Source organism: Rattus rattus, chromosome X (genome assembly GCF_011064425.1).
Source record: "Rattus rattus isolate New Zealand chromosome X, Rrattus_CSIRO_v1, whole genome shotgun sequence".
NCBI lineage: Eukaryota > Metazoa > Chordata > Mammalia > Rodentia > Muridae > Rattus > Rattus rattus.
Genome location: NC_046172.1, coordinates 18,263,766 through 18,335,854, shown reverse-complemented (window position 1 = coordinate 18,335,854; position 72,089 = coordinate 18,263,766). Strand labels below are relative to the sequence as shown.

Genomic DNA, 72,089 nt, shown 5'->3' with positions numbered 1-72,089 from the left:
GCAAGACAGAATCACTTCAGTCAGTTGCAGTGTTTTGTGATGGTCTCTGTCTATGACAAAAAGAAGTTTCTTTTTTGAGAGGTTAGAACTACACTTATCTGTGAACACAAAAATAAGTTTTTATAATGCAGTTAGTAACTATGCTGATTTAGAAAAGGACCATTTGTGGGTGCTTCCCCATGACTCATCACCTCACTGGACCCTGGTAGTTGGCTAGGTTTCCAGTACCAGGTACTATTTCCCTCATGCTGAGTGGTACGTAGGTCCAATTAGAGAACTGTTTGTTATTGCTAACATATGGAGTACGTCTATTGCACCCTTGGGGTTAGCATGCCATGCTGGTCATTGTGGCAGTTCATAGGTTTATGTAAACTTTTCACAAGCTAGAGTCATCTGAGAAGACCGAGCCTTAATTTAGAAAAATGCCTCCATAAGGTTAGGCAGGTCTTTAGAGCATTTTCTTAATTAATTATTGAGGGGAGGGTGCAACTCAGTGTGGGTTGTACCACCCCTGGGCTGGCGGTTCTTGAGAAAGCAAGCTAAGTAAGTCATGAGAGCAAGCCAGTAAGCCGTGATTCTCCATGGCCTCTGCATCAGCTCCTGCCTGCAAGTTTCCTCCTGGTTTGAATACCAGTCTTAGCTTCCCTCAGTGAACAATGACTCTGGATATGTAAGACAAACAAATCCATTCCTCCACAAATTATTTTGGGTCATAGTGTTTCATCACAGCAGACACTGTTACAGCTGGGACTATTGATAATTTTCCTCTCTTGGAATCTTGCATGGGATCATCAGGTTCCATGAAAGCTATTCTTCAGGGAAGAGACTTTCTTTCAGGTTAGTTCCAGCTCAGGAGTCTCAGGAGCCTCTGGGCTCTATAGCAGAAGTACATGCTGTCTTCAACAATGGGAACTTACATTCCACTTCTGGGGATCAACCAAGGGCAATAACAATAGCCTATAATGATTGGGGGAGTCTCTTGGACTGCCTTGACCAACAACTCATAACGGAGCTTCTCATGCCTGGTGTTTTTTTAAGCACTAGGGAAACTTTTCATTTAAAGTATGTAGATATGAATATATGTATACACATAGACTTCTATGGCTTAGATGTAATTTTAGGTAAATAGATAATACTATGATTCCTTATGACTTCTTCAGATACCTTTACTGTTATTTTGCCCTTCTCCGTCATTGTTCTTCTGTGTTGACTCCCCCCCCCGTCCAAGTTATCCTTAACCCCCATTCCTCCTCTCAAATTACATTTACCTTACTAAATTGGTCTCTATTGCTCCCCCCCGTCCCCCTGCCCATGGTCTATTTTTACTTGTATTCCTAATTTCATTTTTATTTTACAATCTCATACACTATACTTACTATATTTGCATCATTTTCACCCTTGTCTCTTCCACTTAAAACTCTTTCTGCATTCTCACACTTGCTTTCAAATTCATGACTTCTTTTATAATTAGGACTGTTTTACACGCACAAACACACACACACACACACACACACACACACACACACGCATACACTTTTAGTGTTGCTCTTATGCATATGAGATTCAGACTGACCACTTGGGATTTGATAGCCTGGTAGGGGACTTATCTCTAGCGAAGAAGGAGGCGCCTTCTCCTAGTATTAGTTGCCTGTAGCAGTTCATCTTGGGATGGGGTCTTGTGATACTTTCCCCATCTATGTTGACATGACAACTGGTGTTGTCATTGTTCAGGCTTGTTTAGGCAACTGCATTATCGGTGCAGTCATCTGATCCTGGGATCTGAGAAGATTTTTTGATTACTGATTCAGTCTCATCGTTTGTTTTAAGGTATTCAGGTTTTCCGTGTATTGTTTGCTCAAGTTTGGTAGTGTAACATTGTTTTAATTATGTGTGTCTTTCATGCCACGGATTTGGTATGTAATAGTGCACTGTGACCTGTTTTATTTCTACAACATTAGTTATAATGTGCCCCTTTTATTTACAAATTTTTAATTTAAAACTTAATTTTAGGGCTGGAGAGATGGCTCAGTGGTTAAAGAGCACTGACTGCTCTTCCAGAGGTCCTGAGTTCAATTCCCAGCAACCACATGGTGGCTCACAACCATCTGTAATGGGATCTGATGCCCTCTTCTGGTGTGTCTGAAGACAGCTACAGTGTACTCATATATAATAAAATAAATCTTTAAAAAAGTTTAAAAAATGTAATTTTGAGATTTTCATACGTGAGTACTGTATTTGCATCATTTCCACCCCTTGCCAGCCTCCAACTCCTCTTGTGTCCCTCATGCTTGCTTTCAAATTCATAACTTCTTCATTAATTAGTGTGTGTGTGTGTGTGTGTGTGTGTGTGTGTGTGTGTGTGTGAATACAACTTTCTAAGTCTGTTTAGTGTTGCTCATTTGATAGCTTTTCAGGCATCTGAACCTGGAGAAAGCTGATCCCCCCACCCATTTCTTAGCCATTAATGCTTGCAGCTCTTCATCTAGGCTTGGGGCTTTGTGAGATTTCTCTCCTTGTTGCTGTTTCAGCTGGCATTGTGCTTGCTTAGGTCTTGGGAATGTAACCACACTGTAGAGACGCCATGTGTGTAGCTTCTGTGTCATGTCTAGAACACATTGGCCCACAGCAGATGCCTTGGTCCTCTGGCTCTTACGGTCCACTTAACTTCTCTTAGTTGTAGGTGCTGTGTTATGGATGCATCAGTTGGTGCTGGCTGCTTCATGATCAGTTGCTCTGTGTTTGGACCAGCTGTGGATCTCTGTTGTAGTCTCTATTTGCTGCAAAACTATACTTCTGCGATGAGGAATGAGAGCTACATTTATCTGTGGGATATGGATAACTATTTAAATGCATTAGAAATTCTGGTGGTTTAAGAAAGTGACAATGGTTGGTTCTCCTCTAGAGTGCTTGACTGCACCAGTCATGGGTTTCTAGTATGAGGCATGATTTCCCTCTTGTTGAGTGGTCAAGTCGGTTACTGTCAAGATATAAGTGCCACTACTGTACAAGTGGTAATACCTTGCCATTGCCGTTCTTGGCATTATAGTTGTTTAGGAATATTGCTTCATTATTTTCCCTTGGGAGTTTGCAGGGTACCTTTAAATACTCTGAAAGCCACTCCTCAGGGACAGGGTTCTATGTCAGTTACAGTTCTATTTCTCCAAGTCCTGTGTGAAGTCTATGATATCCTCAGCAATAGGGTTTTACCTTCAAGTTTTGACAGGTAACCAAGGACAATTGCAATAACCTACATTGTTTGGGAGAATCTCTTGGGTTCCTCTGATCAACAACTAAAATGGAAGTTTCCTGTGCTTGACACTGGTGTATTTTTGGATAGTGTATAGCTGCTCTTAAGGGAGCAGTATCATCCCAAATGACATAACTTCATTTTGTGTGTATATATATATATATATATATATATATATATATATATACAATTATTACACTATAAAGAGGGAAGTTGGAAGTTGGGTGAGAAGAGAAGGGTGGATGGATCTGGAAAGGATTGGAGGAGGGAGGGTGAATATCCAATACATTGTGTGAAATTCTCAAAGACCTAATAAAATATATTTGAAAAAAATTTAAATGTCCTTAAACTCACCCTGTGTACAGGCCGTAAACTTACAGTGCTAACCACAGAAACCAGAAAGGTAGAAAGGGACTATGCAAGGTGAGCAAGGAATACTAAGCAGGGCACAAATGCTGTGAAGTGGGAAATGATAAAAGTGACAAAAGGTAACTGCAGAGAGGAAGGAGAGACCAATACAGAAGGAGGAGAGAAAAATAACACTAATGGTGTATATATACCTACCTATGTGGATACTTATTTTTAATGAAGTTATGCCACTTGATTGACATTAATCTCACAAGAGCCATAGGCTGTCTAACAAAAGTCCCAGTATTAGTCATGAGAAATACCCTTTCTTTCTTTTAAATTTCTTTTTTGTTATTTTGTTTTATGTGTACGGCTGTTTTGCCTGCAAGTGTGTATGCACGTCATGTTCATGTCTGATGTTGCAGAGACCAGGAAAGGGGGTCACATTTGCTGGAACTGAAATCACAGATGAATGTGAACTGTGGTGCAGGTTCTGGGGATCAGATATGCATCCTCCGCAAGGGTAGCTAGCCAGTACGCTTTAACTGCTGAGCCATTTCTCCCAACCCTATATTTTACCCTTTTTTTCAATATGCTTCCTCAGCTTTTTGGTCCTGTGCTGTTCTGTAACTTCTGATTTAGAGTCTAGATTCCTCTATAGGTATGTTTGTCCATGGGTATCCATTAAATTGGTGTTTTGATGAGAGGATCAGGGCCGGAATTTGACAATTTTGACAATAGTATTCTTTCATCTATTCTTGTAAATATTATAGTTTTCATACTGTATATTTAAATCAAGACATGTGTTTCTTCCCATTTTTGTCTCATTTACTATTTCAAGATCCCTTGTGATTGCATATAAATTTTAGGATGAATATTTTAAAATGTTATTTAGGACCATGGTGGTTATTCCATGAATACTCAATTTGCTTTGGGTAATACAGACTCTCCCAATCCATGAAAATATGATGCTGCTTTGCCACTTCCTTGGGTTTTTAATTGCTTCCAGCCACATTTTGTTCGTTTTCCTCAGTGTACATTACTTTGTAAGAATTCTTTATTGTAGGTGTTTATAGCCTAGAAGTAACTGTGTAGCTCTGGCTTATCCCACACTCTTGATATTTATGCCCCAGCCTCCCAGGAGTGTAATTACAGGCATGCACTGCATACTTCATACAAATGGTGATTTGTCTTCTAAGGATGTTAGCAACGGGAATACAACTGCAACTGGCTCTTGTGGGCAGATAGTTTGCCTCTTATTTTGCTGTTTTAACATGTGTTTTTGTGGAGTCTTTAGGATTTTATATACATAAAATCATGTCATCGATAAACATATAGTTTATTTTAGTTTTTAATTTGAATGCTAGTTCATTATGTCTGTTTCCTAATTAGTCCACATTTCCAGTGTTAAGTTAAATATATGTGGTGAAAGTAGCAATCCTTGCTTGTTTCTGATCCTTCCAATGAAGTTTGTCACCTTTAACTGATGGGTATTGCATTATCTGTGGTGTTCTCATATATGACTTTTACTATGCTAAGTAGCAGAAAAAGCTTCTTTTTTTTAAAAAAGATTTATTTTATTATATATGCACACTGTAGCTGTCCTCAGACACACCAGAAGAGGGCATCAGATCCCATTACAGATGGTTGTGAGCCACCATGTGGTTGCTGGAAATTGAACTCAGGACCTCTGGAAGAGCAGTCAGTGCTCTAACCACTGAGCCATCTCTCTAGTGCCAGACTCTTCATTCTATTGATATGATGTGTAATTACTAATTTCACGTATTATTTTGACTGACAAAAAGGTGTCTGTATGAGATTAACATTGGAATTGCCAAATAAATAAAGCACACACATTGTGCTATTCAGTATGGGTAGGGCTTACCCACTCCATTGAATAAAACAAATGACAGGACAAATAAGAATTTATCTTCTCGGCTTACTGTCTCCAAGCTGGAGCTTTAGCTTTTCCAGGCCTTCAAATTTGGATAGAGCCATGCCATCATCAATTTTCTTGAGTCCTTGACTTACACATTGCTGATCTTCTCTCTCCCTAATTATGTGATTTAAGTTCTTATAACAGTGTTCTCTCGGGCTGGAGAGATGGCTCAGTGGTTAAGAGCACTGACTGCTCTTCCAGAGGTCCTGAGTTCAAATCCCAGCAACCACATGGTGGCCCACAGCCATCTGTAATGGGTTCTGGCACCCTCCTCGGGTATGTCTGAAGACAGTGACTGTGTACTCTGATACATTTAAAAAAAAATAAAAACCAAAACCCAAAAAACCCAAACCTACAGAAATACCTATCATGTTGTTTAATTGTGATGAATTTTCTCTACATTTTTTGTAAATCATATAAATTTATTGCTTTTCACATATTCAGTACTTGATTTAATTTGTATTTTTTTCATTATGTGTTATTTCTTTTCATCTTTTGTGCGTACTCCGTGTGCGTGTTTGCGTGCATGCTCACGTGTATGAGTATGTGCACATGGAGCCACTGATTGCCACAAGGTATCTTTCACTGATCCCTTTGTCCTTTGAGATAGGATCTCTCACTGAATCAGAAGCTTATCAATATGGTAAGAATGGCCAGCCAATGAACTGTACAAATCTGCTCGTCTCCACCCCATTTTGGCTCCCCTACCAGGGTTGGGGTTAAAGGCACATTTTTTTTTTACATGGGGTCTCAGGTTCTCATGTTGCGTGATAAGCATGCTAACAACTGAGCCGTATCTCCAGCCACATAACTATTTTCTTTGTTATTAGCATGGACATTGCATATAATGAAGTTATAGTAACCAAATTTTGATGAATTCCTTCTCAACTTCAGTCATATTCAGATCTCAAGTACATTATCTAGTAACAAAGATTTATAGTTCTTTTTTTTTTCTTTTTTTTTTTCGGAGCTGGGGACTGAACCCAGGGCCTTGCGTTTGCTAGGCAAGCACTCTACCACTGAGCTAAATCCCCAACCCTTATAGTTCTTTATATGTGGGTTTTCAGTGCAATGGAAAATTTAAAAGGTGAAGTTAAAAACCAACATTACAACTACCAATTTATATGATTGTCTATATATTTTTATTTACCAAAATCATTCCTAATCTTCACGTAGATTTGGATTACAGTAAATACTGCAGTCTTTTACTTCAATGTTAAGGTCTCCCTTCAACATTTTTTTGGGGAGAGATCTTACGGCAATTAGCTTCCCTAGCTTTTGTTTATTTGAAAATATAGATTTCTCTGGCTGGAGAGATGGCTCAGCGGTTAAGAGCATTGGACACTCTTCCAGAGGACCCAGGTTCAATTCCCAGCACTCACATGGCAGTTCATAACTACTTGTAACTTCAGTTTTAGAAGATCTAATACCCCCACATAGATATACACGTAGCAAAACATGAGTACACATGAAATAAAAATAAATCTTTTAAAAAGAAAATAGAAAGTTCTCTCTTGTTATAAAATGGCTATTTTCAGTGATTTTAAAGTTCTTATTTTATGTTTTTTTATTTCTTTCAGTACTCAGTGTGTAGTGTTCCGTGTGTGTGTACCTGTGTGTGCGTGTGTGTGCACGTGCATGTGTATGTATGTATGTTATGTCATTCTTTGCTTCCTGGTCTCTAAGTTTTTTTTTTTTTTTTTTTTTTTAAAAAACAGACCGATATTATCATTGGGGATCTTTTTAATGTAATCAATATTTTCTTTTTTTTTGCTTTTAATTTTTTCTCTTTTACTTTGCCCACCAGCTGTTTAAATATAACATGTCTCAATGTGAGCCCATGTTTTTCCTATTTGATTCCTGAGATTCCCAGATGTTCAGACTTATGTTTCTGCACAACCAGGGGGAATCTTTTGTCATCCTTTATCTCTCTCATCACCTCTGGAACTGCCTGGATGTATACACTGGGCCTCTCCATCATATTTCATATATTCCTTCAAGTTTGCTCCCTTTATCTCAGTTACATCAAATGCCTTCTTTCTAAGGTTACTTTAATTCCTTCTAGCTGCTCAATTAAATTGCATTCTATCTGCTGAATTGTGTACTCAACACTTTATCACAGTTACTAAGTACTGTATGCTCAGGTCCTGGAATTTCTAGTCCTTTTATCATTTTTGTTCCTTTTATAATTTTTTATTTCTCTTGGTTGATATGTTTATTTTATGTTATTTTAGTGAAAACCTTAGGACTTGTGCTTCTCTTTAGCCTTTTCAATATATTTAAGCTGTTGTGGGGCTGACTAAGGCACTTGATTGTCTTTCAGTGGACTGGACTTTTGTTCCCTGCACTCATGATGGTTCTCTAACACCATCTCCAGGAGATGTTCTGGACTCCATGGGCACCTGCACTGGTGTGCGTGTGCACACACACAGCTAGAAAGAAAATAAATTCCAAAAGAGAAAACTGCAGTTTTCAGGTCTTTGACTAAGTTAGGCATTGTAGAATGAGCTTCAGATCCCTGCACTGAAGAGTCTGAGCCCCGAGAACTGTACGTTTGAAAGCAATCTATCCTGGGCTATATAATACAGCAGAAGGTCCTATATAAAAAAAGAATTTAAGAAGAATTTGACTAGATACTCCTCTGCCTATGTTTCTTCTTGGATGGTTTAATGATAACTTGATTTTCTTTCGATGATTGTGATGGGTCATTTTTACTGTTGTTTTGTATATTTTATGGGGTCTTAAATGGAAGAAAATTGGGCATTTAAGAGAACAACTATTTCTCTCAGTCTTGTTTAGATTGGTCCTGTGCCAAAATGGTCCCTCAATAGTTAGTTGGTCATGTTCTGTGTTCTTTCATCAGACTGTGGAGAAAGTCTGGCATTATTAGTCTTTACTGTATATGCATCTCTCACTAGTTTTTGTTTTATTTTGTTTTTTGTTTTTTGTGGGTTTTTTTTTGGTATGGCTTTATGAAACACAGACACAGTATGTGTCTTCAGTGGAGTCTCACCCAGTATATGATTCATACTTCAGGATAGGCCCCATGCTCAGCAGTAGATGGCCAACAAAAAATGAACTTAATATTATTTTTGCAGACTTTTTATCACCTAGTGCCTCATTTGAACATTTTTGTTTTACTGGTCTTGTGTTTGTATATTTTGGTTTCTGATTTTTTTTGTGGGGAGATAAGGAGGATCTTGGAGGAGTTTGTGAAGGAGAAAGGCATAATCAAAATATGTTGTGAAAGAAACTTTTGCAACAAAAATGCCAAACAAATATATCCCACACAATATATGTGTGTGCATGTTATTTTATGTCTTAACTCTCCCAGAGTTTTATTCTACACTCTACTTTTCATTTTACCTTTATCTATAATCTGCAGCCCCATTTGTCTCTAAAGGACTGGTTCTTTGTAGCTGTGCTAGGCAGTGTCCACTGCATCTTTCCACCCAAGATCAGATTAGGTGAAATAACGATCAGACCTTCAGGCAACCCTTTGGTAAGATAAACAACAATGACAACCAACCAGAGCTTCCAGGGACTAAGCCACTACCTAAAGACTATACATGGACTGACCCTGGGCTCCAACCTCATAGGTAGCAATGAATAGTCTAGTAGGGGCACCAGTGGAAGGGGAAGCCCTTGGTCCTGTCAAGAATGAACCCCCAGTGAACGTGATTGTTGGAGGGAGGGCGGCAATGGGGGGAGGATGGGGAGGGGAACATTCATAAAGAAGGGGAGGGGGAGGGATTAGGGGGATGTTTGCCCAGAAACCGGGAAAGGGAATAACACTCGAAATGTAAATAAGAAATACTCAAGTTAATAAAAAAAAAAAAAAAGATGGAAAGCCACAACCAAGGTCCCCTGGACTCACCACTGGAATTTGTTGAAGGGAATTCAGAACTGTTCTACCATCTGCCCGATGTGGATGCTGGGAACCAAGCCTAAGTCCTCATCAAGAGCAATAAGTACTCTTAATCACTGAAGCATCTCCTCATCAAAAGGTTTTGTCATGATTTCTGACTGCGTTTTCATTTGCATGGCTGATGGCTTAATATAATCAATACTTTTCCTCACAGTTATTGGCCATTTATACTTCTTCTAAGTGTCTGCTGAGTTTACCCATGTGTATATTGGCTGGATTATCTGCTTCTCTAGTGTCTACTTTCTGATTATCTTAAAACTTAAATTTTCTCTAATTCTTAGAAAACCTTCTTTATTAAACATTTTTGTTTATATTTTCCACCTAACTGTTGTTTCCAAGTTTTACTTTGCTGTTTTTCTAGTTTTCTTTTTAACTATCTACTCTAATCTTTATATTCTTTCTCATAGTAGTTATTTTCCCAGCAAACTAATTTCCCCCCTCAGTTTGCTTTTAGTTTTAATAAAACACGTTGTCTTGATTGTCTTTCTTTAAGGCATGCCTTTATAAGTATAAATTTTTCCTTAGCACACTTTCTGTAGCATCTTTTGGGGGTTAATATAGTATATGTTCATTTGTATCACTATTTTCTACATTTTCTATATTTTCTCCTCATTTTCTTCTTGGATCTGTTAGTTATTTAACCTAGTCTAGCTACTTGTGCCTTTCTATAGTGACCTCTAGGCTTCTACAAGGTTCCAAATCCAGAGCCTTGTCCTAGTCTTACCACTTTCTCCTGTGCTGTAGCCTACAGCTAGGCTCCCACACAGAACTCTTACAGCTACCTACACCATCCTGCTTCATACTCAGACTTTCTACACCTCTACCAGTCTAGCCTAGTGAATACCCACGTGATCTTTAATATCACATAAACTGGGTATGGAAAATTGGTGAGAAGCTTCAGCTGAAGCAGCAAAACTTGTGTTTGTCAATGTAAGGTACCAAAGTTGCATGAATTTGGAGGACCTCTGGAGTGGTAAATGGGAGGATTTGGAGGGAGAAAAGGGGAGGGGGAAGTGCTGTGATTAAAGTAGAAGCTCAAAAATGGACAAAAACACATTTACACAAACCAAAAAGACAGACCCACAGTCTTCGACTTACAAGATGATGGGAGATTTTAACCAAATGAGTGAATTAAAAACTTACATGGATGGAATTGTAGAAATCTGGGAAGAGGGTATTTTGTGAGGGTGGCCAGTATGCAGTATTTACATTTGTATAGTTGTTAAAGAACAAACTTGATAAAAAATATTGGAAGTCAAAAGTATATTTTATTTCTGCTAAGAAAAGAAGAGAAAAAGACAGCTGTTGCTAGACCTGGAACATTTTGGAAGAGCATTAGCAATTGGTTTGCAGGTAGAGTTTGGACAGCTTTGACCAAGCAAACTCAAGAAAGCCTAGAAGGCTGCAAGTGGAGCTTCAGGAGTGACAGGTGACACTCAGGGGATCAAAATGCTGACTCATAACAGCAAGCTGATGAGATCTCGGGTAATGATGAGCTCTCTGACAGAAACTGTCCTACAGGCCACTCTTTTTACACTGTGGTCACTAATCTGGAGGCATCGTGTCAATTTCTGAAATTTTGTGGGAAGCTGAATTTAAAGCCAATAGCCTAGTTTATCTGCTGGAGGAAACTGCTGAGCAAACTGGCAGCAGCCTGGACATTACAGTCTGCTTCTAGTAGAATTGACAGAGTCAGGAGCAAAAATGATTCAGGGAGGAATGGTACAAAAACTTGCAGTTTATTAAGAAAGTAACACAAAGAAAGTACTGGTCATCTAGGTGGTCTTAGTTACTTTTCTTGCTGCTGTATTAAAATACCCTGACAGTAACAACTCTGGGGAGAAAGCATTTATTTTGGCAAACACTTTGAGGGGACAATCACCCATGGCAGGAAAGCTGGTGGCAGGAGCTCATCAACACATTACATCTACAGTCAGGAAGCAGAGAATGATGAACTTTGGTGTGTAGCTGCCTTTTTTCCTTCTTGTGCAGCTCAGGACACAGGCTCGGGAATGGTGCCATGGGCGATTAAGTTGGGTTTTCTCACCTCCATTAATTTAAATCACAGTAATCCCTCACAGGCATACCCAGATGCTTGTCTCTTAGTTGGTTCCAGATACTGTCGAATTGATACTTAATACTAACATCACGGAGGGTACAGTTGCAGTCATTAGTGCCATGAAAAATTAAAAGTTAAAATACATCAGCTTGGAAATTTAGAATGCAGATTTCTATACACATAACAGGTCGTGTGCTAGGAAAACCAATGTCATGTTCAGTGAAACACAAATTAGTTTCTGTGAGAGACACAGATTGAGGATAGTTTTTCATAATAAAAAAAAGCAAGTTGTTTTGTAATCACAATAGGAAATACTCCTCAAAAGTGTCTCAGGAATTAGGAAGGTAAAATAAAAGGCACAAGTTTATTGTAAAAGAAGGAAATTATCTAAAATTACCTGGGTGCTTTTTTTCCCCACAAGGTTGTCTTCTTCCTGGTTTTTCTTTGGTGAGAAAGTAACACAATTTGAAAACTGACTGTGGTTGAAGCATGCTTATTTGTCTGTATAACAATAAAATATTTTTTATTCTTTGAAAAGGTGATACTCTTATCCAATGTATATTGATCATATCTGCCAACCACTGCTTCCCCTTCAAAGGCATTGTGGGCCTGTAGTCACAGTAGCAGGTGTCAGAGGCGAGCCTACACTTCATTACAAACAGGTAGCAAAGAGAGACAAGAGGCCCAGTGACAAGATTTCTCTTCCAGGGTGCTTCCCCATGGCTATACTACTACTTATTTACCTACCTACTGAAGTTTCTAGAACCTTCACCAACAGGCTAGGAAGCAAGTCTTTAGGGGAATACTTGATATCAGACCTTAATGCATGCTTTTGCAAAATGTTTCCCAGGAAGGTTATCTATCTCTGAGAAAGTCCCAAGAGATTCAAAACTAAATCAGGCCCTTGAACTAATCCAGGAAGGTGGCAGACAAGTCATAGTGAGCAGTCACATCTCTTAGTGAATTTGGCTAACACTGTCCTTTCTGGCATCAATAAGACATAGAAAAAAAGTGGATAACCATCACTGTGGCCACTACTTGATTGTAGAGGTAAACATCATAGGGAAGATCAAATGTCCCAGTAACCTAGCATAAATGTTTTCAGATTTGCTTCATTAATAACTCACCTGGTAGGTTTTTTCTTTTGAAAATTTTAATTCTGATGTTTGTCCCCTTCATATATGGTTACATCTATAAAAGCACAGGTCCTTGACACCCCCTACACCACACATTAATTTAAGAAAGATTTCATATTGTTCAGAAGATAAAATAATTTTCTTCTGAAGCTAAACTAAACGCTCATTTCTTTCATAAAGTAAATGCAGTCTATCTGAGTATATACTGCTCATTGTCTACAAGACACAGTAAAGTCATGGGGCTAAGTGGGATACTATGGAGATCTAACAGAAGTGTTCTTCTGTTGCCTTCACAATGTGAATCAGCAACATATTGATTTGATCACTTCTTCTGCTAAGAACTATAAGTACATCCCTGAAGCCTTGTTGTAGAAAATAACTCTCACAGGATGTTGTTGAAACTTTATAACTCTTGACTTAATTCCTGAGTTCTGAAGTACATCAGTACAGGTCAAAATGTACTTATTGGTGTTCGCTGGGAATTAAAGTGACCATTTATGGGCACTATCTCTCACTTGCTCAAGAAGGGGACCAGGAGCTGATGCTTTTTTTTTAAAGTTTGCAGTAGTGGGAGGATGTGTGGGGGTTAGTCATGGGGAAGTAGGAGTGTACTAGAAGGGATGGAGTGGATATTATCAAGATACATTGCATATGTATGAAATTATCAAAGAATAAATGAATTTTAAAGAGGAAAACCTGTGCAGGCTGTGCCTGTACATTACTATTATCTGCCAGTGACTGAAACTTACAACTATTTTTAAATTTGGAGGGCTAGAAATGTGTCTAAATTGGAAGAGCTTTCACCTAGCATTATATGGAGACCTTAGTTCAAACTGAAATACCACATAAACCATAAACGAGAAATGCTGTTACCTTGGCACTCAGAAGGTGGAAACAGGAGGGTCAGGAGTTCAAGGTTATCCTTAGGTATATAGCAAGTTTAAGGGCAGGCTGAAATAGATGAGATCCTGTCTAAGTTTTGTGTAGTAAATGACATATTTATTATTGGGTCCTGTGTGGGAGCCTAGCTGTTGGCTATAGCACAGGAGGACTAGGCTTTTCCCTCTTTCAAGTAGGGAATAAAGAATGTTTGAGGAGGCAGTTAAAAGCTTCCAAAGAGGGGTTAGGGATTTAGCTCAGTGGTAGAGCGCTTGCCTAGGAAGCGCAAGGCCCTGTTCGGTCCCAGCTCCGGAAAAAAAGAACCAAAAAAAAGCTTCCAAAGGGATAGATTAAACTAAAAAAATAATGATTCTAAGAGCATGAAAAATTGGTGAGAAGGTTCAGTAGAAGCAGCAAAACTTGTGCTTGCAACTGTACCATGTGAAAACTGTGAATCTGCATGTGAATTAGATCACATCATTGTCAGAAGTCCAAGGATATACAGAGCTTGGCCAATCTTTCATAAAAGCTATTCCCATAGCCTTAGATGTTGATGAATGATTATGTTTGAAGGGGGATAGCCTCAAAGAAAATTAAACGTGAATGAACTGAAGACTATTTTCTGTAATACATAAGTTCTGTATGAATTGATCAACAATTTATATGATGGGGAAGGACACACTAGGGAAGGTAGATGACTTGTTTATAATGCACAAAATGTGAATGCAATTTAAACACCCAGTGGATGAATGGATAAATAACATAAGCCAGGCACAGAAAGATAAATATAGAATATATATAAATATCGACGCTAAAATAGTTGATCTTAGAACAGAAGTTGGGAATAGAAGAGGGGTTATGAAGAGATTATGTTGTTGAATGGTGAGGTGATATTGTTCAAAGGATATGAACTTTCAGTATCTAATGATGGTGAGTAAGCTCAAGAGATTGATTGTGTATATAGTGGCTATAATTAACAATACATTATATATTTGAAAATACCAACTCAGTGAATGTTAAGGATTCCTGTTACAGAAGTGATAAATCTGAGGGTAATAAATTACCAAGAGCTAGTCATTTTACTATATATGTGTGTAATATATATTTATATTTCAAAACATCATGCTGTATACATAAGCGTCATTTTTAATCTGTAGATTTGAAAAAAATGTGATTAAAATGACCTAAGGATACCTAATTCCTGTGAAGTAATTTATTCGTATACCCAGTATCTGTAGCTACATAATAATCATAATGGCTTAAAGCAATGCTTATTTATTATTTCACTCAATTTGAATCATGATTTTAAGCATGCTTTAATGAGTTCCTCTGCATCAAAGCTTTATCAGATATTAGTGACTTAATGACCAGTTCATAAGGCATGAAGTTTGTTTTCAAAAGGTTTAATTTGTTGTAACCTGTTAGTTAGTTGCTAATTTTTGTTCACAAGATACTTGCATTTCCTTGTGAAGATGTAGACCTCTCTATAGGATGACACACAGTAAGACAAAGTGCTTCTGCCGAATGAGCAAATGGGAGATCAGGAGACTGATCATGGCAGAAGCCACAATCATATGCTAATCTTGGAGTTGGTATCCCATTATTTCTGACATTAGAAGCAAGTCGCCAGGTCAAGCATATATTCAAAATAAGAAAAAAACCGTATAGAATATGTCTAATGTGAGATGGAATCATTGGAAATGATCAATTAAACAACACTATCATTTAGCCTGCCTTCCAGAGCTTCATGGTGAAATGAAGAAAAGATTTGTACTAGATGTGCATTGATTAAGACAATTCTACATCAGTACTTAATGTCAGAACTTCTGGCACAAAAGTACACTACTATGTTGTCAATGAAAGAAGGCATTACCTAGAGATTAGATTATGTCTTCCAATGAAGAAAACATTTTCAAAAGGATAGAAGTCTCTTAATTTATCAACTCTGGTTATTGTCTTCTGGGAGTGCATCGACCCTAATGCAAAAATGGAGCATCCTCTCCTGTCCCATGTCATGAAGCAGACTTTGTTGGATATTCTTGTAAGTGATATATCACTCAACTCAAGAGTCTAGTTCTATCCTCATACCAAATGACAGTATGACAAGAAGGAGACTTAATTCTCATATTCATATCATTCATTGAGTAGTATCTTCTGAATTGTGTGTCATATTTTTATTCAAATGAAATCTTAGCAATTGTCCCACAGATAAAGTTTCAATGTGTCAGACAATAACAACATTTTTAAATAAATATATTAAAAAAATCACCCGAAGTTGCTCAGTCTGTTGTGGAACCTGGTGTGCCGAGATGCTTACTAAGAATGTCTGGGTCCCCATGAAACCCTACTGTACCCATATTTATTGCAAAATTTGGGTAGGAATGGGTTAATGACCTCATCTTTTATAAAATAAGGACTACTTTGAAAAGCTCCAGTCCTACACCTTCCTGTGGGCATCATTATCCATTATCTGGAGTCAACTCAACATGAATTGTATTGGGTAAACTTAAGCAAACTGTGTTAGATGAAAAGAAGGAAGGTTGCTGTATATTTATCTAAGTATCATTTACAATGTGGCATCAAAAAATTGGTATCTAAGAAGAAAAAAAAATCATGTAACATTATAGGTAACTAAGTATGTGGTACATAACTTGAGGCTGGAATTACTATTTGGAACTTTAAAAAATTATATATTAAATTACAAAGTAATGAGCTTCACTGTGACATTGTCTTCTACAAAAGTATAGAGAATCTGAGCAGTTGCAGTGGTGGCACATGTCACTCTAAAGACAGATGCAGGCTGATCTCTGAGTTCAAGGCCAGCTCAGTCTACAGGGCAAGTTCCAGTACAGCCAGGGTTACACAGAGAGATCCTGTCTCTATAAAAAAAAGTATATATAATCTTAGAAAGCCAACAAAGCTAAAAAAAATGAGTCGACAATCACAAATCGTGTATTTTGGGATAAATTTTAAAATATTTACACTGATGACATTTTGAAATAAAAATTTGTTCTTTGTGGTAAGATTGTGTCATTTACAAGAAAAGTAGATGCAAGTAGAAATTATCATATTAAGTGAGTTTACTCAGACTCAGTAAGACAAATGTCACATTTTAAAATTGTTTTGGGTTCCAGATTTTTATCTGGAAATCTGAAATAATGTATGAGCATATGGCATGGAATTAGAAGCCAAACTGTTGATGAATGAAAGGGATTAATGGGAGTAGGAAGTGACAGGAATGGGCACAACAGTGGGAACAAGGACATGGTTAAAGTGTATGTGTCAGCTGGAGGATGGCTCTGGCTATACAGCACCCACTTTGCAAACATGAGGACTTGAGTTTGATGTTCAGAATCCATATAAAAACTCTGAGTATGAAGGTGTATGCTTCTAATCCTAGTGCTGGAGAGGCAGAGACAGGAGAATTCTGAGCCTTTCTAGCTATCCATTCTAGCTGAGGTTCAGACTAATGAGAGACCCTGCTTCAAATGTGGTGGATGGAAATCTTGAAAATTACTACTAAGATTGTACTATGGCTATCAGGTGCACATACACTCATACACATGTGCAATATATATAATTACATATATATACACATACAAGCACTCAAATATGTACACATCCATAAAAAGTATATTATCAAAAAACAAATGACATCATGTCTTGGTGTGGGTGTAGGGGAAAAGAAACAACCGATGTACTGCTTGTGGTAGTGCAAATTAGTGCAAACACTATGGATAACATTGTGGAGGTTTCTCAAAAAAAGTGAAAATAGATCTAACATATGATCCAGCTATATCACTCTTGGGCATATACCTAAAGGCTTTTTATATACGATTGTAGAGAGATACTCATTCATCTATATTCATCGCTGCTTTACTCACAATAGCCAGGAAATGGAAACAGCCACGACATCCATCAATTGATGACTTGGTAATGAAAATGTGGAACACAATGGAATATTATTCAGCTGTTAAAAAATGAAATCATCAGGTAAATGAATGGAACTGAAAATAATCATTTTGAATGAGGCAACCCAGACACAGAAGGATAAATATCATATTTCTTTTCATTTCTGATATTAGCTTTGAATATTTAGATAGGTGTATCCATTTGGAATACCTACAGAGGTCAGGAATTTAGCAAGGAACCATTAGAAGGAGGGGTTTTCAAGAGAAGGGAGCTAGAACACAGTGGTATAAAAGGTTAGAAGTGTATAATGGAAGATGAAATAGTAAATTGTAGTAGAACATGGGAAGGGAAGGGAGAGGAAAGGATATGATGAGGGATAACTGACACTAAATGCCTTGTGAAAAAACCATAAAGAAGCCTATTACATAGAAGCATCATTATATAAATATACTACACACATCAAAGTTTTATGGAGTTATCTTACAACAGAGGTATAATACCCCAACTAGACATTTTATGCCAACAAACAAAACTTCTAGTACCAGGAATAGGTTATCTCCTTTTGAGTTGTTGTCAATGGAATGTCACATAGACTACGCAAGAATAGCAAACAGTTGCCAGTACTCTTGACTACCCTCCAGAACTAGATGATTAAGACCCGACTATTGTAAACACCACATACTTGAGTCACAGAACATGGAGAAATCAAGCTGGTACTCACCTGGAACCTTCAATTCTACTGGTTAGCTTTTATGGCACTGGAATGTGCCATGCATAGTGCTAGAAGAGAAAAATAATCCACAACACCACCCATTTGTGAATGCTAAAGACTAAAAGGATTGATCTGACCAGATATGCCCCCTGGTACAATGGGGGCACTAATGTTTATGAAAGTAACCAACCACACTTTCAGATTGGATCTAAGACCTGCTCCATGAGATATAATCTATACCTGTCACTATTAAAGGGGCCAAAATTCTGTGGATAGATAGGTCATCAGCCCTAGGGGAGAACCTAATACTATTATTCTGCTAAATGAACACACCATCAACATAATACCTAGTGAGTTATTTTGCTATATCCATAGATTGGGGCTTTTCTCAACCCTCGTCATAGAAGCTTCTCTTTATAGTAGATATCAGTTAATACATTGAGACTCCTAACTGGTCAATGAGCAGAGAATAAGAGACTGTGTAGTGTTAACGCCTTAATGGAGCATCTTCCTCCTCGTCTTCCTCGTCCTCGTCCTCGTCCTCCTCCTCCTCCTCTCCCTTCTTCCCTCTCTCTGTCTCTGTCTCTCTGTGGCTCTTGTCTCCCTGTGGGCTCTCTCTCTCTCTCTCTCTCTCTCTCTCTCCCTCTCTCTCTCTCTCTCTCTCTCTCTCTCTCACACACACACACACACACACACACACACACACACACACACACACACACACTCACAAAGCTCAGGTAGATATTTTCAGGTGTAATAGATGGAATTTAGTATGATTTGATTAACATTAAGGAAACAGTATTTTCCAGATACACCAGAGCAATTGTACATATGAACTCACAGCACTTGTGACAGACTGCCCAAGTTCCAGCTAGACAAAAAATCCCAGGACAAAGATGGAAAGGCAGGCACAAAATCCTACCACTAATGGACCCCTAGTATTTGACTACATACTAGTGCAGACTCTACTCCCAAGACAAGCTAGGCAACACAAACCAGACATAACAGAGAAAGATGAAGAAGGAGGAGGAGGAGGAAGAGGAGGAGGGAGGGAGGAGGAAGAGGGAGGGAGGAGGGGAGGAGGAACAGCAGGAGGAGGAGGAAGATGAGGAGGAGGAGGAGGAGGAGGAGGAGGAGGAGGATAGGAAAGAAGGAAGAAGAAAGAAGAAGAAGAAGAAGAAGAAGAAGAAGAAGAAAGAAGAAGAAGAAGACTCAAAATTGAGGTGGGAAGTTGGGGAGGGAGTTATGAATATGTTCTAAATGCATTGTATGAAATTCTCAAAGCATTAATAAAAATATTATTTAAACAAGTACATTCTCTAGTTGTATAAAAATGTCCTCATGGAGCTGAGTGGATATGGAATGTGTAAGAACACTTTCTCTGAAAACATGAGTAACTGAGTTCTAACAGTAAAAATCCAGGCATGGCCATCACACCTCTAACACCAACACTGAGTGGAAGAAACAGGTAGGTCCTAAGAGCTTGCTGGCTAGCAAGCCACCTTTGATGAAAGGGCATGTTATTGGTTCAGTGAGAGACCCTGTCTTAAAAAATAAGGAAGATATCAATGACTTCCTCTGGCTTCCTGTCTCGCATGCATTGGTACTCATCCCTACCCTCATGTGCATGCACTACAAAACCACATGAAAACATTCAACAAGAAAATTACTTTATGAAACTCAATGCTGTGTACAATGAATAGATACCAATAAAACCTTAAATTTACTAAAATACTAAAATTGAGTCTGGGGAATCCAGATAAGTCAATAAAATACTTCCCTAACATGTATGAAACTGGGGGTTTGATCCCCAGCAACACATTAAACAATAAAAAAATAACATCAAATTACCAAAAAAAAAATAAAAATGCTGGGGTGGCCATCCCCATAATGCCAGCACTAGGAGTAGAGACAGGAGGATCAAAAGTTCAAGGTCATCTTCATCTATCTAGCTGGTTCAAAGGCAGCCTGGGATATATGAGAAGAAAAGGTAAAAGATGAGCAGAATCTACATAATGTGAGCTAAAGTCAGTCTAAAAAGAACTGCAAAAACAATATGAGTCCATTTCCAAAATCCAAAAAGGATGGAAACCCTGTAAGTCTTATTAAAGTTTGGAATGGTCTTTTGTGATAAAGATGTGCTGCCATTGACCGGCAAACTAGCTACAAAGATACTATGCATTGGATGTGTTGATCAAATAACTTCATTCTAAGTCATGTTTTATATTTCTGGATGATAAGGCTGAAGCACAGCAAGACATATCCATTGTCTTATTCAAGGGGACTACATACCCCTCAATACTTTATGTTGCACCCTTGAATTCAGAACACATTCACATACATGTGTCCACATGAATATACATGTAAAATAGATTCTCACAAAGACTTTGCAAGTTAAAAGCATAGAAGAGAAAGTTGTATACTATCTCTCTATGTATACCATTGAAATATCACACCTCAGTAGACTCTAGCAAAGTAAGCCTGAAGCTTATACAATGTGAAGATACTGCTTTAAGCAAGATGTATGAAATTGTAAATATGAAATTAGATTCATCGGTTAATTTTTATTCACAATGAAACTCACTATAATGCCTTAGATTGTTTTTATTGAAAAAAATTTTGAGCCAGACTTAGTGGCACATACCTTTAATCCCAGTACTCAGGGGCAGAGGCAGGACAATCTCGAGTTTGAGGCCATCCTGGTCTATAGAATGAGTTTCAGGACAGCCAGGGTTACATAGTGAGACCGTATCTCATAAAGAAATTGATTAAAATCTAATTCCATCACTTCCCCCTTCCCTTTCCTCCATTTAGCTCCTCCCATGTCTCCACCCTCCAATCACTTTCAGATCCTTTCCTTATTATTGCTACATATGTACAATGTGTACAAATATATAAATAAAAGTTACTGGCTAAAAAATATCATAAAATGTCATAAAACCTACAAAACTACAGTATTCAATACATTTTCTGTAAATTTTTATTTTGCATGTGTTAGCTACTGCTCTTTGATTGCTTCATATGAAAAGGATAATTTTAAGTTATTGATAATTGAGATATACAAATAATGAAAATTCATCTGTGAGTACATGCTGCAAATTACACATGTATGCTTCATGAAGGCAGAGACTACAATGAATTACTTTCCACCAATTTCTACTTTAAAAAGGCAAAAAGTAGTTCATGCACAATTAGTTTCAAAGTCAGCTAGTAAAATGACAGCCAAGTCTACACAAAATACATGAATATCTATGTATTCATTTGCAAGTGAACATGCGTTGTATAATGTTGCATATAAAAAGTGGAACAATGGTTATGCATAATTGAATAATCTATGATATGTGATAAAGAGAATCTTCAAATTAGAATTATATCTATCTATATCTATATCTATATCTATCTATATCTATCTATCTATCTATCTATCTATCTATCTATCTATCTATCTATCTATCTATCTATATATCGATATATACTGACCCCAGCCTTCTTTTCATCAACTCTTCCCAGATCTACTCCCATTTCTTCTCTCCCCAGCTCCAGATCCACTGCTCTTCTATTTGCCTTCAGAAAAGAACATTTATTTATTTTTTAAAATAAATTATTTTACCTTCCTCCACGTTTTTGTTTTTTGTTTTTGTTTTTGTTGTTTCCAGACAAGGTTTCTCTGTATCCCTGGCTGTCCTGGAACTTACTTTGTAGACCTGGCTGGCCTTGACCTCACAGGGAGCCACTTGTTTCTGCCTCCCTAGTGTTGGGGTGAAAAGGACTTTTCTTAACTTTGAAGTGATAAATTTGATCCTAGCTTCACAGGGCATTTTCACACATAGACATTGTTATTCTTTGTTCTTCCTCACATTACTTCCTCAGTGTTCTGTCCCATCCCCCTGATCTCCATGGTTAGCTGTCTTCTCCTTTCTCCCAAGCAGCACTTACTGACTTCTACTTTGTGTTATATTCATTTCATCTCCCTTATTCTTTTTTCCCTTCCCCCCTTTTTCCCCTTATTCTTTATGCTCCATTTTGACCTTGATACCACCCCCATGCACAATTATAATCTTGGCGGTGTAATTTGAGATAAACATGCAGTATCTTTCTTTGAATCTGTCAGATTTCACTCGATATAATGATCTCCTAATTTTGCCCTTAGTTTTTTAATACCATGATTTCATTTTCTTTCTAGCTGAAACTTTTTCTACTAAGCGCATATACTACCTTTTCTTTAACCATATGACAATGGATGGACATGTGTAAGAGATTTCTAAGCTATTGAAAAAATGGATAAGAAAATATCCTTGGATATGATATATGTAGTATATGAGATATATGAGTAGTATAGCTGGATCATATGATAGCTCTATTTCTACTTAAATAAAGAATTCTTTTTTATTTTATATTTATGGTGTTTTGCCTGTAAGTATATCAGAGATCAGAAAAGCACATCAGATCTTCTGGAACTGGAGTTATTAGACAGTTGTGAGTTGCCATGTGGATGCTGGGCATTGAACCTAGGTTCTCTAGAAGAGTAGACGATGCTCTTAATTGCTGAGCCATTTTTCCAGCCTCTAATTTCTAGCTTTTGAAAAAAAAAACCCTTTACACTTATACTAGCATAGGAAATGCATGCAATATATTGCATACGTTGATATGGTTTCCATGTATAACATTTGTTGTCCTTTGCTTTCTTGGGGTCTTCTGTCTAAGATGAGATGAAATCCCAAAGCAGCTCTAATTGGCTAACATTTTTATTGATAAATTTTATTTTTACTTTCTAAAATTAAAACATAATTAATCGTTCCCCCTCCTTTTTCTACTCATGACACCTTAACAATATAGATGCCTAACCAAGACCCAAAGCAGGCTGACACTAAGAGACATGCAAAAGTGTAAGGGGGAAATCTCACAGTATCCCACCCCTAGACAAAGAACAACAAACAACTGCCCAGACAGGGAGAATTAGTCTTCTGCAAGTATGAGCCCCTTAAAGTAGTCAGTCCAGAAATAATATAGAAATTAGCCCCAGGTTCTATTTAACCGAGTTTCATGTACAACAAATGAAGAATGTCAGCACTTAAGAATACACATACTATATTAATAACAACATTTGGCTGTTGTTGGGGGGCTGGGGCTATAACTCAGTAGTAAAATACTTGCCTAGCATGCAACAGGTCTTGGGTTCAAATACTTGTAAGATCCTAAAAGGGGAGAAACATTTAAACTTGGGGAATCTTGTAGAAGAAGAGGAAGGAGGATTATAGGAACCAGAGGGGTCAAGGATAATACCACAAGAAAATTCACAAAATTGATTAATCTGGCTCATAGGGGCTCAGTAGCTGACAACCAGGGAGCATGCATGGGACTGACTCTCTGCACATATATTACAGTTGTGTAGCTTGGTCTTTCTGTGGGACTCCTAATAGTGGGAATAGGGGCTATTTGATTCTTTTATCTGCTTTTGGTATGTTTTTCCTCCTACAGGGTTGCCTTGTCCAGCCTTAAAATGAGGACAGATGCCTAGCCTTCCTGTACCTTGATATGTCATGTTTGGTTGCTATGCATGGGAGGCCTTCACTTTTCTGAAGAAAAACTGGAGAAGGAGTAGATGGGGTAGTGGGACAGATGGGAGTGGGGACTGGGAGGAGAGGAGAGAGGGGAAACTGCAGGCAGGATGTAAAAAAATCAATAATGATAAAATAAGAAAAAAAAACCCCTACTTTTAAACAATGGGTTCTAATTGGCTAACTTTTCTAAACAGTTTTTCTTTTCTTTTTTTTTTTCTTTTCTTTTTTTCGGGGCTGGGGATTGAACCCAGGACCTTGCGCTTCCTAGGCAAGCGCTCTACCACTGAGCCAAATCCCCAACCCTATCTAAACAGTTTTTCAAATGCTTTTTGCTATTTTATATCTTTTGAGAACTGTCAGTTTAGTTCATTAGTCCATTCAACAGTTAGATATTGTATGCTTAATTTTCCAGTTTTTATCATATTCTATGTATTAATCCCCTGTCTTGTGTATTGGGATTGTAATTCTAGTTATTAATCCCTTGTCTGATATATCTTCTCCCTAATTTCTTTCATGACAAATTAATGATTGATATATAGAAAAGCTACTTATATGCATGTATTGTGTTTGTATGTTGCTGAAAGGATATGTCTGGTCCAAGTTTTGTGGTTGTGTCTTCAGGGTCTTTTAAATATTGATCATATCTTCTTTGGATATGGATAGTTTGATGTCTTCATTTTCTATTTCTGTATCTTTTATTTCTTTTCTTATAATTATTTTTCTGTAACTAGAAACATCAAGACCACATTGAATAGCAGTAAAGAGAGTAGACACTCTTGTCTTCTTAATGCTTTTTGGAGGAAATACAATTTCTTCGCATTTACTATAATATTTACTGTAAGTCTGTTATTTCTAGTCTTTATTATGTTGAGATGTATTCCTTCTATTTCGTGTTTCTTGAGGGTTTAGTTGTTGATCTTGTTATAGAACAATGTTGGGCTTTGTCAAAATCTCTTTGTCTATTGACATGATCACATGATTTCTCCTCTTGAATCTATTTGTATCATGTTAAATATATTGTTTGAACATAGTAAGTTGACCATACATCTCTTCAATGAAACCACCTTGGTCATGGTTATTCTACCATGATCATGTTAATATAGTCCTGAATTCAATTTGCAAGTATTTTATTGAGAATTTTGGTCCCTGTTTTCGTTGATATTTAGAATTGGTATATAGTTTTCATTATCTTGTCTTTATTTGGTTTTGATTTCAAAGTAATACTGACTTTATAGAATGAGTTTTGTGGTATGTTTTCTTTTTCTATTTTGTGAAGAGGTTTGGGAATATTGATATTAACTCCCTAAAGGTTTGACACCAGTTGGTAGGGCTCTGGCTGGCCATGAGCTTTTTTTCCTAAGAGGTTTTAGTACTACTTCTATATCAAAACATCTTATTTTGCTTTCTATTGCTGGGATAAAACATGAGCCAAAATCAATTTAGGGAGGAAGGTATATTTCATAATACATCTTATAGTCTATCACTGAAGGAAGTCAGGACAGGAACTCAAAGCAGGCGGAAACCTGGAGGCAGGAGCTGATGCAGAGGTCATGGAGGGTGCTGCTTACTGGCTTGCTCCCCATGGCTTGCTCAGCCTGATTTCTCATAGAATCCACGGCTACCAGTCCAGGGATGGCACTACCCAGAATGGGCTGGGTTCTCCCACATCAAGCACCATTTAAGAAAATGCATCACGAATCATAAAAGAAGATAAAGAGAAAAATGTAGAAATATAAGGGTAAAAATGGAAAGAAAACAAACAAAAATACTGGAGGAACTTCTTTCTCAATCCTCAAAACTTGTCTACTGCCAATCTTCTGATCAGGGTTGGAGAGTCTTTGCTATGGTTTATGCTGGGGTTAAATCTGTATTGAACATGTATATATAGGTGTCACTAAGAATACATCTTACGTCTTATACAATTTTCCCATGCACATGGTAGGAGGCCACTACCAATTAACCACAACGTCAGGGCTAGGCAAGGTTTCTGTCCTCTCAAACTTGCTAAATCATGTCTTCTGGTGTGGCCATGTTACGTCCCATCTGGGGTTCATCCAGTATGTTGGGAATGTTAAAACCTACCATCCCCTTGAGATGCATACAGTTGGGGACCTATCATTCTAATGTGATATCTCCTAAGCACAAGCACCCTGCAGAGATATGGTCTTCAGTGCTGTTAGACTCTAGAGCAGTAGAGAGCAGATAGATGGCTCAAAAACACAGTAGTACACTTGATGACCTCAGACTCAGGACTACCAAATGCTTTTTCAGTTATTTGAGCTCTGCCTGGCCACCTGGGCAGGTTACATATTTTACTGCTAAGCTGGCCTTCTCAGCTTTCACTTTTTGTTGATAATATTTGGACCCCCCTTCCTACTACAAAATGAGTTCTCTCATTTCAGCTCATTGTTAGAGGAAACACCGTGTCACCAAAACTCTCCAAAGGATTCGAGGCTTGTGAGTTCTGTGAACTTGCTAGACTTGCTACAAGTATAGTCCCACCAATGGTTGGCAGAAGCTGTGTTCTGTTTTCCTTACTGTATTGCCTATCTTTTTTTCTCTGCATTCTTTGGCCATCCTAATATCACTTCTGTGAGTTTCTGAAGTTCTTCCCCTCTGTGGAATAAAGTCTTTTCTTTCTTTTTTTTTTTTCTTTTTTTTTTTCTTTTTTTTTTTTTTTTCGAAACTAGGGAATGAACCCAAGCACTTGCATTTGCTAGGCAAACGCAGTACCACTGAGCCTAAATCCCAACCCCAAGTCTTTTCTTTCTTACAAAACTTCTCCCTAGCCATGCCACTCCAGAACTAGTTTTTTGTCCTCTCTGTATTAACCAAAATCTAATCGCATTGTGATTGTACATGAAAAATAAAATGTTAAATGTCATACCATGTGCACATTTCTATTTGAAATAATTTATGGTGTGTCTGAGGAGCAATGTAGATTGCTTTTGGGAGATTAGCCACATTATAAACCTGTGAAGAGTAGATACACAGACATCAAGAAAACACTATTCCTGTGCTGCACAGGCACACACATATATACATGCATACAAGAGAGAGAGGGGGGAGGGGGAGGGAAGGAGGGAGGAAGAGAGGAGAGAGAGAGGGGGAGGGGAGGGAGGAAAAGAGCTGAAACAATCTCACTTGGTTAAGCAGATCCAAGTATCTGAAGTGAGAAATGGTAGTTTGAAGGTGTTAAGAGAAAATGAGAAGCTGCACAACTTTTAATATCAGCACCACAGATAGAGGCAGGCAGATCTCTGTGAGTTTGAGGCCAATCTGATCTATAGAGTGAGTTCCTGAACAACCAGCATCTACACAGAGAAACCATGTTTCAAAAAAGAAAACAATAAAAAAAAACAAACAAAGAAAAAATGTATGATATGGTTATGGAGACCAAAATTTCTAAATGTATACTTCAACTTGGTTGGCCTCTGAATGAATACTTAACAAGGATATCTTAAAAGGGCCAAAGAAAGTCACTTCTACCATTCCCCTGACATGAGGTGATATCTCAAATCCATCCAGACAAAATGACATCGTAAGTTTTGGGATGCCATTAGAGGAGGCAAGTTTTTAATAGCTGTCCTTCAGTTTCTTGCCTTACCAGGTGTGGGGATTCCTGATTGCCAAGACTAGTTTCTCTCCATAAAAAGTTCATATGAAATTGGGAATTTGTGACATAAACTACCTTAGTGCCATTGACATTAGTAAAAGTAAAGACTCCTGGGCTCCTCTTCCTTGCCTAGTTCACATAGCCAGCGCTAGTGTAGAAATGGCCCTGGGTTGGGGATTTAGCTCAGTGGTAGAGCCCTTGCCTAGGAAGCGCAAGGCCCTGGGTTCGGTCCCCAGCTCCGAAGGAAAAAAAAGAAATGGCCCCTGCTGCTTTCTTGATACTTCAGGAGTCACAGCATTCAGGTGTCAGTTGAATACACATAACTAAGATACTTCCCACATTGCTTTTCTTTGTTGTTTCTTTTTTTCTCTCTTTCTCTTTTTTTAGGGGGGTGGGGGAGAGTGCGACATGATCTCACTATTTTGTTATAGCTGGCCTGGAACTTGTTATGCAAAGCAGACTAGTCTTGAACTCACTGATATCATCCTACCTCAGCTGGGATTAAAGGTGTGTGCCACTGTACACACCATGCCCTATATTTCTATTGCTCAAAGCAGTGTAATCGAGGCCTAGCCATAGATGAATGAGACATTTTAAAATAGAATAACCAAATCAATAACGTGCACATAGTTCAGCATGAACTGAACGTTTGTTTTCCCTTGAGATCCCTCAAGTTATTTTGATTAGACTCAAACAGCAGGCACAGAGTAGTTTCAAATGTGAAAGGAATAATGTATGGTATGGAAGTATAATAAAAATGTAAAATGTGCTCATTTTACCCTGCCTGAAATAGCAGCATTTGGTAGGAGACAGAATGGTAGATAACGTTGACAACCCTGGGATTGTTCTCTATAGGAAGATACTCAGTATCTTTGTTATGAAGCTGCTTGTCAATTTATATTTGTGATAAGTTAAGAAAATGTGTCTCCAATTAGGAGATTAAATAAAGGGCCTTTCAGCTGTTTGTTTGGATTTTAGCTTTTTGTGATTGTTATGCGTTTTGTTTAGGGCAGAGTCTTGCTGTGTAGGTCAGGCTGGCCTCACGCTGGAAATATTCCTGCCTTACCCTCCTGAGCACTGTGAACACATGGGGTACACCATCATGCTTGGTTCACATATAGTCTTTATTTCATTTTGCCTTGATATGACTGCTACTACTTTGATGGATGTTTCATTAGTTCAAATAGCTTTGGGATAGCACTGTTATAGTCAGGGAGAAGTCAGATACATTTCCATCTGGAGACCACATTTTATGAGACTAGAGTCCTGCATATAGCACCTCAGAAAACACTTGGAAAGCACAGGTATAAAATAGGATAAAACCTCAGGTAGATCTGAAGTTGGACAAGGAGCCCAGTTTCCTTTCATCCATTTTAGATAGGATTAGTGAAAGAGGGGAAGGATCTTAAATTGCTACTAGATGAAGTATCTGAAGCCTTGCCATTGGCTTCTGCTGACAGTGTGAGTTAAGGTGAGCTAGGTTGTGTGATATATAGGCAGTTTCTACAAAAGGACTTGAGAGTGTGAGGGCTGATTAGGAATACCACCTAATAATTATTCACATTCTTCTGACATAAGAACAAGAGCTAAGTTGTTGATCAGAGCATTGTGGGTTTTTTATCTCTGTAGCTCTCATGTCAAACAGAGTGATGTACTCCACGTGATCACAGTGCTCAGGAGGCTCAGGCAGGAAGATTTCCAGTTCGAGACCAGCCTCACCTATACAGCAAGACTCTGTTCTAGAAAAAAACGCACAACCATGAAAAGGCAAAATCCAAACAAACAAGTGAAAGGCCCTTTATTTCATGTCCTATTTGGAGCCACATTATCTCAACTCATTCCAAATATTAATTAACAAGCACCTTATAACAGAGGTACTGAGTATATTAATGGACTCAGTGGGTGCATTCTATATTGTCAACTGTCTGAGGATAATGTTACTTTAGTTTTGTCTTTGTTTTTTCCATGTTAGTGGGGTTTTGTAATCATTAGCTTTCATTGTCAAAATGATACCTTTGAAGAGAGACTCAATGGTGGGTTGTCTATATTGGCTTGGCTTGTGGGCATGTCTATAGGCAACTGTCTTTTAAAAAATATTACTAGTTCTTTGAGAGTTTCATACAATGTATTTTGGTCATATTCATCCTCCCTCCTCCAACTTTTCCAAGATCCATCCCACCATCCCCACCCATTCAACTTTGTGGCTATTGTCCTGTCAAAACAAATTTCTGCTGCCCAAATACTCTTGGATGTATGACCTTCCACTAGACTGTGAGACACCAAGGCTACACTCTTAGGGAAAACTGACTCTCTTCTAGTAGCCATCACTCACCAAGGCTACTGTTAGCACTGTGTGCCCCACTCCCTTCTTTTTCATTTTACTTTTAGACATTATAATATAATTATATAATTTCTCCCTTTCCTTTTCTCCCTTTAAACTTTCCCATAGCCCTCATTCCACTCTCCCTCAAATTCATAGTCTTTCTCTATCCTTCCTTCTTGACTTCCTTCCATTCCTCCCCTTTCCCAGCCCTATTGTTTCCTTCAAGCCTTATTAGATGTTTTTCCACATCACTGATCTTTCTAAAAGTAAGTCTTTTATTCTTCTGATATTCTTTCATTTTCTATTTTTAGTTCTATTGGTTTCTGATCAAGTCTTCATTACAGAACTTCTTGATTTTTATTTACTTTGCTGTTTTATTTTATTTTATTTTTTAAATTTTTTTTCTCCTTTTAAAAAGCTTTTTAATTTTTAAATGAGCAAAGTGTTAGGTTTCATTTTGACATTTTCAAATACAATTTGGTTTTCTTGTAGGTTTTTTATTGTTTTGTTCAAGACTTATTATTCTTATTCTTATTATCATCATTATTTATTATTGGATATATTTTTTATTTACATTTCAAATGTTATTCCTTTTCCCGGTTTCCTGTCCATAAGCTCCCTATCCCTTCCCCCTCCACCTACCCCATAAGTGTATTCCCACCCATCCACCCCATCTTACCACCCCCCGGCATTCCCTTGCACTAGGGGTCCAACCTTGGTAGGACCAAGGGCTTCCCTTCCACTGGTGCCCCAACAAGAGTTATTCTCTGCTACCTTTGCAGTTTGGAGCCCAGGTCAGTCCATGTATAGTCTTTCGTGATGGTTTAGTCCCTGAAGCTCTGGTTGGTTGGCATTATTGTTCATATAGGGTCTGAGCCTTCAAGCTCTTCAGTCCTTTCTCTGATTCCTTCAACGGGGGTCCTGTTCTTAGTTCAGTGGATTGCTGCTGGCATTCGCCTCTGTATTTGCTGTATTCTGGCTGTGTCTCTCAGGAGAGATCTATATCCTGTTCCTGTCAGCATGCACTTCTTAGCTTCATCAATCGTATCTAGTTTTAATTTTATATATATAATGACACATTGACTTAGGGCCTAATTTTTAAAAAATTATACATATGTTTCATGATACTTGCTTTTTTTATAAGTGGGTTGTTTGAAAAGAGTAGTGTTTAATGTATAAATAGCTAAATATTTTCTTGTAATTTTTTTTCTTTTCTTTTGTGGCACTAAGGATTGAACCTCAAATCCCATGTATATAATGTAAGCTTTATATGAATTAAGGTAATATCCCCAGATTCTTTTTCTGTCATTTTTCTATTTTTAATCTCAGTTTGATTCTATTGTTAAAACAATAGCATGGTTTATGATTGAAATTGTCTTTAAAACATTGAGATTGATTTATGGCTTACCATATGTTCTTTGTAAATGTATATTCTGACTGTTCTTATGAGTGGGTGGTTTAAAACAATGAACAGCAAGAATGAAAAGAATATTTGAGAAATGTTACCTTGACTTAGAGAATGGGCTCCCAGATCTAAGCTTATAAATGGCTTACTTTGGTTTGACTACTAACACTGACTGCTAAGGAGCCTTGGTGAAGTCTCATACATTGTTGTTTTAGGAGGCAGTACCAATGCATTCAGTGGTGGCCATAAATTTTGGAATTATCTTTTAATTCATATATAGCTTGCTGTGGTATAATTTAAGATCAGTTTTTTTTACACAAAGTACCAAAAAGGGACATATTCATGCTCATTGCCAGGAAAGGTACCTAGGTACCACAGAAGATGCAAAGTAGTCTAAACCTGGGCTCTAGTTCCAGACTCTCCTGAATCTATAAGAGGCTTCTAGAGATTTTAACTATCTGTCACTGGAACATTCTAGCTGTGGTACTGTGGTGGTTTGAATGAGAATGAACTTCATAGGCTAAATATATTTTGATTATTTAGTGCCTAGTTGGTGGAACTGTTTAAGAAGTGTCCTTGTTAGAGGAGGTTTCAAAACCCTTATGCCATCCCCAGTGGGCTCTGTCTGTCTGTCTTTCTGTCTCTCTGTCTCTCTGTCTCTCTCCCTCCTTCCCTCCCTCTCCCCCTCCGATTTGTAGATCAAGTGAGCGCTCAGCAATTTCTGTGACCACACCTTTGTTCCACCACGACAGACTCTAAACCTACTTGTTAAAGGCTTTCTTTTACAAGTAGCCCTGGTTATGGTATGAAAAATATGTCAAACAAGTGCTTTGAGTAAGATCTCTATAGTTTTGGACATTTAAATACTTGGTCCCAGTTAATAAGTTTGTGGAAGTTTTAGGATGTATTACCCCGTGGGCTGAAGTATGTCTCTAGACATGGGGTTTGAGTTTAAAGCAGCAGTTCTCAACATTCCTAATGATGTGAGCCTTTAATATGGTTCTTTGTGTTGTGGTGATTCACCCTACCTCATTTCATTACCACTTCATGATCAATTTTGCTACTGTGATAAAGCATAATGTCAATATCTGATATGCAACCCCTGTGGGGTCATGACTCAGGTTGAGAACCACTAGTTTAAAGCCTCACAGCATCCCTGGTGCTCTATCTCTGCTTCTTGCTTGTGATTTGGGTTAGGAGACCATAGCTTCTGTTCTAGCTACCATGCCTGCAGCCTGCTGCCCTCAGGTCTATATCACAGACTCTCAGCCTCTGTAACCAGAAGCCCAAATAACTCCTTTCTTCTATAAGATGGTGTTTTATCACAACACTAGAAAAGTAACTAACACCCTCGGTAATCTCAATAACACAGCATATCTGAAAGGGTTTCAAATCATCCAAAGCCCTTGTTAACCATGGTCTCAGAACATTCTGCCTATTTAAAGTCCCAGCTAGGAGACATACTTGTGTTAGTCCATGGGGCAGACATTTTAATATCTGTATTATAATAGATGTAAAGAGCTGTTAATCTCTTCCTCATCTCTTTTCAGCGTTGTTTGACATACTGGCCTACATAGGGACCCATAGAAGACCACATTAATCAGTATAACCCCTCCAGGCTGACCTTCTGACCATAGTATCTCCATAAATCTAGACTTAGGAATTAAACGTCTCAACTGTGGTTTGAAAGCAGGACTGCACATGCAGGAGCCTACCGTGAAACACATCTATCTATGACGCTAAAGACAAACTAGAAGACCTCTGTTTTAGCTAGAGACATGGAAGTAGGTCTGCTACTGTGTTTTAGCTCCTCCCAGTTACAGGATAGGATACGGCTGGCTGTATGCCTCCAAGCACATGCAGTGATTCAGTACAATACTATCAGGTACTTGGAGGAAAGAAAGCACATCAATTTGTGCATGTAACCCTTGAGTAGGTGCCAGCACTTGGGACTCAACTGAAGTTCCCAGAAAAAAAAACCACAATACAACAAATAAATAAACAAGCATAACAACAAAACAAGAAACATAAGAACTGCATCTGTTAGCGATTCTATAAAGCTAAATGACCAACCTTCACGATTATGAAGAGTTAAACTGTTGCATACCAGAACCAAATTATTTTGGGTTCTTTTTAGTTTCTTTGAAAGCTGTTCATTGCCCATTGTCTGACCTTTGTGACTATCAAAAGTTTCAGATGTATTCTGAGCAAACCACTAGCTCCAGCTATACAAAAACCAAGAGTGTCACCAGAAAACCTCTGAGGGCTATAGCAACCTGTAACCTGTCTATCGGACATGCTAACGTATCGTAAGTGTATATTTTAAGTGTATTTAAAGTACAACTTTGTTTTGTTACCATAAAAAATCATGAAGCTAACTTATTGGAATATGGCCATTGGAGTAAAATGAATCTTTGTTTCCAAGTTCATATTTGGCTCCAGAATAAACTATCTCTTATTTCCTTTAAATTGAGAGCTGTTTTTTTTTTTTTATCAAGAAGACTGAGGTACTACTACTACAAGACTGTCCAACCCACTCTGATAACAGACAGGATTCACATATGGTAGATAAAAGGGCATGTTAGGGTTCTAATACTGTGAAAGAATATCGGGCAAAAAAGGTTTTGTCATTGGGAATCTATGTCTCCTTATGGATCATCATATCTAGAAAAAGGGCACAGAAAAGGGAGTGCTGGTCCTCAGCAGCCTTTCTCCTTTCTCTGTTTTAATTCAGGCTAGACTCCCACGGTGACTTACACCTTCAAGGTACACTGTTTCACTTTAGTTAATTCTCCCTAGCAGCCCCTTCACACAGGCACATCCAAATGCATGCCTCACTAATGTCTGAGCAACTTTTTAATCCAAACTAGTTGACAAAGAGGAGTGATGATCATACTAGCCAACTAACACAGAGCAAAGTGTAAACTCAGCTGGAATATTGCCCATCATATAGTAGGACTGGAGTTTTTCTTCTCTAGCTGTTGGCCGAAGGTCCTTAATCCTGAGACTTCTTTCCGATTTCTGTGCAGGGTCCTCTCCATCTTCCAAACAGGCATGTTTTTGAATCCTCACGCGATGCATTTCTTTCACTTATTCTTCTTCTGCTAAGACAATGAAACTACTTTGAAATGGCTGTCCTGATTTAGTCACACATTCCTGGATAATTTTAAGATCAAGTGACTCGAGATCTAACTTACATTTCCAAAAGTCTGCCCAGGAATACCTATATTAGTGTCTTCCTGAATAATCAGAGAATGAAAGCTTTGTGGGGCAGCTTAGCTTCATAAATTCACATCCATAGAAAATGGAAATTACAAAGCATCCTCATTTAAAGCCCTCAGACTGTTCTCTCTGTTACATTATCAGTTTACTGTCAAAACCCCATCCAAATCCATTTAGCTCTAATGCATCAAATGTTATCGTCTATGTAATGACCATCAGGTATGGTTAAAGGTCAGGTACAGTCTCTGAAGTCTTTGAGAGCACAGCTCTTCTCTGTGGCTGTGTCAATCGCAAGAGTTGTGTTTGCTACCAATGCTTTCAGCTTTCAGTGCTGAGGTGTGTGTGTGTGTGTGTGTGTGTGTGTGTGTGTGTGTGTGTGTAGGTTTGAGGACAACTTGCAGGATCTGGTTCTCTTTACATCATGGGGGTCCTAGGAATTAAATTCATGTTGTTAAGTGGCAAATGGCTTCATCCACTGAGCCATCTAACTAGTCCCTATGTCATTTTATTTAATGAAAAATTTCAGATAGCACATTTTTCGATGTGTATTGCTATCCATTCTATAGACAACATTTTTTTTGTCTTGTGAATTGGTATCCATTCTCAAATATCATGATGTCTCTTATTTGTAGTATATTTTTCAATTCTATTTAATTTAACTACAGTTGTCAGTTAATTACAATTAATTATAATTACAATTACAATTAATGTTATTACTTTAGTCTGTATTTTTTAACTTGTATTCTCTTTCTCTTTTTTCATGCCTTTCTATGGGTTTTATTTATATCTTTTTGACTTATACAAATGTATGAATATTAATTCAAAATCAATTTATGAGAAAACGTAAGTATGACTTCCAATAGGAGTGTGATCCCTGGTCTTGGTACCAAGATGACATATATGATCTTGCAATGAAAAAATTTTTTCAAGTTACATTATTTGTAATCAGAACTTTAATCCCAAGGATTCCCCCAAACATTACAAATAACAGCATGGAGGAAGAGGGGTCACTTGCATAGTAACTCACCAACTGAGCCCCACAAGAACCTTTGAAGTGGTAGGGCAAGAGTCTTTTGAAATCTTAAGTTTCCAAATAAATCTATCACAAGCAGCTATGTATTCGTTTATACCAATCATATGAGGAAGTTACGACCTAAGCAGAGGTTAAAGGGCTTTCTATGTATTGGATTCTACATAATTTATAGCTAAGCAACCTCTGCCCACAGGGAACACCGGTGGGATTCTCAACAATGCTTGCCTGTAGTCAGTGGTACAACTTTCCTTGTTGGCTTTTAAAGAGTGTTTAGTTACCCATAGCTGCATACTACATCCCAGCTATGAAAGAAATTAAACCTCTGTTCGTTCAATGGCTGACAGTTTTGCTTTATTAGGTCACACTTTAGATTAAGCAAGACTTAGAGGTTTATTTCAGTCTATGTTAAACTAATGTTCATAGCAAATTCACTCTTCCTTAAGGAAACATTTTAAAGCAATGATATTTTTTTTGTATTTCATGCCTCATATAATCCATTTCATATCAGAAAGAATTATATCTAATGTGGTTTCTGTTCTAGGAGACAAACCTTAGTATCTGAAACATCGTAAAAGGTAGCAAGCTTATGGAATTTCAAATAAAACTTGATTTTTCTGTATACACATACTCCCGTCAGTTATTTCCTACATATCACCTCTGCTGTAAACTGTTATTTGACCTTGATGGGGTACCAGACCAAAGAAAAATGTGGACAGCTGTGATTTACCCCTCAAGGCAGTTATCTTTCTCTTCTATCTCTGGCTTCAAGAGATGGGAGAAGGTTCCCAGGAGAGGAAGAGCCTAGAGGAAGAGGACCCCAGGACTAGGCTAGCTACTCTACCTCTCAGGCCCTGGATTTATGGGCATCTCAGGAGCCTGTTGTGCTAAATGTCTGATAGTCACATTAAAATGGTGCTGGTTTGGGAGACTTCAGCGGAAGACTTAAATTTGTTTTTACCATGAAATATCTTTCTTTCTCCTAATGTGATTGATGGTGTTGTTAGGAGTAATAGTCTGGACTTCTATCTGGGATGGTGTCAAAGAGCTTGTAGAACATCCATCTAAGCCCTTCTTGTTTTAGGATCTCCATTAAAAAAATCTGATGTTGTTTAGTGGGCCTGCCTTTATATGTGACTTGTTCTTTTTGTCTTCCACTTTTAATATATTTCCTTTTTTCTAAACATTTAATGCTTCAATTGTTATTTGTCACGGGGAGTTTCTGTTCTTCTATTTATTTGTTGTTCTGCATAATCCTTTTACCTAGATAGACATAATTTTCTTAAGATTGGGGAACTTTTCCAAAATATCCAACAGTGGGAAGAGAGAACCTGGAGACAGCACCTCCAGTAAATAAGCATGGCCCCCAGTGGAGGGATGGGATCATCAATCCATCTCAAAAATTTTAACCCAGAATTGCTCCTGTCTAAAGGAAATGCAGGGACAAAGAGTGGAGCAGAGACTAAAGGAAAGGCCATCCAGGGACTGCACCATTCTAGACTGTCCCATCTGCAGACATCTTTTGCAGATGCCAAGAAGTGCTTGCAGCCAGGAGCCTGGTATAGCTGTCCTCTGACAGTTTCTGCCAGCACCTGACTAAGATAGATGTAGATACTCACAGACAAGCATTGGCCTGAGCCCAGGGACCCCAATGGAAGAGCTAGGGGAAGGACTGAAGGAGCTGAAGGGGATTTCAACCCCATAGGGAGAATAACAATATTAACTAACGGGACCCCACAGAACTCCCAGGGACTAAACCACCAACCAAAATGTATACATGGGTGGGTCCATGGCTCCTGCTACATATGTAGCAGAGGACTGTCTTATTTGCCATCAATGGGAGGAGAGTACTTGGTCCTGTGGGGCTTGTTGTCCTAGCAAAGGGGAATGCTGGAAGGGAAAGCTGAGAATAGGTGGGTGGAGGAGCACCCTCTTAGAGGCAAAGGGGACGGGGATGGAGTGGAGAGTTTGTTTGTGAAGGGGAAACACAGGAAGGTGGGAGGGGGAAAACATTTGAAATGTAAATAAGTAATTAAGAAAAGACTTTTCTGTGCCTTCTATACCTATTATTTGTCAGTTTGATATTTTCTTAGTGTTACGTATTTTCTGGATATTTTGTGCATGGATTTGTTTAGATTTGCTTATTTTGACTGAGTTATTTCTTCTACCTAATCTTCAAGGTGTGAAGCTCTTTTACTTCATTCAAACTCTTTGGGAGCCGTAACTCAGCCTCTTGTTTGACTACCTGCGTTTTTCATTTTGAGTGTTATTTCGGTTCGATTTTCTTTAGTGACTCTATTTCTTTGTTAAACTCTATTTTCATATCTTGAATATCTTCATCATTTCATTCAACTGTTTTAATGGTCTTCATTGTGGCATTTATTCATATTCCCATTAAGATCCTTGAACACATCCATACTTGCTTTTTTGAAGTTCTTATTTCTTGCTTTTGCTAAATTGGCTTTCTGAGGGCACCTTACAACAGGGTGCTGATTTCTGGAGCAGACATATTGTCTTTTTTAAAAAAAGATTTATTTATTTTATGTATATGAGTATACTATAGATTTCTTCACACACACCAGAAGAGGACATTGGATCTCATTACAGATGGTTGTGAGCCACCATGTGGTTGCTGGGAATTAACTCAGGACCTCTAGAAGAATGGTCAGTGCTCTTAACCACTGAGCCATCTCTCCAGCCCAGACATATTGTCTTGATTGTTCCTCTTTGTGTCTTTGCAATGGGATCTAGGCATGTAGAGTTATGACATCTGTATTTTTTTCTTCTTACCTTTGCCAAGTGGTTGGTTGGTTCTTCGATTGCTGTTACCACGATTTGATGTATTGTGGATTAGCAATGATGGTTGGTTTTCTATCTCATGGCTGAAACTCTGGGTTTCAGTTTTCATACTTCTGAGCAGTTTCAGAGAGGTACAGTAGGTTGTGTGTGTAGTAAGCTAACAGGCGGGTGAAGCGGGGATGTCACTAGAGGTCTCTTAAATAGGACTCAGGGTCCAGCTCCATGAAGGGCAGCAGACAGCTATGGCAGGAGTCCCAAGGGAATGGAGATAGGCTGGAAGTGGGGGGCTTAGACATACAGTATCAACTGGCCTAGGGGTACCCTAGAGAGACCAGATGGAGGAGGAGAAGGAGGACACAGGTAGCTTACCTGGGTCCAAGCCAAGTGTGGTAGCTATGGGATCCTGGGTAGAGAGAGGTTCTGTGGTTGGTGGAGGGGTTACAGAAGACTGGAGATGGGATGGGAAGAATTGCTAAGGCAGGTAGTGAGGAAAAGTTAGGGAGACCCTGGGTTTTCACCAGAATAGTGGCCGAGAAGCTCAAGGGAACCTAAGTTTTAAAAAACATTGTCTGTGATCTGTCCTAGAGAGCTTCTTCTCTGATCATGTCTGTTTGCAGTTCTCTATACTCTTTGTATTTAGATGTCTCCTTTATTCTCTAAGTTTTAGAAATATTCTGCTATAATTTTATTATATTTTCTGTCTATTACATTTGATTTTACCTCTGTTCTTTCTTCTATATCCTTAATTTTCAGGTTTAACCTCCTGAATGGATTCCAGGCTTCTTAGAAACATTGTTCACACTCCTTATTTTTCTCCTTTTTATAGGTCTCTATGTATCATCATCTCAAAATTTTCCTCCACCCCTGAAATACATTCTTCTGCATGGTCTTGTCTGTTAAAGATGGCATTTGATGGGCTACCTTCTTTGTTTCTTTCTGCTTGGTTATTTTTAAATATCTCAATTTCCTTGCTGCTTTTTCTCTCCATATTTTGCGCTCTTGCTTCCATTTTATTGACGGTGACATTCACTGTGGAGACTGTCTTGTCTAGGCCTAGGGTAGATTTCCATAATTTGTGCATCTGTTTGTTTAGATCTTCTACATGATCATGAATTCTTTTTAAATGTAAGAGTGAAATCTTTCTCAGATACCTCTGCTATCTCTGTAACTTCGGATTTCCTTTTAGGTTAGTGGGTTGGTTGGTATTAAGTCGTGATTGGTGGTTGTATTATATTCCTTGCTATATTTTGTGCCTGGTATAGTGGGATTGTTTTTTCAGTTTAAGCTTTACCTTGTCCAAGCCTATTTGGATACTTGGTTTTCTGTGATTTGTCCTAGAGGTATATCTGCTTGAAGTTCAGCTACTAAGACTTGGTGAAACTTGGTGTGGACTGTCCAATGGAGTCATTGAGGTGATTCTGTCTTGTCAGTGTACCAATAGGACAAAGAATAGGCCCACTCTTTGGCTGTTCACAGGATTCTGTGAACTTGTTGTGGGAAAAAGACTGCACCACAGGCCCACTAAGGTCTGTCTAGTATCAGGGTCTATGATTGGAGTCATGAGCACTGAGTAACCTCTGAGACAATAGTTATATAGACTCTGGATCCTGAAATGATCACTGAAGTCTCAGAAGTCAGAAACACACGTTCATACTGACCTTAGAGACTACTGGAACTATAGTCCTGGTCTTTTAGGAAACCCTGGGCACAAGGAGTAGGGCAAAGCTTAGATTCTGCATTGAACTCTGAGCTCAGTGGGATGGAGACCTTGTTACAGGGTACTTTCTAGTCCGAAAGAAGTCAGATATCTGGACATGTGGTGTTATGTAGTCCTATAAAGTCAGAGGTCGGGTCATTTAATACTTCTGGTCTCACAGAAGCCAGAGACATGAAAGTCGGGTACTCTCTGGGCTTGCCAAAGCCAGAGGCTTGGTCACCCTTTACTCTATGGTTCTACTGGAGCCTTGTCTTCCAGAGCTCACTGGTCCTGAAGAAACCAGAGTCCTGGTCTTTCAGTAACCTCTGGTAATGGTAGAGCCAGAGTCCTTATACTTTTGGGGGAAAAGCTAAATATGTAAGATATACATTACTAGATGAACAAGTGTTGATATAATGGGCTGGAGAGATGGCTCAGCAGTTAAGAGCACTGACTGCTCTTTCAGAGGTCCTGAGTTCAATTCCCAGCAACCACATGGTGGCTCACAGCCATCTGTAATGGGATCTGATGCTCTGGTGTGCCTGAATACACTGTACTCATATACAAAAATTAATAAAAGGGTTGAAATAAAAGTGATTTAAAAATCACTTGCAAATTGTGTGGGCCATTTGAATTTTACTGAAAAGGTATTAGTGATCTTACTCCATAAGAATTTCACAATAGATATTACCTTGGATACACTTTTCTTAAGTCCTTTTAGCTGCTAGTCTTCCAGTCTTTCCTCTCTCCCCAAGTACAACTTCTTTTATGTACCCTTCTGAAATCTTAGCAAAAGTCTATCAGTACTTTACACTTTTCTGTGTGGAAAAATTCAGTTCTGATATAGCTAATTCTATTCTGATATATTCTATTTAGCATTTACTATAAAAGTCACAAGCAAAGTAGCCATATTTTGCAGTATTGAAGGAAGCCAAATAGCTTTGAAGAGGGAAGGCTTACTAGTCAGGGGTGTGTGTGTGTGTGTGTGTGTGTGTAAAAATAAGGATCCTAATCTATATAAGAATACCATAAGGCTTGTGTTCTACAAATGAGGAAGGCTCGCCTTTTAATTAGATGAGGGACAGACATAGCCCTGCTTGTTTGACACTATAGAAGAGATGGCAGCCCTGCTTTTATGAAGTTGAGAAGAACATGAGGAAAGACCTAAAGTTGACGATGGAGAATGTAAATAACCTTTTTACCCAGCAGATAATATACATACAGTTTTAGTCTTTCAATGTTAAGTTCATAACAGTTTTTATATTCCATGGTGTTTCTTCTTTCTTTCTTTCTTTCTTTCTTTCTTTCTTTCTTTCTTTCTTTCTTTCTTTCTTTCTTTCTGGTGTGTGTGTACATACATTTATTCGTGGAGGGTTTGCATGCAATTAAGGTGAACCAGGGTTATATTTCATGGTGTTTCTATTTCTATTAGACTTGTTATTTTTTCCAAAAAAAATTTCAAGAATAAAAATTACCTGACTTGGATTTTTGAGAAGGTAAATAAACACATATATTTATATTCTCGCTATTTATGTATAACTATATCATCCCCCAGATAGTGTATACAAAGCAAATAATACTATGAAAGGTACAGAGAACGAGGAGGAGGAGGAGGAGGAGGATAAGGAGGAGGAGAAGGAGGAGGAGGAGGAGGAGGAGGAGGAGGAGGAGGAGGAGGAGAGAGATGCTCAAAGTCATAGGGAGCAGCATGGCAGGGCTGAATTCTATAGGCTTCTTTTTTCTGTAATATATTCCAATCTGGGACCTAGAAAACTAGCAACTCATAAAAATCAATTTATGCAGATAAGTTTTCTAAGTCATTTAAACTCTTGCTTACTTTTGCCAAGGGATCTGGAAAAAGAAAGGGTAACATAATTCTCTTAAATAGTAATTGCTTTTGTTAAGACAAATATCACTGAAAAACAATGGTCCATTCTCTTCAGCAAAGGCAAGTTGCAAAATAGAAAGTGAAATTACAAGTAGAATAATGCACTGTAAGAGCAGAATGGAGAGAGGAAAATGATTTCTTGAAACTGAAGATAAATGAATAGATATTTGTCTGAACAACAGAGGCAACATGACTGAAAATAAAAAAAAACAAATCTTCAGAAAACTATAGCACGAATTAGACAAAGGATGGGGCTTAGATGTATTTGAAAAGCAATGCCTAATAATCCCTCAAATTTGAGAAAGGTCATAAGCCCCTGTACTCAATTCCAATCCCATACAAAAATAAACCCAAAGAATTATACTCATAGTCAAATATCTGAAAACCAGACAAGTATCTTGAGCGCATGAAACATCACCTAAACAGAAAAGCTCATTCAGTGAAAGCAGCTATTCTCAACGGAATACACAGAAGTCAGAAAAAAATTGTGGCACCATGTTCAAAGGCCAAGAGAAAAACATTGCAAATTCAGAAACGCATATCTGACACAAGTTATTTTTCAGATATTAGGGGAATTATTAGATGAAAGAAAACTAAGAAAATTATTCACTAATGCCGCTACACTTAAAGAATGTCCAAAGGTCTGCAACATGGCTCAGTGAGTAGAGGTGTTTGCCATCTAGCCTGAAGACCCAAGTTCAATCCCCGGAAGTCACATAAAAATTGGAAAGAATTGACTCCTGAAAATTATTCCTGATACCACTTGTGTGCCATGGAATACACACACACACACACACACACACACACACACAGAGAGAGAGAGAGAGAGAGAGAGAGAGAGAGAGAGAGAGAGAGAGAGAGAGAGAGAGACACAGACATACACTTTTTAAAAGGCATAGTTAAAACAAATTTTTCACACACAAAGGAAGTAATAAAACGGGACAAAGGAATACCCCCCCTTTTTTTAAAAAAAAAAAGGAAATTAACTATGAGCACAATAAACACAAATATGATTAAAGCCCACAGACTCCTTCTTGAATTACCTCTCTTATGTTTAATGGATGAAACAAGAATTACAATGCTAGGTGATGTCTCCTAAATGTGTTTAGAGGAAACATTGTGATGATGACTTTATAATCAAGGAGAATAAGGTAATACAAAGGGCAGGAAGATATTTACAATTGACTTCCATTGATAAAAACAGCATCATAATCTTATAATAGGCTATGATCTGTGTATATAATACAATGTAATGCCACTAAAACTATATAAACTGGTACATCCAAAACCACTCGATGAATTAAAATTGAATGATTAGGAATATACATGAGAGCATTTTGTGGATGTGGAGGAAGTGAGAGTCTGAGGCAACAGGATGCCCAGGGAGCAGGGAACGCTATCAAGAGTATGTGACTTTGAGTCTCCACATTTATTTTTGTCCTTTTTATTAACTAATTTAAGTAGAACAAACTAAGTACATATTTAACAGTTTGTGCTAAAGTATACAGTACATTTACTTTGTTAAGTTCCTATTGAATCAAATGACAAAGCATGTAAAAAGGAGATCTGAATGCATCCTGTGGGTAGGTTCATGTTTATCACCCACCTCAGCAAACTGTGTTTGGAAGCTTGACTTTTCATTAACTTATGTTATTGGTGTTTTTCCCTATGGATGGGACTTTTGTAGTTTCATCAGGAACTTGGAAAGCCACAGGAGCGGAATGAAGGCCCTTGAGCAAACAGTCCTTTCAGCACTGAGTGCTTATTTCTTTCTTTCTCTCTCTCTCTCCCTAGCAACTAAAAGGCAGGGATAGTGCTGTCCCTGACAGACACCAGCTGCTCATGCTCTCTTTTCTATAAGCATTGATAGGAGTTTGTACTTGGCAGCTGGAGGCCGGACTAGATAGGGTCTGCACGGAAATTGCCACCTCTTTGGCTAGGGAGGGGTCAGAGTGATACAAGGCCCCTTGCTCAGATCTCCCAATTTCCTGGCTTACTCTGATCCATAATCTCTAGAATTGCACACATCAGCACGTGAAGCAGAAGCAGGGAGTCAGCATTTTGTCTTCACATGAGCCTCTGCATCTCTTCTGTAGGCTATCAAAATGCACTGTGGTTCTTGTTGACTGACATATAAGGTTAAGGGACCAAGGTGTCAGAGAAAGAAGTGGGTCTGGAGAGGGGAATAGTAAGAGACTGATACTATAAAAGGGGGATGGGGGAAATGGGGTGGGGTGGACTTTTAGTTGGGGATGGGGAAAGAGAGGGTAATTCAGATGGAGGGAAGGAGGAGGATAAACAATACTAAGGATGTTTGAATAAAAAAATGAGAATCCTATTATTTTATGTCTGCTTAAATAAGACCCAGACAGAGACACTGTCACTTGACATGCTGGCATGGATGGGGGAAATCTTACAAGGCCCTACCACTAAATGAAAATCTACAAAAAATTAAGACTGCTGAGAAAGAATCAGGCTTCCCCAGAAATGAGCCCCTAACTGGTTATCCAATACCAAATGGTCAACCCCAAAAATATGTAGATACAAACAGAACTAAATGGACACAGCTGGCTGTATTTATAATTTTTTATCTATTTTATTTTATGTGTTGTTGGTGTTTTCCCTGCATGTATGTGTGTCATGTACATGTCTAGTGCCTGTGGAGGCTAGACGATGACAGTGGATCCCCTGGAACTGGCGTTACAGATATTTGTGAGCCATGATGTGGGTGCTGAGAATTAAGCCTAGCTCCTCTGAAAGAGCAGCCTGTTCTGTTACCTGTGGAGCCATCTCTCCAGCCCAAGGTTGTGTTTATATAATGCTCTCTAGGTCTCCTTTCCACCACCACTTGGGACCTTAATTAGATTTTTTATTGGATATTTTTTATTTAAAAATTAAATGCTATCCCCTTTTCTGGTTTCTTGTCCATAAACCTGCTATACCATCAACCCTCCCCTTGCTTCTATGAGGGTGTTCCCTCACCCATCCACCAACCCCTTCCCTCCTCCTCGCCCTGACATTCCCCTACACTGGGGGGTCCAGCCTTCACAGTTCCAAGAGTGTCTCCTCCCATTGGTGCCCAACAAGGCCATCCTCTGCTACATATGCAGCTGGAGCCATGGATCTGTCCATGTGTAGTCTTTGGTTGGTGGTTTAGTCCCTGGGAGCTCTGCTTGGTTGGCATTGTTGTTCTTATGGGGTTGCAAGCCCCTTTAGCTCCTTCAAACCTTTCTCTAACTCTTCCAATGGGGTCGCCATTCTCAGTTCAATGGTTTGCTGCTAGCATTCGCCTCTGTATTTGTCATGCTCTGGCAGAGACTCTAAGGAGACAGCTATATCAGGCTGCTGTCATCCTGCACTTCTTGTCATCAGCAATATTGTCTGGGTTTGATGGCTGGATCTCCATGTGGGGCAGGCTCTGAATGGCTGTTCCTTCCATTTCTACTCTAAACTTTGCCTCCATACCCCCTCCTATGGATATTTTTGTTGCCTCTTTTAAGAAGGACTGAAGCATCTGCACTTTGGTCATCCTCCTTCTTGAGCTTCATGTGGTCTGTGGATTGTATCTTGGGTAATTCGAACTTCTGGGCTAATATCCACTTATCAGTGAGTGCATACCATGTGTGTTTTTCTGTGATTGGGTTACCTCATTCAGGATATTATCTAGTTTAATCCATTTGCCTATGAATTTCATAAAGTCATTGTTTTTGATAGCTGAATAGTATTCCATTGTGTAGGTGTACCACATTTTCTGTATCCATTCCTCTGTTGAAGGGCATCTGGGTTGTTTCCAGCTTCTGGTTATTATAAATCAGGGTGCCTGAACATAGTGGGTTACGGTCTTTGTTATATGTTGGGGCATCTTTTGGGTATATGACCAATAGAGGATAGCTAGGTCCCTCAGGTAGTGGAATGTCCAATTTTCTGAGGAACCACCAGACTGATTTTCACAGTGTATATGTATGTAGAAAGAAGATCAAGAAAGGATAAATATTAGGTGATAAGGACGGAAAAAATTGATTTGTGAAACAGGATATAAAGTTAATTGTGTACATAGCTTTAACTCTGTTATGGCTTCTTTGTGGATAAGTACATAAAATGTAACTAATAGTGGAAGTGTAATTGTTACTGAAACTCAACTTCAGAATGACAATTCTAGCTCTACAGAAGTTCATTGACATGTATAGATTTTTTATAAGTTTTCTATAAACACAGTTAATTTATTTTAAAAACTAAAATGCTTTTGCCTGATGTGGACTAGATTTCATTCCTTTTGTGAGGGGCTAGAGTAAAGGCTTTGTTCTCAATACAAGCTGTCTGCATGATTAACCTGAACATTTCAGAAACTGTTATAGGATCATCCTTTCTGTCCTATGTAGTGGATGTTATAAGATTACATTTAACCCACATATAGAATTACCAAAGCTCTTCTAAAAAATCTCATTTCCTTCCCATCTAAAAATAATATTTTTGGATGTTTATTAAGGAAATTCCAAACCCTACACAGGATACTAATATTATCATCTCTAACTCTTGGGGAACATAGCTTAAGAAGAGCTAGGATGGCTGTACGAACTAGAAGATAGGGCGACACTAAACTTGCTGCAGTCATTGATTTACAACATTGATTCCCTGCACTGGGCCAGCCCTATCAACAGTTAAATAAGATGGAAGTGTTCGTGGGTCCCTCCCTTTACCTCTGAAAGATTGGGTAGTAGTAGTTTCGGGGATGGGGAAACAATTGTCTTTACTTGTGTTGTGTGATAGTTAGAATGAGAAATATCTCCCACAGGCTAAGACATTTGAACTCTGTGTGCACTGTGCTGACATTATTTGTGGAGGTTTAAGATATGCGGCCTTGCTGGAGGATGTCTTGGGGGATGAACTTTGAGAAAAGAAGACCTTGCCCTGCTCCCAGTTCACTCTCTCTGCTTCATACTTCTGGTTGAGATGTGATCTCTCAGCTTCACTGCTTCTGATGGATTTTTATCCCTCTGGGACCATAAACAAAATTAAACTCCCACACAACTCACGTTTTGTCATGGTGTTCTCTCACATCAAAAAAAAAGTAACTAATAAATGTATGCACTACTGAGTTCATCAAGCTCTGATGGAGAGCTTCAAATCCATGGTCACAAAGACAGCTCTGATTAATCTCACTGGGAACAAAAAAAGATATTCTTGAATATGTGAGAGAGATATGTGGAGAAGAGAAGGGGTTGACAGGGTAGAAAGGGAAGTGGGGAAAGAAGTGATTATTCAGGATGCATTGTGTACATGTGCAAAAATCATTTGAGAAGAAATTTGATGAAAAATAAAGTGTGAAATATATATCTGCACTCCTATGTTTATGGCAGCCTTACTTATTTTAGCACCAAGTGAGATAATAAGTTTCTATCCAATGATAAAGAATAATGAATGGATAATAAAATGTAGTATACACAAACAATGGAATAATATTCCAGCATAAAAGGATAGGATTTCACCATTTGTGAGAACATGGATTAAACCAATATTGTGTCAAATAAACCATGCACAGAAAGAAAAATCATTATCACACATATATGTGTAATATTTAATGAAGCCACACTATATAGAACTGGGGGTGTTATTTTGGCAAGGTTGAAGTCATTATGATAACCACAAAGAAAGTACCTGAATAATGTACACAAATGAAATGAAAAAGGGCCCACTGTGGCACAAGAATAAAACATAAACACCAAGGAAAGCATTTATAACAGGAATTATGAAAAAAAAATACGTTGACACACAGGGGCCATCAAGGTAGGTTATCATTTTAAAGCACCAGCTATTAAGCCTGACAATCTGATTTCAATGCACAGGAACCACATCTTAAGAGGGTAGAACCAAAGCATGAAAATTGTCTTTTGGCCTCCACATACATGCCATGGCATATACAGATGCACGCACGTGCACGTGCGCACTCGCACACATACACACACATGCGCGCGCGCACACACACATACACACACATGCGCGCGCGCACACACACACATACTCTTAAAATGTATTTTTTTAATTAAAGAAGCCACTTTGGGCCTTGGGCAGGAGAGATGGCTCAGGACTTAAGAGCACTTACTATTCTTTCCAAGTTATGGAGTTCTGCTACATTGGGCATCTACATTGTGCAGTTCACTGTTGTCTATAACTCTAGCTCCACTGGAACCAATGAACTCTACTCACCTCCATGGCACCCGTGTACACATGCACATACACATAGACCTACACAAATACATATAATAATAAAAAATAAAAAATAAAAATAAACTTAAAAAAGACAAACAAGAGTTAGATTACCATACTAATATCAGAGAAAATAATATTTACGTTAAAGTAATTTACAGGAAACAGAAAAATGTCATATGCTAAAAAAGTGATTTGTTCATCAAGAAAGTATAACAATCACAAATCTATATTGACCACAAAAAGTACCCCTGAAATTCTAAGCAGTAACTGACAGAATGCAAGAGAGAAAAACACAGAAATGCAATAAGTGCTTTATGATTTAAATACTCTGTTTTCAATAGGACATTAAACATGTAGACAGAAGACTTGAACAAAATTAAAAATTAACTATACTTCACAGATATCGAACATTCTCTGGGATAAACTTCTAGGTCACTAAGTAAGTCTCAATAAGTTTACAAAGATTAGAACTACACATGGTATCTTTTCTAAATATAGCAGAATGAAGTTGGCTATTGATAATGGGAAGAAAGACATTTTTCCAACATGTAGAATTTAAACAAATTCTCAAATAGTTAAGAGATCAAAAAATGGAAATCATAATAAAAATGAAAAATTACTTCTGTGATGGTCTCAATGAGAATGGCTCCCACAGGCTCCCATATTTTAATATTTGTTCCTCAGTTGTCGAATGTTTGGGAAGGATCAGGAGGTGTGGCTTGTTGGAGGAGGTGAGTCACTGGGGCATACACTTTTAAGTTTCAAAAACTCATCTATTCCCAGTTAGCTCTCCCTGCCTCCTGCTTGTGGATTAATATGTAAACTCTCAGCTACTGTTCCAGTGCCATGCCTTCCTGTATTGTTTCTTGCTTCCTGCCATGCTGGTCATGGACTCTACTAACCTTCTGAAACTATAAGCTCCAAATAAACTTGTCTGTAAGCTGCCTTACTGTCTTATCACACTGATAGAAAGTTAACTAGGGCACTCAGAGATGAATGAAAATGAAAACACAACAAATTAAACCTTCTGAGATATAGTGGGGCAATGTTAGTGGAGAATATATAGTATATTTAACATATTGCATATATAATATATATCATATATTATGTATGATATATGTATATATCTCAGGAGGTTTTCAAAGTAACATAGTACTGAATCTTAATAGATCCAAAGCTAGCATGAAGAAGAAAATAGTAAACATTAGAGAGGAGTCAGATAAAATGGATAATAGTAAAACATTAGAAACAATAAATGCCAAATTTATTTTTTTAAAGATGGAGAAAATTAACAAGGGTTGATAAAAGTACTCAAATAAAAATTTAGAACAATATTACTTGTATTACAGAAATAATATTAAAGGAGAATCACTATTATGATTCACCATATACTCCACTGTCATTTTCCGATATCCTTTACTGACATTACTCATTTAAATGAGTAAATTTCAAGGAATGCACCAAGTTTTATAAAGGGAGACATGGAGCATCTAAAAATACCTATAACAAGGAGATTGGGCTAGTGTTCAGAAATACAAAGCAGGGAATATTTCTTCACTGTTAAAAATTTCAAATCTTAATTTTGAGACAGGCCTGTTCTATGTAGCTCAGGCTAGCCTGGAATTCAAGATCCTCTGCCACTCAGGTGCTGGAATTCCAGGCATGCACAATTCTTCCTGGCTGAATTTTATCAAACATTTAGAGAACTCAAACTCTTTATGATAAATCTGTCAGTAGAAATACAGCATCATACTCAGAAGGGAAAAACTAATACCATTTACCATAGCACTAGGAACAAGAAAAAGGTCCATGATGCTAATATTGTACTGAAAGTATTAGGCAGATCAATCAGATAAGAAAAGAGTGAATGGGATTCGAATTGAAAAGGAAAAAAATAAATCTATGTATGCTCACAGATCACAAAATCTTTTAAGTAGAAACATATAAATAATTGTGTAAAATTTATTGATAATAAGTGAAATTATAAGCCTGAAGTAGTGTAAACAAAGATCTAAAGGTCTAGTGTGAGACTGGATCCCTTACCACTAAACTATGGCACCATACTTCGTATCATCTGTTATCCCAACTGAGATAACATGGGGTGGACAAACATCATTTTATCACTGTGATAATTTTACACAGCAAGCAATGGAATAAAGCAAGATTTCTAACAACTTGGAATTAGAAAGCTATCCAATAGACCCCTGCCAAAAGTATATTTCCTGTTACATTCACGGTTATATCTAAGAGTTAAATAAGCTATTGTGATCTCACTAATGTGACGGTGGATTAAGGGTACATCTAACAGTGTGACATGAATGCCCTATCAGATAATGCAAATTTCTAAAGTATAAATTGATAACATTTCTCTTGAAAATGTTTATCTTATAGATATAATTAACAAGGTATATCAAATACCTGTGGAAGATGATTAAAAACAAAAATTATTTTAAGTAGCAATGTAAACATTTTAAAATAGGATATAAATGTTTTAATTGCAGGTTAAAAAAAACTTTTCTACCTTCCTTCCTCCCTCTGTCCCTTCCTTCCTTTCTTTCTCTGGTTCCTACAATCTTTCCACCCTGTCTTACACAATCATCCAAATCATGGGAGGAAAAGTATACTATAGATATCCCATTTAGGCCTGAGCACTCTGCAGTCCCTTATTCTCTGCACCTTGATCAGTTGTATGTCTCTATTGTAACAGCCAGAAGTGGTGGCCACTACCAGAAAATAGTGTTTTCTGGACTCAGCAGGGTAGTTTCACAGATGAATTCAGAATGATTGTTTATTCAATAACAAGTGGTCAACCCTAACATCATATACAAGCAAGTAATACTAAATGGACTCAGCAGGTTGTATTTACATATTTAGTAATGTATACATAATAATAATGAAAGAAAAAAGGTCATGAATTTGAGAGTTTGGAAATCATAGAGGGTTATATAGTATTTTAATTAAAATGAATTTGAAAAATGTGGGGGGGGGGCTATAGAGGTGGCTCAGTGGTTAAGCGCACTGGCTGCTCTTCCAGAGGTCCTGAGTTCAATTCTCAGCAACCACATGGTGGCTCACCATCTATAATGTGATCTGGTGCCCTCTTCTGGCACTCAGGTGTACATGCAGATAGAGCACTCAATCTTTTAAAAATGTGTGGATGCTGAACAGGTATAACAGACACCTTAATAGTGGCTTTTAAAATCACTTAAATTTTGGAAAATTTTTCTTAAATAAGAAAAGCTAAGGAATGTGCTACCTAGAGTAGAAAGGAATCAGCATTAAATAGTCATCTAGCAGCAAACTCAAGAGTTTGACCAACACTTGGTATACATAGCTCACACATATGTTATATATGAAGATGCTTCCTGTATGATCTCTCAGTGAGATAGAATAATTTCCAACCAATGTACAATAAAATTCATCAATCCTAAACAATAATGACTCACATGGATACATAGTGATTATACTATTTACAAAAATCATGAGTTCATATTAATTTCACGGCGAAAGATCCTATGAGTACAGATCACTGTGTGAGTGTGGGGACTCTGTTGAAGAGAAGCCAGATGAATGAAAGTGGAAAAAAGTGGAAACATTCAGATAGCAAGATGTGAGAACTTTAAAGCTGAACCCGGGGTCAATTTCAGTGTTGCTATAATTGAATTACTAGGTAAAAGTTTGACACCTTTAATGCCTTTCCCATCTCTAGAATGGGATTTCCAGGGTATAACAAAACATGAATCAAACACAATAAACATGTAAATATTTTCTATTATGAACTCCCTTATAAACAAGTTTGAAGTAAAATTTACTTGGTCATATGTTATACAAACAAACAAATATAAAAAGTGCTCAAACAAAAAGAAACCAAGAGAAATGTGTGCCTTCCCTGTATTGACAGAGATCACTTAGAGTGATGTTGAATAGATCAGTATCACTCACAGCCTGCCTGGGGATCCTTCAGTGCTAGACTCCGTGAACTCTGAGACCCCTTCTTGATAGAGAAGGGCAGAGCAATGTGAAGGCTAGAGTGAACTCAGACCTGAAGGCTTTAATCAAAGTGCACAAATGAAACAGAAAAACGTAACTAAGGCACAGCAAGTAGGCTCATAGACAGCTAGTTCTATCCTGATCACACAGTCAAACAACATTTCCAAATCCCTTTCATTTTGAGCACACAGGAAGCCAGGTGTGGTGGTGCATGTCTTTAGTCCTAGCACTCAGGAGGCAGAGGCAGGTGGATCTCTAGAGTTCAAAACCAGCCTGGTCTATGAAGTGAGTACAGGACAGCCAGGGTTACACAGAGAAACCCTGTCTTGAAAAAACAAAAAAAGAGAAGCACACAGCATCTAGCCTATTTATGCTGACTAATGCATAGTCCTAGGGGTCAAAATTAAGAGTAGGAAATGATGTCAGAAGTCTACTGTTAATAATATATTGCATATTATCATAAAGGACCAAATAAGAGTCACTATTATTTTTCAGGTAAAGAGCACATCTGATCATGAATAATCCAATCACGTCTTTACTGAGCAGTATGTTTAAGGTTCTGCTGAGTAAATAGCTAGCACTGACATCTCTCAGGCTGGATATGAGCTCTTATCTCATCGTCAAGCAGGTAGACAAACATGCAAACACATTAACTGCAGTAAAAAGTGATGATGGCTGGGGCACAACGGAAAGACCAGGGACAGAAACAAAATGGAGAGATATTTAGTGATGTTCATTAACTCTCCCACGGTAAATGACACCTACACCACATAGGTGAAACGTTGCCAGGAAAGACTGGAAAGAGCTGGGTCTGTTTGTTTTGTTCCGTTTTGTTTTTCTGTCACAGCTTAGATGGCTTTGCTACCTTGTCACTTTACTTTTTTTTAAGTAACATTCATTTTTATTTTATGTGCATTTGATGTTTTGCCTGCATGTCTGTCTGTGCAAAAGAGTCATGTCTATCTGTGTAAAAGGGTCAGGTCCCTTGGAACTGGAATTAAACAATATGAGTCACCATGTGAGTGCTGGGAATTGAACCTGGATCCTTTGGAAGAGCACGCAGTGCTTTTAACAGCCATTTTCTCTGGCCTTATCACCACTTTAGTTCTTAAAATCATTTCCTTCCTTTCCTTATCTGAAAGAATAAGATTTCAACAGCTACATTTCAAAGTCATAGGGAAGTTACAGGTGCAAAAAGTCTGGTGAATTAATGACTATCAATAAGGAACAGCATTTTTTTCTCTCATATGTGGAACAGTGTGTGTGTGTGTGTGTGTGTGTGTGTGTGTGTGTGTGTAAAAGGGAAATGTGGCATGGGAAAAGGATGAGATAGAAAGGAAATGGAGAGGATAATGAAATGCATATGACAAGAAAGCAAAAAGGGGGGCACTTAAGGGAAAGGGGTCTAGAAAAGGTAAGGTAAGTTGAAATTTGAAATTCATATCTCTATACCCACAGGTTGGTGAAACTCTCAGACCGCATCAGAGAAATTTCTTTGTGCAGTTGACAATGGCTAACACAGAAGCTTACACCTGGTCACAGTGCAGAGCCACAAAAGAGGCATCTACATTGCCTCCCTGCTAAGAGCTTGGGGTGGGGTGGGCAACCACTGAGGAAGAAAGTGGCCAAAAGATGCTAAGAGGCAGAGACCAGGGAGGACTGGAGTGAAACACTGGTTTCTGGACATGACAGGACACAGCAGTTGTGGCTGCCTGGACCAAATCAAGTCAGTCAACATCTCAGCATGGCAGATGGGCGAGGGGTATGCTCCAGAGATCCAACCCCTAACTGAAGAACTATTGACAGGTGATGTTTCTACAGGGAGGGGGAGTCTGTTTTCCTTAAGGGTGCAAGTTAACCACATTTGGCAGATGGCCTGCACCCATGAGTATACACGAAGCACAAACTTGACTCAATGGGTTATTATTTTTAAAAAGAGAATATAAAGTTGGGGAATAGGGAGGTAGGGATGGACCTATGAACAGTGCAGAGGAGGAATGGGAAGGGGGTATGGTCAAAATACATGGAATGAAATTCTCAAAGAGTTAATAAAAATAGTTTAGAAAGAAGTGGGGCAGGGAGATAGATTAGGAAGTGGGACTCAGGGACAATTAGAAGAAAGCATAATGATATACATATGAAAGAGGCCCAATGAAGATGGCTCAGTGGTTAAGAGCACTGACTGCTCTTCCAGAGGTCCTGAGTTCAAATCCCAGCAACCACATGGTGGCTCACAACCATCTGTAATAGGATCTGATGCCCTCTGCTGGTGTGTCTGAGGACAGCAACAGTGTACCCACATACAAAAGATAAATAAATAATTCCTTTTTTAAAAAAAGAAAGGAAAATGCCCAGTGAAATCCATCATGTTGCATGCTAAATTGAAAATTAACTTAAACATAAAAATAAAGGATATCATCAAGGTCTCTACCTATGTCCACACTGTGAAGTTTCTAAAAAGCAAGAACCTGGTCAGCGTTGTCCTTGTGATAGCCATTAGTGCTACACAATACCTAGCAACAGCTCAGTGTTAGTGTTCATTCAAGCTTGTAGAGAAAATTGGAACCAAGCTTCAGCCTCTTCCATTTAAACATTGAAAATGTTTGACTTGGACGTCCCTTGTCACAGTGATATTTAGTATTTTCACAGGAACTGATTTATTTTCTATTAATGTCCTTTGTTCAGAAAGTTCTATTTGCTACATTATGACATTATCATGGTGTCTTACATTTATACTCCAATTTCTCCTCTCTCTCTCTCTCTCTCTCTCTCTCTCTCTGTAACTCAGTGGACATCCTGGGGGAGATAGTCCTCTCCTTCCACTCTGTGAGCCCTAGAGACCAAACTCAGGCCATCAGGCTTGGAAGCAAGTGCTCCTATCCACTGAGTCATAGCACCAACACAATTACCATATTATGTGCATCATTGAGTTGCATATAAGTAGGGATCAGCTAAATATGATTGTTAAATCTAAACCATAGTGGATGACACAGACAAGACACATATCATTTTATATCTAGTGGACCTTGACATCATATTAGAAAGTGTTTACTGTAATAAATATCATTTAGAAAATTGTGTTTGTAAAGATAATTGAGTGTTATCAGAAAAGTTTTGTATGGTTTTTTTGGTTCAAATTCATCATGATTTTATTTTATTGAGTATTATTCTCAAAGATACAATAAGCCAGATAGTGGACTATCACTCAGCAATAATGAACCAAAGGATGGGGAGATAGCTCCCTTAGCAAAGTACTGGCTGTACAAATGTGAGGACCTGAGTTTGAAATTCTAGAACCTAGATAAAGCTTGCATCTGTAATCCCAGATACGAGTCAAAGATAGGAGACTCCCCAGAAGTTCCAGGGGCTGTTAGTTTCCTATGCACAATGGCAAAGCCCAAAAAGATGTCTCAAGCAAGGTTGAAGGTAAGGAGAAATATCTAAGGCTGTCTGTTCTCTAATCTGCACAAATGTGCCATGGCACATGTACACCTACATTCACACACATCAACACATACACACAATTGCATACACATACATTCATGATATTTTCATCTATATCTTTGTTTTGAAATTTTCATACATTAGTATTGTATTTACATTATTTCCATCACTCCTCCTTTTCTACTTCTCAAATTAATCATCTCTTCTTTATTATTGTTACACACACACAAGCCTACTGACTCCGTCTAGTGTTACTTATATGTGAATGTGTTCTGGGCTGATCATTTGGCTAACTCATCACAGGGGCTGGTCCCCAGAAAAAAACGGAATCTCCCTCTCTCAGAAGCTCCTGATGGCCTTTAACTCTTCATTTAGGGGTGGGGCCTTATAAGATTTGTCCCATCTAAGTTGGCATGTCAACTGGTATTGTCAGTATGCTTGTCTTGTTTAGGGAACCACGTTTTTGAAATTTCCTGCATACACCTTCCCTGTCATGTCGAGAGGACATAATCTTACAGCAGAGCTCTCGATTCTCAATCCCGTATGATCTTTCTATACTTGCTTTTCTACAATTTCCTTGAGTATAGAGACTGAATTGTAGATATATCAGTTGGGGTTGGGTACCCCATGATCTGTTGTTCTCTGCATTTTGACCAGATGTAGGCCTTTGTAATAATCTCTGTTTATTGCAAAAAGAAGCTTCTTTGATGAGGGGGAAGTGCTATGCTTATCTGTGGAAATAAGGATAAGTATTTAGAAACTATTTAGAAATTATATTGGTTTGTGTAGGTGGCAGAAATAGGTTCTACTGCAGGGTCTATGACATCTCTAGCCATGTGTGGTTGACAATGTTTACTGCACCAGGCATGAATTCCCTCCTATTAAGTGGGCCTTAAATCCAACTAGACAGTTCTTAGTTACCTCCAAGACATAAGTGCCACTATTTCACTAGTGGGAACATCATTGTGGATTATAGCCTTCACAGAAAGGTAAAACTATGATTGCTTTTCTCCCTTGGCAGTTTGAGAACTAGTCCTCAGTAAAGAGGCTTCTAGATCAATTCCTTCAGGTCCTGAAGACATCTAACCTTTGTATTATAGATATGTGTGTATCATGTAGAACAGGGACACATATGCCATGATGGACTTGTGGTGATTAGAGGAGTCTGTTCTCTCCTACCTTTGGTGGGTTCTGGAGCTGGAACTGAGCTTGCCAGGCCTGTATAGCACATGCCTCACCACTGAGCCATCTCACCAGCTTGAATATATCTATATATAATATAGATATTAAAATGTCTTATTTATATATCAATGAAGCTAAATATTGAGTCTTTTGTTAAGTTAGAAAGTTCTAGTATTTTGTATTTCCCCATATACATACATATACATATATACACATATATACATATACATACATGAGACATTTTATAAAGGATGAAACTGAATGTAGGGAAACTTTCAGTGGGTATCATATATCAGGGGTGGACAGATGGTACAACCATGAAAGAATGGTATAAGGAAATATTCTGGGATGCTATAGCTGCTCTATATCACAATTGTAAAGGTAGTAAAATAATTCTATGTATGTGTTAAAAGTCATAGATTTAATACTAAAATATGACAACTTGACTGTAAAATCTTAAAAATTAAAATGACTGTTTTGAGGCTATTTTCTATTTGGATTTGAGATCTGCTCCCCTGGAAGGAACTCATGTCTGATGTAACCCTGGTTAAAAGCTCATGACTGTGAAGGTCACAGGTCCCCTGGGAAAATATATTACTGTTGATTTGCTAATGGATGTGGAGTCAAACGACCTTCTGAATCTTTATATTTATCCCTTTAAATTAGTGCTGCTCTTGGTCTCCGGCTGAGAAGTTTCTTTCTGGAGTGCATGATGGTGAATGCATAGACTCGTAACTGGTCAAATGGTAAAAGTAAGTTGAACATAGCTCACCCTTGAAAGGGAAATCTATATAACCATTTACAGGGCCTAGGAAACATGGTGGAAGACAAGGTGGAAAGAAGGTGAAAACTGAAGGATGGATAGGAGGGCTACGAACCACAGTTTTCTGGATATGTTGTGGCTTTCGCAATCACATACACAGTAGCTATCATTACTTACACAAGGTGGAGCTCTTCAACATTCTATCACGGCTGGTCAAGGGTTTGTGAGGCCCCCACCTCTGGCTGAGGAGCTACTGGCAGTTAATGGTTGCTAGGGGAGGGAGAATAAGTTTCTTCAGTGATTTAGCTACTAGTAAATTGCCCATTCGTCAGTAAATAACCATGTTATATGAGCAACCTTAATTAACCTCAGTGGGACGCGTGCACGCGCGCGCGCGCGCGCGCACACACACACACACACACACACACACACACACACACACACACACACGGAGAATTATTGGGAAGAAGGAACTAACTGGTCAACAACAGGAGTAGGAAAAGGGATCCTGAAAAGGTAAAAAAGATCTTTTTGTTTTGACTTTGATTTGTTTGGGTTCTTTTGGTTGTTTCTTTGGGTTTCTAAAATTTGCATTTATTTTGGTGTGTGTGTGTGTGTGTGTGTGTGTGTGTGTGTGTGTGTGTGTGTGCTAAAGAGAGAGAGAGAGAGAGAGAGAGAGAGAGAGAGAGAGAGAGAGAGAGAGAGAGAGAGACTGAGAGGAGTATATTCTCTCCTTCCATCATGTGAGTCCCAGATTGTCAGGTTTAGAGCAAGACCTTTCCTGACTGAGGTATCTCATGAGCCTTTCTTTTGTTTTTGAGGTTCTAAAGAAGGCCACGCTAGCCTCAAACTTGTAATCTTCCCTGACTTTGTCTCCAAAGTACTGGGATTGTAGATGTGTACCACCACATTTTGCTGGAAGAAGATATCTTGAGTGAGGGATGAGGAAGGAGAAAGAGAAGGCTTATAAAGAAGAATATATGTGCCTTAAAAGCAGGAGAGGGGTGCAGGAAGGCTATCAAGAGGAAACGAAGGGAACCAGCCAGAGGGAAACAGCAGGACTGGGAAACCATTGGGAGAGGGAAGTGGATAAGAACATGTATGTACGAACCTATCATACTGAATACTAACCTAAAATTTTAATTTAAAAAGGGTCAGCAAGATGGTTCAGTAGTTAAAAACACTTGTCATGAAACTCTGACTTGAGTTCTAGAATCCATGTAAAGGTGGAAGGAGAGAAATGACTCCACAAAATTCACTGTGGCCTCTAAATGTAGGCCATAGTGTGAGTGTTTCCATACTAATATTATACAAAACACACAGTATGATATTAAATAAGACAAGATACAATCGTAATTGCCAAAGAACAAAATGTATTCATAAAATTAATAAATTAAAAAGAAAAATATTTTCTGTTTATTTAAGAGTAAAAGCATGTCCTTGCCATCTGGTTTTTATTTTAGACCCAAGCTGCAAAATGTTAAAACATTCATCCATGGGTGACCAATTAAACAACTTGTACTAAATCTGTGTATTGATATGTTATTCACAGAAATCAAAAGAAAATGATGTTGAGTGAAATCATTCAAATAAGGGGGGAAAGACTGATTATTAACCTGGGTGTGGTAGTTCATGTCTTCAATCTCAGCACTTTGGAGGCTGGGCCAGAAATATCACCTTTTCAAAGCCAGGACTATGCAGTGAGAATATATCTTGTTTTGTTTTATAAATCATTATTTGTTGGCCAGAGGAAGAAATAAATAAAATCAGGATATGGAAAAAGTAGAAGGAACCGTGGTGGGAACATGAAGTAGTATAGATATTTTACAAATCAATATGTAGTTTTCTCAAAAAAATCAAAATAGAGCTACATATGAGTCAGTTGTACCACTCCTGGGTACTGATTTTAAGGACTCTACATTCTGATACAGAGATGCTTGCATGCCCACAAATATTGGTGTTCTGCTCACAATAGCCAAGATTTGGAACCAGCCTAGGTATATACCAGGCAAGGAGCAGATAAAGAACAGTTATTACACACACACACACACACACACACACACACACACACACACACACACAAACACAAAGGAATCTTACTCATCCATAAAAAATGAAATATTTTCAGGGAAATGATTGGAACTGGAGATCATTAAGTTAAATAAAATAAGACAAACATATTTTTTGTTTTCTGTCGCATGTAAAATCTAAATTTAAATATATATGAACACATATATGTTAAAGTAGAAAAGGGATTATGGAAGATGTCTAAAGGGAGGGATGAGTGTGGACATTATATGGCATGAAAGGTGGAAGAAGTATTTCAGAAGGAGGGGGAAGCAAGAGGGAGGGGAGGAGTGGGTAATGGAACAGGGAAGGGGTACATGGAGCATTTGAAGGGCTTCTGGTGAAAAATGAGGCTACGAATTTGAAGAGCAGGGAGAGGTATATGGGAGGGTTTGGAGGGAGAAAGTGTTGTAGTTATACTATTATCTCAAAAAAATAAAAAATAAAATAACAAAATATTCAAATTTTAAAACAAATGAGAACAAAAAATAACGGTATATATTTTGCCAATGAAACTATGAATTCTATTACTTTATATGGCAATTCAAGACCATTTGATAGAAATAAAAATTTGAAAGCTAGAAAAGCACTTTGAATTTACTTACATAAATGGCAGGGAATGAAATGTAATCTGTTGTGATAGAAAACTGAGAAATGTGCCTAGGATGGAGGAAAGATGGGAAAAAAAAACAAGGGAGACAATTATAAAGGGGCATGAGGGACTCTGATGATAAATTATATAACAGTTGGGACGGTGAGATGGTTCAGCAGGTTGCATGAAGATGCTTGCCTCCAAGCCTGATAGCCAGAAGTTAATCCCCATGCCCCACATAGTGGAGAGGGAAATAAACTACTCCTAAGGGTTGCTCTTTGGCCTCCACTGGCTGCAGTGGAGCTGCAGCATGTCTGCACCCACCCTCAAATAAATGTAATAAACTATTATAAAAGAATACAATGATTATATTAATTATACCAACAGTTACACTTATACATTAAAATATGTATCAAACTGAACAACTTTAGTGTGTTTTATTTTATGCTAATCACATAAAAATTACAGTAATATGTGTTAGTTTAACCCATCAGATTGCTAATGTATTATATATCTAACAGTGCTTTGGGGAGATGCAGATGTGGGGAAAAATGATATACTCCATCCACTGCTGCTGATGCTTACCAAGAAAGGACAACTATTCATAGAAATAAGCCTGGATTTACATGCACAAAAACCATCCAAACCACTAACTGTGTGATTAGAAATACAGATATGTAGACAAGTATACAAATATATATGGAATATTGCTTTTAAAAGTGAGAAAATATGTTTAAGCAGTGGGAAATAGTGTAATAAATTACAGTGCAACTATACAGTGTGTATAATAATATTATAAATGAAAATGCCTCAAGATCCTCATGTCACCCTGATAAAGGAACTAAAATTTGGCCCAGAGAGAGAATAGTTTCCAATTGCTAAAACCTCTATGAGTCTTTCATTTTGGCTTTTAGCTTCTCAAACATCTGTTTGCATGTAACCTTTCCCAGTAAGCATTATGGTTTCAACCCAATGTTGACTTATTACATTACATTAAATTAATCTGATATCTCCTATTTCATGCCTAGAGACCTCATCCAGGTTCTACTAATCAGAGCCAGCATCTTTTACACTAAGTTTTTTTTTTAAAATAACACTAAGCATATAAGTCTTTGTTTTTCACTAACAGACTGTGAACTAACTCTCCAAACACTAATGAGTTTCAATGAATGCCAAACACATAATAGCTATTATTTAACTATGACTCTTTACATAAAAAAAATTTCTGACCTGGAGCTACCATTGTCAGTTGTATTTAATTTTGGACTACTCTATAATATAGTCCCTCCTGAAAAGAATTGCCTGACAAGCATAGTCTACAGGATTTCATAGATTGCAGTGGTTCAGCAACATCCCAAGGATATGAATATCATATGTACAGTCTGGAAGTGAGCTCAAGAGATTTCCATTTGGATGCCATGACTTCCAAGCCTGTATACAATTGCCTTCCTCCAGGAAACACTATAGGATCCAGATCTAGGTTTTGTTGTTGTTGTTTGTTTTTGTGGCTTAGTAAAAATAGCCTAGAGCCTAAGCCCTGTTCCCACTAACTTCTCTGGGAAACTAGATGGGAGTTGAGGTCTCAGGCTGTACATTATTTATCTGCTCCATCTATGGGGTCTTGGAGGGTTGTATTGTCCTTGTGGAATAATGAAATAATGGTTCATTAAGGTAAAGACAATGAAAGGGAAGGGCACCCTCTCCTCAATCCATTGGTGTAGCAGAAGGAAGAGCGGCATTAAATGTGTCCCAAATTAGTTTACCAAGTAGGAAGTATTAGTACACTTTCCTATAAAAAGAAACTTCAGTAAAAAGTGAACTTTGGGAGTTAGATTTGGCATATATAGTCAAATGGAAGCAAAAATATGGTACATTTTAATTATATAACTACATATTACAATATAATCACAAATATGACAATGAATTAATAGATATATAATACAAGAAACTTTAAGTCCAGAGGACCTTCTCAAAAGGCTCAGGGATAACTGTGGAAGAGGGGGCGGAAAGACTGTAAGAACCAGAGGATCAGGGAGTTAGCTGTGAGATTGTGTTCCCTAGGAATGTTAGGAGCCATACCCATCAAGTCTCACCAACATGAGAGCATGAACACTGAATGAAGATGACACCAATGAACATGGCAAAGCAAACTGGTAAAAGTGCATGAGGGCTCAACCTTAAAGAAAGAACTGCAAGCTTCTTAGGACATCTGGGAGCAGAAGAAATGCTCTTTCCCAGGGAAGAGCACACCAACTGCTCATCCAGTGCCAAATGATCAATTCCAAAACCATACACACAAATGACGTTGCACAGACTTAACAGATTATATTTAGGAATATATACCTATATGTATATACATATATCCACGGAATAAACACAGTGAAAAAAAGAGGCCTGAATTGGAAGGACAGGAGGGGAGGGTATATGCGACGGTTTGGAGGGAGGACCAGGGAGAAATGCTGTAATTATATTATAATTTCAAGAATGAAAGGAAAGACTGAAAATATAGTAGTATTTAGTATTATCTCTCACAGAGACAGAAAGCAATCTGGAGGGATCATGACAGCGAGATCAGCTTTTTCTGTATAGAACAAGTCAGAGGACTGGGAAATTCAATAAACTCATCAAAGGCTTCGAACAGACACAAACCGGCCCCAAACTCATGTTCCCAGTTCTGATTTCAATGGCCTTTTCTCTCCAGCAGGCATCTCCTTTCTCCGTGCACACAGGAGTCTGTCTCACTGGTGAGTTTCTGCTGGCAATGCTGTTGCCAAGGACACGACGCCCACCACAGAGTTCACTCCACCAGGGTAAGGCCACATCCTACTCCACAACCCACCAAAAAGCTGGGAGATGTCAGAGTCTATGAGGCCCCACGGGTCATTTCCCCAGGAGGACTACCAGCTGAGACCCTGTCAAGCACATGCCCATCCCTTCCAGTGACACGAGCAGAAAATACCCATTTACCTTTCAAGAACTGGGAGCACATATGAGGGGGAGCAATGGCTCAGCAGTTAAGAGAACACTTTGCTGTTCCTCCAGAGGAACTGCTAGTTACCAGCACCCATAGCAGCAGATCTCAACCACCTATGTATAAGCCAGTCCCAGGGGATCCCACGCCCTCACTAACCCCCTCGTGTACAGCAAGGTCACAGGGCACACGCACACGGGCACACGAGACACACATCACACTAAAAACAGATCATTTCTTCAAGAAAAGGAACGCATGTCAAATCTTTCCACCACATATTCCTCAACGCTATTTCTTAAATGCCACTCTCACCTGCTGCTGCTGCTTGAAACGCACTTAGAGGCAAAGTCTGTGCTACTAGGCAGTAAAGGCTTTTCGTTGAATTCATATTTTACAACTCTCTGAAGCCAGTGCTTGAGTTACATCCACTTTAAAGGGGGGGAAGCCAGGCTCAGAGAGGTGAAGGATCTGAGCAAGTTCACGCTTCAAATGACACAAGAAAAGCAGCGTGCCTAGCTATGGGGCCTCCTTGGGGGGTAGGAACTGACTGACTCATTACTCTTTGGGGCAGGCCAGAAGGAAAGAAACTTCAAAGGAGGAAGATGCCTGGGAGAAGCAGGTGGTACTTAGAGAGTGGAGGATGGAGGAAGGTATTTCAGGCAGAGGAATCTGAGCAGAGAGAAGGAGGGACAAAGTTCAGAGTGTGCACTGAGGAAGCGGGTCGAGGCAGGTATGCTGGCTGGGGCCTAGAAACCCAGGATCCAACTGCACCATCCCATCTCTCTGCTCCCCATTCCCACCCATTGTCTGGAAGCCTGCCAGTGGTCTCCCTTCAAATGCCTTTTCTGTCTCAGTCCCCATGGCAACAGCTCACTTTCATCCAGCTGCTTCTTATTCTAATTGCTTCCTCTGTGGCCTGCCAGGAAGTACTCTGGCCTCCGGGAGGCTGCGCAAATCTAAGTCTGATCTTCTCACTGCCCCGCTTAATTGACCAGGCGAACACGTAGCAGTGTACAGGCTCTGCGTCTCCTGCGCACTGTTGGCTTGCCTTTGCACTCCCACCTCCTCCCTCACCCACCGCTTTGGTCATTAAGTCTATTCTTCGGGTCCCTGATGGGCCCACGAATTAATTAGCCACACATAAACGCCTTCAGAAAACCAGGCGGGAGGGTGAATGTGCTGTGTAAGCCAAGACAGCCAAGGAGGGCTGGGGTCAGCTGACCTCTTGCAAGACTCTGCCCCGCCGCGCCCCTCCCCCACCCCATCAGCCCGCCTTTGGTGAGACTGGAAGGGCCTTCTGCTTGCCAAAACCGATGGACCAATAGGATAATGTGTGCACCTGCCTAAAGCAGACCAACATTCTCTCCTTCGCACAGGACAAACGTCTGCAACCCCCGCCCCCTAGCTGTCTTAACTACCATTGTGGGACTCAAAATGCAGCCCGCTCCTTTTCCTTTCGGCTAGCGGAAGTTCCTGTGCGGGAGAGTCCCACTTCCTCTGGGGTGTTTGGGGTGTGCGTGGCAGGAGAGGCGGGGCCAATGCTGCTCCGGTTTCTCGCGCGCTTGGCGCTGCAGCGAGTGCGGGCGGCGACTGCTTGCGCAAGTCAGCTTGCCTGGGAAAGGTCTTTGTGGCCGAAACGACTAGTTCCTTGCCTCAAAGACTTCGCTGGTGTTTGCGGTTCGGCGGGCGTCCCGCCGTAAGATAGCCACTTTTCTCAGACGCTGCAGAAAGCGTTCTCCAAGTGCTGCAGGTTTTCATCGCTTTGCTGGAGCCATGCCTCGGGGACGGAAGAGTAGGCGCCGCCGGAACGCAAAGGCAGCTGAAGAGAATCGCAACAATCGCAAGATCCAGGCCTCAGAGGCTTCTAAGACCCCGATGGCGGCTTCTGTGACCCCCAGCACACCCGAAGAATACCTGAGCGGCCCGGAGGAAGACACAAGCACCCCGGAGAAGGCCTCCAGTACCCCTGCAGAAGCCTCGAGCACTGCCCTAGTGCAAAAGCCTGTTACTCGGAGCAATTTTCAGGGCACCAAGAAAAGTCTCCTAATGTCCATATTAGCCCTCATCTTCATCATGGGCAACAGCGCAAAGGAGGCCCTGGTGTGGAAAGTGCTGGGGAAGTTAGGGATGCAGCCTGGGAGGCAGCACAGCATCTTTGGAGATCCGAAGAAGGTCGTTACAGAAGAGTTTGTACGCAGGGGGTATCTGATTTATAAGCCAGTGCCCCGCAGCAGTCCAGTGGAGTATGAGTTCTTCTGGGGCCCTCGAGCACACGTGGAATCCAGCAAGCTGAAAGTCATGCATTTTGTGGCAAGAGTTCGGAACCGATGCTCCAAAGACTGGCCATGTAACTATGACTGGGATTCAGATGATGATGCAGAGGTTGAGGCTATTCTCAATTCAGGTGCTAGGGGTTATTCTGCTCCATAGAGAGATCCTAGGCAGACCCTTTGGAGTGGAAAAGAGAATCCAAAGTACTCTATGGAGTATATAGGCAGGGTCCTGAATTCAAAAGGTTGTGGAGGGTGGGGGGGGCACTGTATTTGGTATTTGTGATCAGTGCTAATTGTTAAACTGCGAAGTAGTGTTTGCTATAGATATTGTAATCTTGTATTCATTTTGTAACACTGTTGATCAAGAATGACAATATGTTTAAATATGTACTTGAGGAGAAGTTTATGTTATTTTTTTTTCCTGTCGTTGACATTTGGTATTAACAGCTGTGCTAACCTTATTAAATGAAGTCCTTCTGTCATGTTTTGTGATGGATAGAAAGTGTAGTGATGGATAGAAAGTGTACCACTGAGAGAGACTGTTCTTTGAAAGTTTGGAATAACAGTACAATGTGAGTGGAGGAAGATAACAGATTTATTCTGTCTTTCTTTGTGTCTGGTGTCTTGTAATGAAACACATTTGTGATATGCTCACTGCACAAATAGTATAAATAAAAACATAGTAAACAGAATGTTTTGTTCATTTATTGTCAACCTGTTAAGTGAGAAACAAATTGAGATGCTGGGCACGGTCCTTAACAGACAGCATCTAGTTTCCTAGAAATTTCAAGACTGTGTGGGAGTGGGTGGGAAATGGAAATGCAATAAGTGTGGCAGTGACGGAGCAGGGACTAGGAAGAAGTAAGATAAACTGATGGCATTTTGGGAATAGAACAGGAAAAAGAGAGTATGACAGAATGCTTTAAAATCTAAGGAGCACGTGGAGAATACAGAAGAGAAAAGAAAGGGTTGTCAAATTATTTGGTATTGAGTGTGTAATTGGATACTTAACACACCTTGACAGAGGAGCCATTGGCAAAGGTGTGGAAACATTCTAGAGTCAAACATAAATAAAAAGTACACTAAAATTATCTTAAGAGAAGGATGGCAGGGACAAAATAGACTGCTGTGGGGTAGCAGGAAGAGAAAAGGAAGAGACTGAGAAGATCCTTGAGGCTCTTAAACTAATATTGGGGTTCGGGAGTAAACTTGGAGTTAATGAAGGCAACATGGATATTTAGGACATAGAATGCCTCAATGACCTATTCAGGTATGCTAAGGGAGAAGGAGAGAGCAAGAAAAGAGTCAGAAGAGGGGAAGAAAGCCAGAGCATCAAGGAAGACCATTGCATTTTACAATGAGAGAGTGATACTAAAGTCACAAACATTCATGGTGACACAGGGACAATAGAAAAGGGCTCTGAAACACCTGGATTTCTGATGGTGGAGTGGCCTGAGAGAAGACCTGACATGTAACTTCATACCAAGAGACATACACATTTCCCAGGCACTGGAGTCTTTTGCACTGCACATTGACCAAAATGCTCAGTGTGTGTGTGTCTGTCTGTGTGTGTGTGTGTGTGTGTGTGTGTGTGTGTGTGTCTGCCTGTCTGCCTGCCTGCCTGCCAGTCTGTTTCTGTTTTCAGAAGCGAGGTCATATTGCATTCACTTTTCCCCTGAGGTAGTGTAGTAACTGCAAGTGTGGCTATCTGGGAGCCTCCTCCCATTCTCCTTAGTGACCTGACTGAGAACATATAAAGAACAACTCACCAGCTCTAGAACTGACCACATTTACCATGAGGAAGTACTCACAGTAGAGACTGCAGTATTCTTCTAGGGAGTATGATGGACAGGTGGCTAGCCCAGGCCTGCCACACAAAGTACAGATGCCAAGATACTTTCTTCCTTCCTTCACTAGAGTCTCACCTGCCTTCTGGCTGATGCGAGGCTCAGTCACAGGGTGCAGCACAGGGTGGCAAACAATTTTATGTAAAGTCCAAGGACCCACAGGCAGCAGTTGGCAGGCTAAGGAGACTTTGAGTAGAAGGAGAGACAATGCTCCCAGAACAGACAATGAGAGCCTTCTATGACACAGGAAGTGCCAGGGAAGGCTGACAGGTAATCAAGAGGCTTCTCACTGACCCTGAAGGTACATGTTTGTCAGTCCCTCTCAAGAAGTAGGCAGCAAAGTAACCCAAGGGAGAGGTCAGCAGACAGCTGTCTGGGCCAGAGCTACTGAAGTGGCAGACCTCAGACAAAGCCTGGTTCAGTCTCCACATTCCCAGACTTCCTTCCTCTAGGACAAAATAACATCTGTCATGGCTTGTCAATGCCCACTCCCAGGATCTCTGCCTTCAAAGGAAAGGTGAAGATTCAGCCTCAACCATCAATTCCATGGGGAGGGAGACCCACTCCACCTGCTCAATTCATACAAGATTCCTCTTAGCAGTTCCTCAATTCCAGGAAGGTCAGCTAGGGAGTAGGGACACCTGGAGCAGAAAGGTTTCTCCAGCATTTCATGAATATCAGTGGAGTGTCATATTTCAGCCAGGCCATGGTGATCAATGGAACAGTTTCATACAAGACAGCTAGCTCAAGGCCAGATGTGATTTATGTCCATCTAAATGCTGCCTGAAACTGTTGATTGTATCTTGGGAATAAAGATCCAAATGGCTAATATGCTTATCAGTGAATACAGGCCACAAAACCTGATGAAGACCCAGAGAGAGAATACCACTTCCTTATGGGGAACAGGGGAGCAGGAGTGAGCCTGCAGCTGCACTGTACCAGAGATGGAGGCTGGAATCTCATAAGCTACAGCGGGAGGCTGTGTCTTGCTTGTATGTGGAAACAGAGGCTAGGTGACCTACCTGCTTTGCTCAGGAGTGGAAACTCCTAGGATCTAGGCTCGCCTGTCTCCAGGAACAGTCCTCTCACCACACTATAGAAGTAGTAGAAAGGGACCCTTCCTTTGGTGGAGTAAAAGCTGAGGGAGGCAAGATGCCCAGTGGCTGTGAGCTGATTAACAGGGAGAGCCAGGCAAGGGACTCCTGGAAGAGGATGAACAAAAGAACATGCTCATGGTAGCATGCAAAAAATTCTTTCAGTCTTCAGTCCCATGGAGATGAAACAGGAAACTCTGAGTCCTTACCTCACTAAACCTGAAGACAAAATTGCTTCCATGAAGGTTCAGAAGCTCCCAACACAGATGATGAAGCAATGAAGGAAGAGAAGGAGTGTACACCTGGGCCCAGCAACACTCCAGTGAATGAGGACTTACAACTATCTCAGTTGGAGATAGCAAGAATAGGATAGAGAGAAGAAGGAGGAAGAGCTGGTGGAGGAAAAGAAGGAGGAGGAGGAGGAGGTAGAGGAGAAGAAGAAAGAGAGACAGACAGGGAGAGACAGAGAGAGACAGAGACAGGGGAAAAGAAAGAAAGAGAGAGAGGGAGGGAGGGAGGGAGGGAGAGAGAGAGAGAGAGAGAGAGAGAGAGAGAGAGAGAGAGAGAGAGAGAGAGCGCGAGCAACAGCGTCAAGTCGGCCTTTGCCAAGTACCCAAATGATGCCAGGTGCTTCTCTGGCTGTTTCCCTGCAGGATTTCTAGTGTGTGTTCCAGGCTATCTGTGGGGGAGTTCTCAAGGCCAAGTACACAACAGCAAATACTCAGATCATTCCCACAGGTCTGGTCCCACTATTGATCCATAACAGCCATGCATGGGACAACAAACCCAGGCAAGACTAAGGGGAGCATCCCACTCCTGCCAGGACAGCCATACTAGCCATACACTAGGCCACATTAAGCCTTCAAAGAGTCCTGTTCTGTGTCAAATGCCTTCAAGCCAGGACAATAGTAAACTCAGGCTGGAGCAGAAGCACAGAGGTCAGAAATGAGGACAATGCACCCTCCCTGTCCATCTCTATGTGCAGAGTGGAAGTGGCTGGGGTGTCCCTATCTGTGTTCCTGATGGGATTAGGCAGGTTCCCTTGTCCTTCTCTGCTGCCAAAGCTCCAAGGTGAACCAATTTATATCATTTTACCTGTGAGGATGCTCTAAATTGCCATCCTTCCACACACAATGTGTGTGCTACATCAGTCAAGGATCCGCCTATGACAAACATGGGTGAACAAAGCTCAAATTCCCTTCTCACCCAGAAATGTGCACAGGAGAGGAAGAAACAGGAAATAAGATGTACAACTTTCCAGCAGAGAGTAACAGACTACAGGGGAAGGTGATGGTCACCTTGACTACAGGCAGCAGTGTGATGGGGAGGACCCCAGAGATGTGTGAGAGGGGCCAGATTCCTAGACATGCTGGAACAGCACTTGATGGTTCAACTCAACAATTTAGGATGCGCAAGATAGACTTCCCTGGACGGCTGGCATGTACGAAAGAAAGGAAGAAGAAAGGGGGGGGGTTCACTTGAGGATATGTAAAGTATGTATCGTTCAGGAACAAGGGACAACGCTTCAAGGCCAGAAACCATCTAGCATCTGTACTTATAGACAGACAGGCCAGTATGTGTGAGTTGAGCATAAAAGAACTGGAGACAAAACCAGAAGCAGCTACAGACCCAAGTGTGTGTGAAGAAGCAGAGCATTGGGGGGAAACTGGCTCATGTTTGCACATAAAATGTGCAGAGGACAGGGCAAGGCACTGTGTGGGTTGAGCAGAGGAGAACTGTGACCTGACAGGCCTTATAGAAGGACCACTCATGACACAATGTGTTCAGCATAGAACAAATGCAGTACACTGGGTGGGAACACAGAGAGCATGCAGGAAGCCAAGAGAGCAAAGGGCACTGACACCTTCCTGGTAACAACACTGCATAGGGTATGGTGAGAACAACGTAGGCTCTTGTCTGCATTCCAGGGAACACCTGCACAGAGATCCTGAGGGACAGGATAGAGCATAGCAGGAAAGGAGCAAGCTGGGGCTCGGGTTGTGCCGTGCAAACCTCACGACCTCACAGCTGATGCCCACTGTTGCTAACAAATGGGCAGTACATCCAGACATGGGCAGTACTACAAGAAAGAATGAGTGTTGAGGCTGGAGAGGTGGTCAGGAACGAAGACAGCACATGCTGGATTATGTCCTTCTTTGGTACCCATGTACACTGAGCATGTACTCGCACAAGTAAGTCTGGATTTTGGGTGAACAGTGTCCTCCTTAGGGCTATCAATGCTATGATGCAATATCAAGACATAGGGGGAAAAGGGGGTCATTTGGCTTAAATTTCCACACAGTAGCTCATCACTGAAGAATGTCAGGACAAAAACTCAAACCGACCTGGAACCTTGAGACTAGGGACAAAAGCTGAGGCCATAGAAAGTTTCTGGTCCCTTACTTGCCCTCCTAGGTTTGCTCACCCTGAATTAACATAGAAACCAAGACCACTAAACCAGGTTTGGTAACCACTCCCATTGACTGGGCTCTTCCAAATCAAATGATAGTTAAGAAAACGCCCTAAAGGTTTGCCTGTATCCTGACCTTATTTTCTCAATGAACTTCCTCCTCATCAGATGACAGTAGTTTGCATCAAGTTGACATGAAAACAGCCAGCACAAGTGGTCTGGGCTGCAGATATATGGGTACCCTTTGGAGCCTAGATTTGCCTGAGGTGTCCTGAGGGATGCGGATGGCTGCACAAGGAGAAAGGCAGCAGATAAGGAACAGAGTCCTGAGCAGGCCAGCATGAAGAAGAAGAAAGGACACTGAGAGCTGAAGCCGTGCACAGCCTGGATGAAGGACAGAGCCAGGCTTGTCCTGAGAAGCATGAAATGTAACTATGTAACTGCACCAAGGAGGGCCCACAGTACGCTGTACTCAGAATGACATGGCCACTGGGGAACAGGCTAAAGACCAGCAGAAAGAAGGGCAGCCATTGCATCTGGCAATGAATACATCTCTGGCCACATTTCTCAGAGCACCTTCATTGCATGGTTGGGAGAACAGTCTGATCCAAACAGATTAATGATCTAGTGGGCGCAGTGTAGCCAAGGACAGTAGAACCATCTTGATGCTGTGTTGCTGGAGTGGGGAGAAGAGAAAAGAGGCATGGAGTACGGGAGGAGGGTCAGGAGAAAGTGGACATTGGGGTCAGGTGCCCATGCTGAAGGCAACATGGAGGGAGTGAAGTGGGAGGCTCAGGGCTGGCAGGGAGAACCTGCTAGGAGTACATTTTAATAGGAAAGAGCAAGGCTAGAAGGTAATCCAAGGGGAAACGGTTAGAAGGACCTGGGCAGGATAGAGGTCTGTGGCATTCTGGCCCAATTAACTCAGATGACAGTGCAGCCTCCTGACTGCAGGCTGTGCCTACAGTGCTGAGCACCAGTTCATTGCCAGGACCCCCGACGAGAGACTACTGTTCAAAGATCTATTCTGTGGGTGATATCAAACTTTCCTTTACCAGTGCAGTAGTGTTCCTGGCAGAATTCTTCCCTTGTTGTCTCAGAGAAGGGCTCTTCCAACCATCTAATGTCAGCTCTGAGCACAAGTTTCCTGGGAGATCTGGGGTTGTCACTTCCCTCTGTGAGGCCAGGCCCTAGAGAACAGTTGCCACACCTTATGGTGGATGCTTTGGGATTCACCTTTGGTGGCAGTAGATGGAAATTATATGTGGTTAGAAAATGCAAGCTGGGAACCATACAAAGTTTTCTAGACCCCGAATAGCATGAGGATCTGGCAGATGTAAACTGACACATGTCCTCTGCAGTTTACATGTCCCAACACGAGCAATGCCTCCTTTGTTGGGAACAGGGCCATTTCTTTTGGAGGCTGCCTATTCTGTGCTGAAGGAAGAATATTTTCCTCATATGTCTCCCTGGCTGACCAGCATTTCTGCATAATCCAGCAAATGAAGCATGGATTTCGAGAACAAAACTAACTGGGCATCATACGGAG

At 39.5% G+C, this 72,089-nt stretch overlaps 1 protein-coding gene and 1 long non-coding RNA gene across 2 annotated transcripts; one reads left to right on the top strand and one right to left on the bottom strand.

Moving 5' to 3' along the window:
* Positions 1–33,903: 33,903 nt before the first annotated feature.
* LOC116889262 lies at positions 33,904–63,302 on the bottom strand. The gene is made up of 3 exons (XR_004386370.1): positions 63,229–63,302; positions 57,464–57,556; positions 33,904–34,166 (listed from the first exon to the last, which is right to left on the bottom strand). It is a non-coding gene; the product is annotated as an uncharacterized LOC116889262 (long non-coding RNA).
* A 1,107-nt stretch (positions 63,303–64,409) lies between these two features.
* Mageh1 (MAGE family member H1) lies at positions 64,410–65,881 on the top strand. Its single transcript, XM_032890264.1, has one exon. The coding sequence runs from the start codon at positions 64,690–64,692 to the stop codon at positions 65,344–65,346; it is 657 nt and encodes a 218-aa protein (XP_032746155.1). The 5' UTR covers positions 64,410–64,689; the 3' UTR covers positions 65,347–65,881.
* Positions 65,882–72,089: the final 6,208 nt, after the last annotated feature.

Bases quoted from the DNA above. Each gene is read 5' to 3' on its own strand.
- Mageh1 (XM_032890264.1), top strand. From the start codon at position 64,690: ATGCCTCGGGGACGGAAGAGTAGGCGCCGCCGGAACGCAAAGGCAGCT.